The sequence below is a fragment of the Neovison vison genome, chromosome 3 (genome assembly GCF_020171115.1).
Source record: "Neovison vison isolate M4711 chromosome 3, ASM_NN_V1, whole genome shotgun sequence".
In the NCBI taxonomy this organism is placed as follows: Eukaryota; Metazoa; Chordata; class Mammalia; order Carnivora; family Mustelidae; genus Neogale; species Neogale vison.
Genome location: NC_058093.1, coordinates 133838782 through 133910870, shown reverse-complemented (window position 1 = coordinate 133910870; position 72089 = coordinate 133838782).

Here is a 72089-nt window from a genome sequence, read left to right as displayed (position 1 = left end):
CTTTACTTTGCTTTCACATTTTCTTTATCAAAGTTTCTTTCTGAATTCTTATTGATGAAGAACTCCCAATCACTACCAGTTTGGAGCTGCCCAATTTGAATAAATTTTTGCTCACACAAACTTACACACACACACACACACACACACACACACACACACTTATTTATTTATTTATCTTTTAACATCAGCAAGACCAAAGGGAAAACACAAAAGAGAAAGAAAAAAAATGAACAGCAAGAATGTTGCATGTACTTGTAATTGGAGTTCAAGATGGAAAAGGTAGAGAGAATGGGGAAGTTGCCATATTTGGAGAACACTTGCCAAGAATTTTCCTTGGGTGACAAAACAAATATTAAATCACAGTCCAAGAAACTTACAAGCTCCAAGCTCTGGATTAAAATTGGCTTAAAAATTATGTGGATTTGTTTTAAAAGCAGGCTTAAATAATCAAATATAAAAATGTAATTTTGAAAAAATCACAGAAGTTTGATCATCAAGAGATTACATGGTATTTTTATTTTTGTTAAATGTGTTGCTAGTATTCTGTCTACATAAAAATATTCCTATTTTATTTTATTTTGGAAATGTGTAGAGGATCATGAGGGATAAAATTATATAATTATCTGTGATTTTCTTTAAAATATTTAATATTCTGCAAACATTCTTAAAACACAGATTCATAGCGAAAGTAGAAGCATGTTAACTCTGACACTCTCATTTATACTTATAATGGTTTCCAATCCACAGTTTCCTTATAAGACTTGTTTTTTAAATCACTCAGCCATTTTGTCCTGGTTAACTCAATTAAAATTAGATGATATTCTGCTTAATTTGATGTAATTATTTAAAATACATCTCAAAACACTTAATTTGGAAGAGTCTCTAAGGCCATACACACCCTCTCTGCACAAAGTGTATCCATCAGGATATCTTAAATACATGAGTTGTTGCTGGACACTGAAATATAAGGACCAAATGATGGTATGACATGGAATCAATGTATTGTATGGTACAAAAGCTTAATGCCTTTTGGTAAATTTCATATATACATACATAATCTCTCTATAATATCATCTACAAAGAAAAATATACATATACATACATAAAATTTAGAATATCTCATTTCTGTACTCCATGGTTTTGCATCTTCATATAGATATATGCACAATGCTTTGGATAACATTGATTTTTTTTTTTTTCCTAAGTATTTCTACACCCAGCATGGGACTTGAACTCATGACCAGGAGATCAAGGGTCACATGCTCTATTGGCTGAGCTAGCCGGGCACCCCACTGATAACAATGATTTATATGGCAACAATTTGAGCTAAAGTCAAATACTACTATAGTTTGGTATTAGGCATCTTGGTACAGTCCCAGAAACATATTTTATACAATAAAATATCACCAGCTCATAATATATACATATTTTACAGTATTTATTGAATATGTGAAAAATTATAACTGTGCCATTTTTGTGATACTTGTTTCCAAAGGTGCTGGTCTCAGTAACCTTGTTAAATGATGAGTTGAATGAATTTGATTCAAAGATACCCTTTTGCTATACTTGAAAAACCCTCTGTCTACTTCACTGCTCCAAGGACTTTTGTACTGCTTTCATAATTAAGGCCATCAATCTTGACCATTTTTATGGCTGATTGTGGTATAGGACCGCTTGGCTAAGCCTCTGAAAAGTAAATGATTATAGAATGGTAGTTTTCTATGGCAATTTCAGCTTTGACTTTGGTTCTTGGTTTCTACACTCTGTTAACCCATTACTGTGGATGAGACACTTATAAATAAAAACTTTGGTGGTTAAGGTGGAAACTTAGAATGATAGAAAACAAAGAAACAAAAACACAAAGCAAAACTCTGATTCTTGAGGTGCAATGTAATCAGACCTGTAAGAAGTTATACTTGCATCCTAGATCTCTCACTTATTTCCAGATTGAGAATTACTTGTTTTTTTTTTTTGGGTTTTGTTGTTGTTGGCTTGTTGTTGTTTTGTTTTGTTTTGTTTTTACTATGGCCATTTTAGTAAGTTGGAAAAAAAATAATTTTCTCCTCAAATAGCACAAAAGTAATTTCTACATAGCTTATTATCCTAAGATCCTAACTCCTAACCACATACCTCATTCTCAGTAATGACCCATTTCTTGATTTATAGAGAAAAAATTATGGGAATAAAATCTGTTCACTTTTGCACCAAAATTACCTGTTCCCTCCCACCCCCCCAGTCATTCTTCCTTCCTTTGCTTCTCTAGCAATGGATCGATACTGCTCTTGCTTCCATCCCCTCAAGACTGATCTCTCTCACCTTTATCTACATGGGCACAACTCTGATTTTTTTTTTGTTTGTTTTTTGTTTTGTGAAAATTTACAAAAAAACATTTACCAGGATTGGTTGCCCCAGTGCCCAGTATCAAGTCTTTAATTGCTCCCTACTCTGGCTGCTTTAAAGGTCTGGGCTGCTAACACTACTGATTTCATGGCCAGCTCAAAAAACAAAGCCCAGTGACTTAGGTAGTATTGAGAAAGTGCTACATATTGTCTCCTAGAACCCTGCATCTTCTCTGCTTTCCCACCTCTTAAAAAACAAAGCAAAACAAAACAAAACAAAAACAAGAAAACATCAGAATAAATTCGAGGGAGCCCGAGTTAAGCATTGCAAATTCAGAAGGTTACAGTAGGCAGGAAGCAATTTCAGTGGGTAGATATAAAATTTATGATAACAATTATTTTTTACTAAGGTATTTCCCATACTATAGGGGCCCTGAACCCGATTCCAGCATGTGTTAGATAGCCAGGGAGTGGTAGGTGGGTGAGGGGGTTTTCTTATGGCACCAAGCAATTAATTCTCTGCTATACCAGCTGGGTGCCCGGCAGTTCAACTCGATTCTGACACTACTTCTCAGTAGATTCAGATTTCATAGTTTGAGGGCTCAGTTTACAAGACTCCCCATCCCCATCCCTTACCCACTCTTGTCCCTGGGACAGGCACGCTTCAGGCACCAATGGAAAGCCTGGGCTTCTGATAGACTAGCTATAGATTGGAGGTTACAAGGTTACAAACCCCAATTTGGGCTTGTTTAATTTTCTAGACCAGCTCAAAGAACTCAGGGAAATATTTTACTTACTAGATCACCAGTTTATTATGAAAGTGTATAACCCAGGAAGAGCCAGAGAGAAGAGATGCCTAGGACATGGATCTTTTGTGATTCTCCCAGGCACACCACTCTTCCCACCATCTCTGTGTGTTCACCAACCAAGAAGCTTTATAAACTCTGCCCTTTGGATGTTTTTTATGGAAGCTTCATTACATAGTCACTGGCCATTGGAAATTGATTCCATCTCCAGCCCATTTCCCCTCCCCTGAGGTCAGGGAATGAGACTGAAAGTTCCAACTCCCTTACCACTGGATTGGTTTCCCTGGTAACCGTCCTCCAGCCTAACAGAGGGTCCTAAAGTCACTCATTAACATAAAAAAGACATCCTTGTCACTGTCCTGGTTTAGGAAATTCCAAGGACATTAGGAATTCTATGCCAGAAATGGAGATCAAATATACATTTCTTATTAGAAATCACAGTATCACACATACAAATACTCTGCACAATAATGCAGATATGTTTGATTTTTGGCAGCTGTATTTTTAAGTTCAAAATTGAATAAAAGATATCATTGCTTTTTTTTTAACTTCTCTTGATTTATAAATGAAAACCCACCATCTTTCTTTCATAGAAATAGACCAATCTGTTTTTTTCACTTAATGTTTGCATGTTGTCATTTAACTCTTCAATTTTGTAATTCCAGTATCAATTGAAAATAGGCACCATTACTGCATGTTTTATTCTATAAAGTGTGGAAATATAGATTCTTAGTTTTTCTCTTTAATAACTTTTGGAATAATTTTACTTTTACAGAAAATTCACAAAGACAGTATAGAAAATTTCAGAATTTTCTACAGAAAATTCAGAAACAGAATTTCATTTTTTCCTAATGTTATCTTGTATTATGATATCTTTGCCAAGTCTAAGAAACCAATATTGTTATGTTAATATTAATAAAATACAGACTATTTTGATTTCACCAGTTTCCCCATGACTGTACTCTTTCTATTCCAGGATACAACATTGTATCTAGTGATCATGTGTACTTAGCCTGTAGTAGTTTGAGTCTTTCCTGATGTTTGATTACTTTGACAGTTGTGAGGTGTACTTGGAAAGTCCTTTAAAAGATGTCCCTTATTTTAACTTGGTTGGGTTTCTGTGGTTTTTACCTCATAATCAGACTGGGGTTATGGGTTATGGGATTATGGGGTTATGGGTCTTTGGAAGTGATGTACCATTCTCATCCCATTGCATCACATGAGGGCAACAAGCTAGCCACATGACATCATTGGTAACTTTAACTTGGTTACTTAGGACATTAGGGTCATCTTCTTCCTGGAAGGTACTATTTTCCCTTTCTCTACAATGAAATCCACATGAAGGGTGGAAGAACTAACTTCTACTTCCTGAAACAGGAGTAAGTGTACATGCTATCTAGGATACTTCTGTAAGATTTGTCTCTTCTCCCCATTTATTTATTTTCACATTGTATCAGGAGATAATCATGTATTTTTATTTTATACTTTGGGTTATAATCTAGAACTATGTTATTTATTTTTTGCTAATATTGTTCCACATTTGGGCATTGGAAAGTCTTTAGTTTGACTCCTGTTTCCCTTTGACATATCCCTATCCTTTTGTTTTTGAGTACTTCCTTATGTTTTGTGCTACAAGAGTTATAGTTTCATCTTGTATTTTTCTTTCCCCAGTCTAGAATCAACAATTGCTCCAAGGAGTCCAGCATCATTTTATTGGAGATTGGTATTTAGAAATAAGACTTAAGTGTTGGGAGTGTGTTTGTTCATTGCTTCTAGGTGCTCTAGGCAGAAAGAACCAGATAGTATATGTCAGTCCATTTATATTCATATTTGTAATAATTTTTTCTGTATCTACACAGCTATATGTATGTATATGTGTATATGTGAACACACATAAATATCCTTACATATGTCTGTATTTATCTATCCATACATACAAACATACACACATAAACATAAGTGCATGCTAATGTTTCCATCTGTAATGCAGGACCATAGGATTCATTATAGCCTGGCCCTCCTACTGATCTGTAACTTTTCTCTCTGATGGTAAAAAATCTGGATCTCACCATTTGCCATCCATTCACTTATTTGTTCAACCCCAATATGTATGAAAAGTAGTAAAAGAATTGTTAACCCTTATCACCATGAAAAATAAACTTAATGATTACAATGTTTATGTATTGTTCATTTTGCCTTTAACTTAGAATTTACAGCCAAAACCCCATTTCTCAAAGTTACCATGTCTGCTTTTCCTCCCATGCCCCATTTAGTGCTCTTAGGTCATAGATTTTTTTTTTTTTAAGATTTTATTTATTTATTTGACAAAGATCACAAGTAGGCAGAGAGGCAGGCAGAGAGAGAGAGGAAGGGAAGCAGGCTCTGTGCTCAGCAGGGAGTTCAATCCCAGGACCCTGGGATCATGACCTGAGCTGAAGGCAGAGGCTTTAATGCACTGAGCCACCCAGACACCCCAGGTCATAGATTTTTATGACAATCCCATTCATTTGTTGCAGTCTGCATTCCGTCTTGGGATCCTTTGATTTCCTGGGCTCATGATCATTTTTATTTATTTTTGAGAGCTTATTTCAGAATTTTTTTGAAACTGGCATACATTAAAATTTTCTGTTAGTGATGAGCATTTCTGTGTGTTTTGATGAATACATAGTCATGTATCCACCCCAATGAAACATGAATTAGCTTCTGTCATCTTAGAATTTCCCGTGTCCCCTTTATAGAAAAGGCCTCCACCCCCAGTCTCTATGATTTATCTGCTTTCTAGATCTATAGTTTTGCCTTTTGTAGAATGTCATATGGATGGAAATCATACAGTATGTAGCCTTTCATATCTGGCTCCTTCATTATCAAAATTCATTTAAAATCCATCCGTATTGTTCCTGTTGCTCCATATCCGTGCTAACGTTCAGTATCATTAGGCTTTTTTATTTTGTTTTTGTTTTTATGTATTAGCCATTCAAATAGATGTGCAGTGCTATCTCATTCTGGTTGTAATTTGCATTTTCTTAGTAATAAGAATGTAAAGCTCCTTTTCAGCTTTTTATTTGTCATCCCTATAATTTTAATACATACACCTGCAATCATTTTTAAATTGATTTTTTTAATTGCTATTTTAATCATCCTTTATATGTTCTGGATATAATGTCTTTATAATATATATTGTGTGTAAGCATTTTTTTCCCCAAGGTTGTAGCTTGTCTTTTTATTCTTGTAAAAGAAATTTTCATAGAAAAAAACAGTTTTTTAATATTCCCAAACCAACATCACATAGATATTCTGTATTTTCTTTAAGCAGCATTACATTTTTATGTTTTGTCTTTATGGATATGATCAATTTTGAGTTAATGTTCATGTAGAATGTAACATATATGTTGTGACTCACGTTTTCAATTAATTTTATTTATATTTTCAAAGAACCAGCTTTTGCTTCTCCTATTTGCTCTACTACTTTCCTATTTTAAATTTTATCGTTTCCTGCTCTGATTTTTGTTATTTTAAAGTCTGATCTTATTTATTTGTCATGCTTAGAAAATCTGATTTTTGTTATTTTAATTCTTCAGCTGCCTTTAGATTTAGTGTGTGCATATATATATATATATATGTGTGTGTGTATATATATATTTTTTTTCTTTAGTTTCCTAAGGTGGGAGCTTAGGTTTTTCATTTTAAGTCTTCTTCTTCTTTACTATGTGCATTTGTGAAAAAGAAGTACCTTTAAGCACTGCCTTTGCTGAACCCTATAAATTTTGATTTTTTTATTTTAAATTTAGTTCAAAAGTTTATTTTTTATTGTTTACCTGATACATCATCTTAGTTCCATAGTTGCTTCTAAACTTATTGTTAAATTTTTAAATATTTGCAAATTTTCCAGATATTATTAATGTCTAACTTAATTCTGAGAATGTATATTATATAATTCTCTTCATTTAAATTTATTGCCTTTAATTTAATAGTCTAAGGGCATAGGATAAATGTGTCTGGGTGACTTTACAGTGACTGTACTTCCCATCTATCAGCTTTTACCACTGGGGGTGGGGGTTGGCAATCAGGGAAGGGATGGACTTTCTCCTGATTCTTCAGGATTCTTCTCATTGAGAGCCTGATGGGTTCCTGGAGGAAAATACAGTAAAGAGGTGGGGACTTCCCTCTGCTTGTGTGGCCAGATGACATTGCTTGCCCAAACTCTGCCTCTAGCAATGTGTCAGCACTTCTGTCCAGTTTTTTGTAGCATCCCTCAGACTTTATGGCCTTTGGCACTTTTGCCCAGGTAAGCAAATGCTCAACTTTTGTGTCTCACTGAAGTCTCAGGTCCAGCTTTTGATTTGGGATGGGGGAAGTGATGCCTTTCCTCTTCTCTGTCTGTGAGCTAAAACAGAATTTTTAATATCCTTTTACACTGTATTTTAATAGTTTCCACCAGTAGCTTTTCATTCATACTCGATAATAATTGAGAAAAGTGAACCGGAAAATGTTAAGTCATAAAGGTTGAAATTAGATGACTTTCCTTAATCATCTGATCTCAAATCTACAATCTTTGGAAGAGTAGATCAGACCATCAGTTTCATTTCTGGAAAGGTGTGTAAGCGTGGAAGGCTGCCACCAGTAGAATGAGTTTCCTAAAGTCTGTTTTACGAATATGAACTAATAAAATCATAACTTTGTGTGTGTGAACATACTCAACGACTTAAATGAGCCAAATTACATCACAGAAATATTTGCTGGTACACTGACTTGGAAATCTTTCCTTGAATGATACAAGTAGGATTATTTCTTTCATCAGGTGAAAAACAAAAGAAACAAAAAGGCCCCAACTACTCAAAGACTAACACACCTAACATGACATTGTAAAGCAGTCTACTGTAATACATCCAATTGCATGAGAAAATTACTGAAATTACTTTGGTTCTAACATGGGCTCCTATTCCTGTCGTTAATAATTATTATGTTCGTGATGAGGTCATGACTTTTTTGCTTTTAACTTTTTTTTTTTCATTGTTCTTGAGTACAAAGCTATTCCTGGTGAATGATGCCATAAATATTGTATGTTCTCTATCTTTGCAATTAATATAACTTACTTTCCATTTCATCTCAAGTCTGATATTGTTGGCATTTTGACTGGATTTTTTTTCCCTTTAAATTATTTAACAAATCTGTCTCTATATCTATGTGTACTATAAATTTTGGGATAATGACTTTTTATTGTTTTTCTCAGTTCTGATGTATGTTGCAGTGAATTCTCATTTGATAGTATTGCCCTTTAATAAAAAAAAAATCTCTTGGGGCACCTCGGTGGCTCAGTTGGTTGAGGACCTGCCTTTAGCTCTAGTCATGATAGCAGGGTTCTGGGATTTGGTCCCTGCCTCAAGGCTCCTGCTTCTCCCCATCTCTACCCTCCTACCCTGCTTGTGCACTGTCTCTCAAATAAATAAATAAAATTTTTAAAAAAAGAAAAAAGAAAAAGAAATCTTTAAAAATCTCCCAGTGACTATATTTATGTTAAAATCTAAAGGCATTGACCTTTAAAACCCTACATGACTAAGACTCATTCTACTAATGTTTTTTGTACCCTAGGTACTCTTCTTCATTGTGTCTCAGTAACACTTTCTTTTCTGTCCTTGAACACACTAAACTTATTCCCCAATGAATACCTTCAAACAAGCAAGATGTTCATTCTTTCTGGAATATTATTTTTTCAGCACAGTCATGTGGATAGTGCCTCACCAGCAGTAAACATCCAGCATAACTATTACTTTCCTGGGAGACATTTCCTGCCCAAATCTGAAATTATCTGTTTTTATTTGTTGGTTCCCAACTGAAGTGTAGCCATTGTTAAGGCAGATTCCTTTTCTTCGCCATTCACAGTTGTATTTATAGTTTCCAGGGTAAGTTCTGACACATGTAAATATTCTAGAATAAATAGACATTTTATCTCAGTTTAACTTGGAGAAATAATCAGTCTTTCATAAATAATAGTAGAGTGGATATTATATTTATGAATTCTTATTTTAGTCGAAAGACTTCATCAGTGAGTATCATGTTGGCCATTGATTTGAAAACATGTATTTTTAGGAAGTCTTATAAAGATATTCTGTATTTAAGAACTGTAGTCGGTTGTAGCCAAGTTTCTATCCATTGATTCTAAGGCGCTCTGCTATTTAGTGCTTAGAAATCACTGGTCTAGTAGTTCATATTGAATGCTCCTCCTGGCAGCCTAAGAATATTGGGCTTTCAAACATCTATAGATAATATTATTTCTATAAGAAAATGTGTTCTAAATTTCAAACATCTGAGTATCAGCAAATATTAGAATACAGGACATTCATATATTTCCTCTCCCTCTTTCTCTTTCTGGAATAGTGACCATTAGTTGCCAAGGAGAAGCAGAAAATTCACCCAAACAAATACATCCTCAGTACATCACATGCATTAGAATTCCCTTTTCTAGGGGCGCCTGGGTGGCTCAGTGGGTTAAGCCTCTGCCTTCAGCTCAGGTCATGATCTCAGGGTTCTGGGATTGAGCCCCGCATCGGGCTCTCTGCTCAGCAGGGAGCCTACTTCCTCCTCTCTCCTTCTTTGCCTGCCTCTCTGCCTACTTGTAATCTCTCTCTCTGTCAAATAAATAAATAAAATCTTAAAAAAAAAAAAAAGAATTCCCTTTTCTAGAAACATTTATCTTGGTATCCCAAACTATTGGTAATTCACATTTCAGTGTTAGAATTTGATATTAATCATCCTTAGTTATATCAGCACCAGAGATTAGATATTTTAAGGGGGATACAGAAAACTTAAGGATTAAGGTAAATCAGGACAGAGATAGTGAATCAAAGGAAATCTTTAAAATTCTGTAGAGATGAGCTCTCATCTTCGGGGTGGTCTCTTTACTGGTCTTAGTTAATCATTATCTCTGGAAGAACTCCAGGGAGCACCTCCATTTGTAAGATGCCTCCCAAATTATAGGAAAGCATTAGGTTTCAGTGTTGCTCTTTACTGAGGCCAAGAACTTTTAAACAAAATTGTTGAAAGGAGAAGATTATATAGAATATATAGACTATAGAAATGTTTATTTTCACAGAATATCATTCTGAATATTGCTATATACTTAGATTTGATGGCTTAAATCTATTAGCCATACTTATAAATTTCCCCCATTGCTGCTCATTTGACAACTGAGGTTTAAATATTTTGTACAATTGCCAACATTTCTGGTGAGAAGCATTTATAGCAAACATGTTCCCTCTTCCCTTAAAGTTTACACCACTATGAGCCGGAGGTAGTATTGATTGGTTTACTGTGGTTGCCAAAATCTTTCTGCTAGAGCAATTTCCTGTAATTGTACTTTTACCAAAAAGCTAGTGACATTTGGCATAAGAATGAGAATTAAATAGATAAAGAATTTTTGAGGCTTTAAGTATTCCTGGAGACTTGATTATTAGGCTTAATAGCATTAAAGCAAAATATTGCTTCCTGGCTGAAAAAGAAAATAAAATAAGCCTTTCTATTTTAACTTTGTTTATGAAGGCAGGCATTGTTAATAGTAATGATAATGACAATAATAATAATAATAACAAAAAGTATTCTGAGTGAAAATCAAGGTTGATGTACCTTGTGCTTATGATACTGCCTAAATACTGATTCATCAGTTAAAAATTTCTATATGTACTGTCTGGAGAAGAGTGATATGATTGAAATAAAGAATCTATTTTTTAATACTGAGCTCTAAAATAGAATATCACAATGAATGAAAGAAAAACTCCATGTAAAAAGGGTCTTCAGTTCCAAGATCTAATTTTTTCAAATAACCATTTTAATCCTATGGGTTGAGAATTTTGAAAAAACAAACAAACAAACAAACAAACACCAAAAACCATACACAGAAATTCAGAAGATAGAAAAAGGGATAATGCAGGGTTATGTAAAGGAAGAAATCCCATCTTAAAAGACGATTAAATTTCATCCAGTCAATGAGAATTGGAGGGAATTTAACATGAACTAAAATGTGGGCACAAAGTCTTTAGCACTTCTGTTAGGAAGGAGAAGTGGGAAAAAAAGAAAAAAGAAAAAGAAACACCTATTTATGTTTTGAAATTTCAGAATACAAAAATTATTGCCTACCTTCTAAGGATAGCCTCTAGGAAGATGGTCCTAGAGAGAGCCATATGCCTTGCAACAGCAGTGACTGAGCTGAAATTATAAACAATGGGCCTGAGGGGTTCTCAGAGTTTCCAGAACCCTCAGTAGGAACACGAACATATCTGGAAATGTGCCAGTAGACCTGGATAAGATCTGGAGACAGGATTAGGAGAATATCAAATGAATGCTTGAGATCTGTAGCCAGAGAATATAAGGATATGTGAATATTTTAGTGTGGATATTGCATGATACATGACTCTTCTGGTTATCTGCTATTTTTGGCAAAGTTTTAACTAAAAGCATTAATTATTCCATTCACAAATCTGCAACTTGGGAAATGCTCAGATGGTAGCTCTTCTCTACTTCACATAGTGACCGCCAAGGTGGCTCCAGTGGGGCTACAAGATCTACTGTGACTCACACAGGGCACATTGACCCTGGTTGTTGACCAGTGACCCAAGCTGGGGCTATCAGCTGTATGATTCATTTTTGTTTCCTTCTGGAGATTTCAGCTGAGCGGCTTGGGCTTGGGCTTCTTCCAGTGGAATGATGGTTGGGTTCTGAGGATGAATGTTCCAAGAGGCCTGAGTAGAAGCTGAAGGTCTTCTTATACCTTAGTCTCAGAAGTCCTATATTATCACTCTCCCCATTCTATTGGTTAAGTAAGTCACTCAGGCTGGCCCTAACCCCTGGTGAAAGGAGTAGAAAAAATAGGGGCCATCTTTAATCTACCTCAGTTTACTCTCTGGCCACAAGTTAACTACATTAGTTACAGAGGCAAATACAGTCACCCTCCCTAAAACCTTGAAAAAATCTCATCCTGTTATTGCAGCCCAGGATCTTCTCATATAAATCAGGTTAAGTACTGTTTCCCTTGATCCACCTATAATATGAAATAAAAAATAAGTTTACTTTAGAAGCTTCTAAATTTTAAATCTCCAGTTAGGTGGCATCTACCCTTTTCCAAAGTCAAAAGTTTAGGTTGGTAAAGTTTAGGGGGGAAAAAAATGTCTTATCTGAATCTACAAAGGAAAATATCAGGTTCTATGAGTATGTTCTGTGCTTAGTTTCCCATTATTCTCCTATCTCCACATAAAAATAAAGGCCTCTTCCTCTTTATTTTTTTTTTAAATTTAAAGATTTTATTTATTTATTTACTTGACAGCGAGAGAGGGAGCAAAAGCAGGGAGAGTGGGAGAGGGAGAAGCAGGCTTCCTGCCCAGCAGGGTGATCTGTGTGGGACTCCTTCACAGGCTGGATCGCAGGGCTGGATCCTAGGACCCTGGGATCATGACCTGAGCCAAAGGCAGATGCTTAATGACTGAGCCACCCAGGGGCTCTGGCCTCTTACTCTTTAAATACTGTCACAGTTATCAGTGAGGTGAGTTGCTGATGTGTGTCTGATATGTGTTTATTTCATGTAGCTTGTGTATGTGTATGTTTGTATGTGCACACACATGCAGGTCTGCTCCTTTTAACAATCAGAGTTTCAATACCATTAATGCATTTCAAACATGCCTAATTACAGAAACTTTTTTTAGCTTAATTGAAGGATTTTCTTACTGTAAACATATGAATCCTGTTGACAAGGCCAGATTTTGACACCAACAGATCTGATTCAGTCTTCTTGACATTATATTGTCACTTCTTAAACCCTGTCATTTGCACTTACATTATCATGGAAATGAGTTTTCAGTACACTCAAAGCACACTCTTATTTTTATTTTTGTAAATTTATTTTTATAGAAAACTAAAGCCATACGCTTATTTTATTTAATTCCTTCAGAAGAATATAGGTAAGAAACTGTGGCTTAGAGAAATTGACTAAAGCTGGTCAGCTGTTTAGTGGTAGAATAAGTGATGCATTCAGACATTTTCTTCTTCCACAGATCTGTCTCTAGGCCTTTAATTCTATCGCACTTTGCTTTTGCCAATATCATGGATTAACATCTTTCACCCAGCTGGACACACTGACCTTTGTTTTTGCATCTGTTTGAACTAAAACTTCTGTTAAATAAGAGATTTTTTTACCAATTAGTTACATTCATATTTAGTTTATCACTGTGTAATGACTACAGAATTTGAAGGACTTAGATAAATGTATGCAAATTAAACCTGAGTTTTACCTGGCTTTGTTCAAATTTGTTTAAGCAATTATGTTCTTGCAGGGAAATTATTCACAATTAACACAAAAAGACAGGATCTAATATTTTAGGATTATTAATAAGCTTTAGAATTTTATCATTTAAAATAAATTTTAAAATATTGAGCTAAGTTGTACAATTCTTGTAACATATTTCAGAACTGAAATTTTGGTTCTAACATCAGATGTCTTAAAACTTTGAATAATAAGTAATTCCATTGAGTGCCTCCATCACTGTTTCAAAGATACTGTAGAGTGGATTTTTTTTTAAAGATTTTATTTACTTATTTATTTATTTGAGAGAGAGAGAGAGAGCGCACAAGCAGGGAGAGCAGCAGGCAGAGTGAGAAGCAGGCTCCCCACTGGGAAGGGAGCCCAATGCGGGGCTCGATCCCAGGACTCTCGGATCATGATCTGAGCTGAAGGCAGACGCTTAACCAACTGAGCCACCCAGATGCCCCTGTAGTGTGCATTTTAGATCCTATGGCACCAGACCTCAATTTTGAGAAAGTAAAGAATATGTAATTTGTAATTACATAAATAGGTAGATAATTTTTTTTAAATTAATGCCTAAATGGATGCTGTTTTAAAGACTTGGAAGTGAATAGGAAATTCTTTTAAAAAATTAGAAAATTTTCTTGTTCTATGTATATAGATTTCACAGTGGCTCCATAATTCAAAATTGATTCAACCACCATTTTATTAGTATAATCTGTTTTTTTCTTTTGATAAATGACACACGTGAACTAGGGACTAATACATGCCCTTGTAATATCCAGACAAGTACATTTAAATATAATAACAAAAAGGGAAGCAATCAAATGTAGACATTTCATATGTTTATAAATAAAGTTATGATAAAATGTCTTATGAATTGAATCAAACGTTTTAGTAGAAGAAATAAATGTTGCATATATAAAATAATTTAGCTTAATAAAGTATTATAATTATCACTAAAACATTTGGGTAAACACAAATGGTTATTAATTGCTTGTCTCTAAAAGAAATAACCAATAACCAATTTTGTGTAACTATAAAGTCAGTGTGTTCAAATAATGAAGAAATATACTAGGATACTCGTTTTAAAGGGACTGCAGTTTTATAGCATCTTTCTCATCTTTGTTCCATTAAAATGATGCTTTCTCAGGGTGTTTGGGTAGCTTAGTCAGTTAAGCATATGACTCTTGATTTTGGCTCAGGTCATGATCTCAAGGTTGTGAGATCAAGCCCTGAACTGGACTCAAAACTAGTGTGGATTCTGCTTGTCTCTCTCCCTTTGTTCCTCTCCCTTGCCCTCTCTCTTTCTCTGAAATAGATAAATAAATCTTTTAAAAAATCTTAAAATGATCCTTTTTCTGAAATATCTGCATAGGTGTTTAATTTTTTTTTAATTTTAGAATTTCTTTAAGAATATATTTATAGCAGTCAAAAAGAAGAGTAAGAGTGACACAATTTTGATAGGTATTTTAGTATCATATACTAACAAAATCATTTATTCTAAAAAATACTAAAATACAGAAACTTTTCTTTGGTGAACAGTGTAATGACATATGAACAAACTACTGATAAATGTACAGTTTCCACAGACATGCTTGTGAGAAAGAGGAGCTTAATTATCTTCTAACACTGATAATAGTATGTTCTGTTCCATACAGCAGTTAGCAACGTCACACCCAATGAGTTTGTCACCTCTTCTCCTCCCTTTCCCCCATAGTTGCTCTTGCATTCATTTCTCTGGGACAACATTTATTAGCAGATCCTCTGTAGTTAATTTAAACACTTAAAGTGAATACCTCTGTCTTTGAATGAAGTAAAAGACCACAATCTTTAACTATGTGTCCATGTTGTATCCACATAATGTAAAACATTTTAATGGAATATATATGCAAAGATATAGAATAAAATGAAAACACCATGCATGCATTGCTAACTTTTACCTACATATTTTTTAAGGTTTTTAATCAACTTAAATTAGCTACCTTTGGCCGTAAGACACAGTATGTAACTTATTTTATTCAGCTTTTCTATTGGTGAATTGAGTGTTCATTTCCTGTAATGCTGTATATTTGTATCAATATTTAAATCTTATAGAAGTGTATGCACTTGCATCTTTTCACCTTGACTCATTAACCAATATTATTGTCCTCTTTTTTTATTGTCCTATTTTTAAAAATTGTAATGAAATGAATTGTCATATAATAAAAATGAAAAATGCAATGTAAAATATCCATTATGATCTCACCACCACTGGTGATTTATAATACAGTATTAATGTTGTTTCCATCTGTATATCATATATATCTGAATAATATAGTTGTGATTATAAGTTTTGTGCAGTTATATATACTTTTTAATATAAATATGTATCAGAGTCATTTTCTAGAACAGAATTCATAAATATAAATCTTGATATTTTATACTTATTTGGGAACATGAAAAAATTACTCAGGTGGGTCAGTAACTTGTCCAAACTCTTATGTGGTGACACAGTAGCATGTGTATTAATGTTCAAGCCTTTTGATTAGAGTGTTTTTTCCTGACATAGTTTTAATTTTTCCGAAAGCACAGTCACTTCCAGTCATAAAATGTAGTGAAAACTAGGTATATGTGGAAGAGAGAGAATTACATGGGTATGTAGGACATCAAACTCATTCAGTCTATCAATGAGTAAATTATGTAATATTTAATAAGATCAAAATGTCTTTGTATTTGGAAATATGTAAGAAATGCTTATCTGAGAAAAATTTTATCACTGGTTTGTCCTAAAAAGCATCCCCCTTCCAAAATGTGTAATATCTAATTGACAAAGAAAACACAAAAGCATACTCTTGAGAACTTCTAGATTTCAAGGTAAATTTTCGTAGATTTCAGTGACAGCTTTTCTTGATGAAGCTTTAGTCGTATAATCATAAATCTGGAAAATAAACTTAGAAATAGTTTAAGAAAGCAAATTATAGATAGAGGGATGGTAAATAAAGTACTGATTCTGACAGCATAATATATAAAAATACTAATTAATGTTTTCCTTCCTACCTACCATTTGAACAACCATTAACAGCTAGGTGAATGAGCAAACCAGCAAGACTCCACATTAGAAAACAAATACTAATTCTGCGCTCCACAGCCACCATTTGGTTGATAAGCAGGATAGATTTGAAATGGGGACAAATGGAGACTATGTTTTTGCATACTTGCTTTTTCTTTAATCTAGGTAAAATGCTCCAAGCTGGCTAAAAGGGAGGGAATTTGAAAAACAGGAAACAAAGTAGAATTTGAACATTTAGAAGTCTACAAACACACATGCAACACATGTAGATACATAATGAGACAAAAAAGAAAAGGGCCTGATGGTGAGGGACACTTGAACTCTGCTAGTCACAGGCTTGCCTAAATCTAGAATGGAAGGTAGAGCTCGGATGACACAAATAACCTCAAATCTCCTATGGGGGGAAAAAAAGCGAATAAAAAATAAATTAATATGGGAGTGAGTAGTCTTGACAGCCAAGGTATGGGGACTCCTTAATGAGGTATGTAGTGATCAGAGATGCTGGCAGAAAACAAATACCTCAATAGAATCCTGAGAAAAAGAGACAAGAGAGGCTGACAATAATCACTAGTTAAACTGAGCTAGTTACATCATGGAGAAAACAAAATATCAAATAATGACCAGTAAAAATGAGAACAAGAATCGTCTTTTCCTGTGTCCACCTGCCATCTAGCAATAAGTAAGTAGTGTGGTGTGCAGAATATCTTTAGGGAAGAACATGATGCAGAGACAAATGGAGAAGGATATGTTGGGGGGAAAAGAGTGATTTTCCTGAGTTCCAGGTGAAAATATTAGGTATAGTAACAGGGTATATAAACTTTGTCCCAAGTCCCTTTCACAATGTGCATTGTAGGCATGCAAATACAGCCTTTGTTATATTCCGAGTCCTGGAATCCCAGTTGAAGTAGAATGTAGCAGCTTGTTGAAAGAAATGTTCTCTTCCTTTTATACTACATGAGGGCCTGAGAGGGAAAGTTCAGGTAGAAGTCTTTGTGATTCTCTTTTCCTAGTAAACTAATAAGTTAAGTGGCAGCTCTGGGGATATGGCACAGATTAGGATTGCCATAAAATTCTCTAAAGATAGTAGCATTATCAACAATAGCCAAATTATGGAAAAAGTCCAAATGTCCATTCACTGATGAATGGATAAAGAAAGAAGTGTTATATAGATATAGATATAGATAAGAGGTAGCTATAATGGAATATTACTCAGCCATCAAAAAATAATTATGTCCTGACATTTACAGTGATGTAGGTAGAATTAGAGTGTATTATGCTAAGCGAATTAAGTCAGGCAGAGAAAGACAAATATCAGGTGATTTCACTCATATGTGGAATATAAGAAACAAAACTGATGCAAATAGGAGAAGTGGAAAAAAGGGAGGAAACAAAACATAAAAGACTCTTAAATACAGAGAACAAACTGAGGCTTGAGGAAGGGAAGATGGGCAGGGATGGGCTAAATGGCTGATGGTATTAAGGAAAGCACCTGTTGTGTTGAGCACGGGGTGTTATATGTAAGTGATGAATCACTAAGTTCTACTCCTGAAATCAATATTATATTATATGTTAACTAAATAGAATTTAAATTAAAAATTTGAAGAAAAAAATAAAATAAGTCAGTAGTGTAAAAAAAAGAACAGGGGTGGATATTTCTGTTTTGTCACTGTAAAAGTAGCCTGCCTGCTGATGAAAAACAGCCATCTAAGATGGGAAAGGTGCTTGAGTGGCCCAGTTAGTTAAGCCTCCAACTCTTGATTCCAGTTCAGGTCATGATCTCAGGGTCATGAGTTTGAGCCCTGCATGGGACTCCATGCTCAGCGTGGGGTGTGTATGGATTCTCCCTCTTCCTCTGCTCCTCCCTCTGGTGCAGTCTCTTTCTTTCTCTCTAATAAATAAATGAAATCTTTATTTACAAGCAAACAAAGATTTTTACAAATGGGATCACTCGGTGTCTCCAATCATAAATCCTCTTGTTGATGTTCTCTAGTAGAACAAATCATGTGACTTTTGGCATCTGGCAAATCTCTATTGTTAAAGAATCTGCCAACTCCTTGCCAGACATTAGGCCAGGCTTTTGAAAATACTGAAATAACTAAATATGTAGTTCCATAAATAAGTACCATTTAGGTTGAGTTTCATTTGGTTTTTCACTATGCCAAATAGCTCATTGAATAATTTAATCAAAAATACAAAAAAACATGTGAAATTAATCCATAAAGACACTCTGTATCCTCATGAAGTTAAACAACTTAAAAATGTGATACAGATTGTAATAGATAGCAAGTTTTCAATTCCAGCTTTCTTCTGACATGTTCTTCATGATACAAATTATGTGTATGTGTGTGTGTAGCATTGTGAGGATACTCATCCCCAAAAGACAAATAAGAAAGCTAAACTTTAATAAGATGAAGACAAAATTAAGTACACAGTAAATTCTTCAGATAGGAATTAGCACATTTAATAATACAAGTTAGGCAATTTTAAAAATAGATGAAACAATCAAGTTATTTCATTAAAGGAATTCTCTATACTGCATATTGGGATTCTTGGCAAAAAGGCTATGGTTTGGAAGTTGTCACAAAGAAAGAAAAATAAGACTATCTGTACTTCATAGTGTGCCTTGAACTCCTGCTGTCATATCCTTCCATAACTTCTGTGAAACCAGGCAGCTGGAAGAAGGAATTCTGTATCTGAAATATGCCCTTAATGTGCACAGAAGAAGTTGATGAACTATCTTTATGCTTAGTACTCTGAAATTTACAGTTCATCATCACACTGAAATTAGTGCAAAATTCTAAAGGAAAACATTTTATTATTTAATAATGAATAATTATTTATCTTGTGCTAGTCCAAGACAACATTCTTTTCTTGTGGGAAAAAAATTGAATGCTGTCATTCGCTTAGAAGTAACATGATGATAAAAATCTGTTTATAAAAATCACTTAAAATTTATTTTCTTTCAATTTTCAGTTAGGCAATTTTCTTTGAATTTGTGTGATTTTCTTTGTCTTTAAGCTTAGAAATTCACAATAATACATGTGTTCTTAATTGGCAGCCTGCAGTTTAATTATATCAATATAATAAACCATTCCCTAAGGTGTCTTTTTGTTTGTATTTGTTCTAAAATATGTTTGAGCTCTCAAAGTTAATATTTGGATTAAACTTAACTGATAATTAAATGATCAGAATCAGTAATAATACATGCAGTAACATAAACCACTTTGTTCCCTAACTGCAAACAGATTATGAGACCAATTTGAGCTGCATAGATTTTATGAACTATTCACTATTTTCATCAAGGCATTATAGCTTTCTTTTATAACAAACACATTGTTAACTGATGGAAAAAGTATTATGAAGTCAGGATTTTATATATATGTTATGAAGTAGAATTTATAATCATCAGTGATGAAAAGTTACAATAACTATCTTCTAAGAATTAGAAATGCTGACCTTCTAAGTAAATTATTGCAGAAAGTATTTTTCAAACATTAAATTATATGACCACATCTACCATTTATTTTTAGGTACATCTGAGAGTCAGGGAATTTTCATTTAATCCTCTATTTAGAGAGTTATTTCAAAAAGCACAGAATATGATAATATGAGACTTTTCCACTTTCATCATGAAACTAGGTAGCGGGAAAAATGAGTTTTTGAAATGTAAAATCATTTTGAAAAAGCTGTTATACAAAATGAGAACATAAACTTAACACTTTAAAGGAAGATCTACAAGGTTAAACATAAAACAGTTGAAGGCACATACATATTTCAGAAGCACTGGGAGAAAGACGGACATTAAAATTTACTGAAAGCCAATAAGATGCCAAACACTGTGCAAGGAGATACCACCTCCATGATCTGGTTTAATTTCACATAAACACCCTTCAGAGTAGGTTCAGTGTTCCACCACTGTAGATTGTAGGAAATGAGGTTTAGAAGCTTATGTAGTTTGACTAGATCCACAGACACGATAGAGTTAGACCCAGATATTAGCACAGGTATGTCTGTTTCCAACATTCATAATCTTTTCATTATACAAAAAAAGAAAAAAAAGTTGGAATATAGCTGTGGAGCTGAATGGCCTGAATCCAGGTTTTTTTTTTTTGTTTTTTTGTTCTTTGTTTTTTTGTTTTTTTTTTTAATCTGCTTATTAGTCCTGTAACTAGGGAAAACAGCCTATCACTTAATATACCACAGTTTCTAATCTTTCATTGAGTATAATGCATAACTATTAAATGATCTATTAACAGGAAAATGACATACACCTAATAAATACTCAATGAATATTAATCACATTTCCTTTTCAAGATCTAATAGCTCATTACTGGCAAGTAGGGATAAGAATTCTGGTCTTCACCCTTAATCCAATACTGTGTTCAGTCACCTAGATCTATTTTACAAAACAAAGTAGTTTAATTTTTCAAAAATATTTTGTAACAATGTGTTATATATATGACCTGCTCTGGGGATGGTACCTTACTTATGTAAATTTGACATTGTGTAGGGATTCTAGAAGCAATACACACAACCAAAAAACCTGTACACTAATAAGTTAACCTCCCACAGTTCCATGGATGCTGACAAAATATAAGAGATTCCTATGTCAGAGATAAAAACTGTATTGGTCATAACATAGAAAGCAGCAGGAGCTTCAGAATATTTGTGCTTGATTCCCATTTCATGGGGCAATGGAATGAATCTAGATGGATGTTTGATATGCAGTCAGCGATGTCACAGCTGAGGAACCTAACACTTAAGGAATTTGCTCCTTACCACTTAAGAGCAAGTGGTAAGAATACCTTTTTCTCTGCTGGGAGAGCAGCCAGGTACATGCAGGAACCCAATTCCATTTCTGCATTGTTATTTTATTTTCAAAATTTCCAGCGGCATAAAATGATCCTGAGAAGCTGTTCTGGATGAAAGAAGCATGAAGCCTTTGTTATTTGGGCATAATAAATACGATTTATAGGATCAAAAAAAAAAAAGTACTTTGTGGACAGCCTCCTACACAACAGGGTCAAAACACAAACAAACTTTGGAAACTTGTGACCTTAAACCTCCACATTTTGCTTGGAACCTATCTGGGAGTTATTGCCAAGGCAACATTTGGTTTGAATTTTCTCTCTATATATGGAATAACATATTATCCAATAAGTAATGCCGAAGCTATGGAAACAATTTTATCTTTGCAATAGCTTCTGAGAGAGAAAGGTGAAGTGGTGTCCTTTGTTATTCTTGATAAGCCCCCTTCAGCCACACCCAAGTTGATATTAATGAGGTGATTTTTGGAAAGCTGCTAGAAAATGACAGGATAGTGGCTGGTTGCCAAGGGTACCAACCTTGTGATTTGAGAGTTGAATCATTTGACCCTGTACTCTCCTACCTTGGGGAGGGGAGAGGTGTTAGGGTTAAATTAACCACCAATTGCCAGTGGTTACTCAGTCATGCCTGTGTACTGAAGCCTCCATAAAAAAAAAAACAAGAGAACAGGGTTTGGACAGCTTCTGAGTTGGTGTTGGGAGAGTGGTAAACTCCAGTAAACTCTGTGGGGACCTAGTCTGTTGTGGTCAGGACCCTACTAGACCTCATCCTATGTATCTTTTCACCTGGCTGTTGATTCATAGCCTTTGCAATAAACTGATAATCCAGTAAGTAAATTGTTTTTCTTAGTAGTTTTTCTGTAACTGTTCTAACAAATAATTGAACCTGAGGAAGTTGGTCCTGGGGACCTCTGATCTGTATGTGTTTGGTCAGAAGGAAGCACAGGTGACCACATAGTCTTGTGATTACCATCTGTAATGAAGGTAGTCTTGTGGGACTGTGCCCTTAACCTGTCGAATCTGTTGTTCTCTCCAGGAAGATAGTATCAGAATTGAGTTAAATAGTAGGACGTTTGCTAGTATCTGAGAATTGATGGATGTGAGATGGGGGTAGGGGCCACCCGCATGTCAGGTGTCAGAAGGCAAGTTTAGAGAGTAGAAGGAGAAGCAGGAAATTTTTTTCTTTACAGTGCATATATGATATGCATACACCCTATTCTTTTTCTCTGGAGAATTCTGACGAATATGCCAATAAAGTGCCAACTATACATCAGATAAAATGCTAAGTCTTCACTAACTATTTGCGAACTATTCCAAAAAGTATGATCAAATATATAATTGGTTAGCAAATGTCCACTTTTCCTGCTGTATTTTCATGGGGGGAGGAGTTATATTTCTTCTTTCCATTACTGTTTGGCTTAATATGTTCACAGCACATAACTAAGAAGAAACGGGACCTCAGTCCTACAACTACAAGGAATTATATTGCCAACATCTGATCAAGAATCACACTTTTCCACTAGAGAGACACACAGCGTACCAACACTTTTATTTTATTCCTTGAAGACCAGTACAAGATTTCTAATCTACAAAACTGTAAGATGACAACTTTATGCTGTTTTAAGCCCCGAATTTTTTTTTTTTTTAATACTTGTTAGGAGACCAATAGAAAACTAGTTCAAGGCACGTACATAGCAGGCCTGGCCAAATGTTTAGTTTTCAGACACTCTTGATGTAAGATAGCTAGAATGTTGATACTCTGAAAGCACATCAGTAAGGTATAACTGCCCATGAGGTATAACAGTGATTATTAATGTCATTTGTCATGTAGCATTTTTATGGCACTCTGATGTTGATAGATGCAAAGATAAACTATCATGTTTCTGCTGATAAAGAAGAAACAAAACAATCAACCAGATCACTGTTGCAGTGAAAATGCAGCCAACTTAAACTTGGAACTAGGTTGCTCTCCGTGACTCCTGCGTTTACCAACGTGAATCGCAGTGCCACTGTGCCCGCACAACATACTTCCCCTTTGGAAAACTAATGTAGTTAACACTGAGTAAGGTGTGTTTTTGTAGAATTAAGAAAAAGAAATAGGAAAAATATCAAATTACTGTTGACATGAATTAGGGTGCCTACATTGAAATGAAAAAAAAAAAGGAATAGTATATTTAAGATATTTTTAAAGAAAAATTGATTGGAATTTGCAATAAAATGGAAGACTGAATGAAGAAAATTATATGGTTATATAATTATGAGCTCTAACTTCTCAGTATGTTTGATCAAGAGATAATTACATTCTGGAAATACTGTTTTTTTTTGTTGTTTTTTTTTTTTTAAGATTTTATCTATTTGCTTGACAGAGAGAGATCTCAAGTAGGCAGAGAGAGGCAGGCAGAGAGAGAGAGAAGAGGAAGCAGGCTCCCAGCCGAGCAGAGAGCCTGATGCAGGACTCGATCCCAGGACCCTGAGATCATGACCTGAGCCGAAGGCAGAGGCTTAACCCACTGAGCAACCCAGGCGCCCCATGATAATACTGATAAGGAGTTTGACCTAAAGCGATAAGGAGTTTGACTTAAAGATGTTGAGGACCCATTCATACATAAACCATAAAGACATGAAACTCTAAGTCTTTCATGCCTTTTAGACATAAAAGAAAGGAAACTTCCTGCAGGAAAGAAAAAAGAAAGAGCACTCCTATAATACTTTTGGCTAAAAGGGGTGCTTATAGTACATACAGATACTTCTGAAAATTACCATTTTCATGTACACACACGCACGTACATGCACATATGTGTACATACACAGGTGTACCCATGCGCACACACACATAAATAGAAAGCCTGTACCATGTCTTCCCACAACCATCTCAATCTTAACTGAGACTTTCATTTTATCTCACTAGTCCTGGTCTTCCTGCCTCAGTTACTTGTTTTCCTTTCATTTCTTCTCTCACCTACCAAAAGTTACATTGAAAATAAGGGTTGGAGGGGCGCCTGGGTGGCTCAGTGGGTTAAGCCGCTGCCTTCGGCTCAGGTTATGATCTCAGAGTCCTGGAATCAAGTCCCGCATCGGGCTCTTTGCTCATCAGGGAGCCTGCTTCCTCTCTCTCTCTCTCTCTCTGTCTACTGGTGATTTCTCTCTGTCAAATAAATAAATAAAATCTTAAAAAAAAAAAAGAAAATAAGGGTTGGATAACCTCAGTAACCTGAGTATTTAACATTTTTCTACAGAATACATGTGTCTCTTTAATGCAGTTTTCATATCCTTCCATTAACTAACTTAAATAATCTATTCAGACTTTTTTACAACATTGTTCCCCAAATACCTTACTCTTACATATATACATATACTCTTACAAATACCTTACTCTTACATACATATATGAATTACTTTCTGAATTCATTTTTTTGATAGCTGTTTCCACACTGTTATTGTTTTCTTAAGTTTAAATGCTTATTTCCTATAAACTAACTATTAAAATACTTCTGGTCCCATGTCAACTAAAATGCTCTTTTCTCTATGAAGTTTTCTTTGATTCCCTGAAAACCAATAAATCTACCTTTTCTCTAGAATATAGCAATAACTTAATGTTCTCTCCTAGATATTCTTCCTTCTTGTTGATTATAATTCTGTCTCTCCATAATCTATGTCTTGCAAGTTTCTTTAATAAAGATACAACTCTTAATTTTTTTTTTTTTTGCATCTTTCTTGTCTTACTGTGTTCTGCACACATAGTAGATTCTCAATATTTGCTTAGGGTAAGTAGATTGGTAATTAACAATTTTTTATACATGAATATATGGTATATTTATTACAGAGGCTGCCCAACTGAATAAGTGTGATTGAATGTGTTTAAATTTGTAGAAAATATATTTTGAAATTGTTTCCAAAATGGGTACTAAATGTTAATGATCAGCACCCTTTTTAATGAACAGATGGTATGAAACAATCATTGGAGCCAGAGGGAACCAGTTTAGCTAAGATGTTTTGAAAGGGTGGCAGATAGTCTCAAATAGGATTTTTTTTTTCTTTTTCCATTTTAGAAAGGTCTACTTTATGGTCTACTTTCTTATTAAGCTTTCCAAGATGCTGCATTTCAATGATGCTGCAATACAACACTGTATAGATTATTGGTTTGACAGTTACTAGAGACAAGTTACTATATGAAATGAGATGTCCTCTAGGTTCAGAGCAGTGTTCCAGAACTGAATTTTAGGTTTAGTACACTTTTATATAAACGAGTTGAATAAATAAGTAATTTAAATGCAGATGTTACCATTTTCTATGCTAGTGGGGATTGGGTGAAAAGTTGCAGTCTGTCTGGGGAAAGATCTTTGCTACTTCTAGATAACTTTATTTCAAAAAAGAATTTATAAAGAAGGGACAATCTAACAACTATATTTCTTTTGGATTAGAAAAACAAGAACATGTAATTAAAATATTAATGTTGAATATCTTCAGAAGTTATACATAAAAACTGATATTTTGGAATTTGTACATTTCATGATACCACGATTATTTGTCCTATAATTTTAAAAAATAGTTTAATTGTTAGCATTAGTAACCAGAATTAGATAATCTTTGCTATGTGCTCTATAGTATAAATGTCAAAAATAAAAAACTGATGATCACAGCATTATGAATTATTAATTTGCTTTAATAGACATAGAAAGAGATGCCATTAACAACAAAAAAAATTATGTAAAATAAAAAACTGGCCTGCAATTGGAAAGTAACAAAAAATTATCTTTTATATACTTAACACTTATTTTATAATTTCCACATTTTAATTTTTTTATATTTTTCATTTAAGAAATTAATAGAAAATGAAATTTTTGAAAAGTGGAAATTCAAGCCTTTCAAAAGGCTTTGTCTGCTAGTCAAAATGGCAAATATGAGTCTGAGTCGATAACTAAGATACTAATATTTCTTTTAAGCTCTCATTCAGAGGAATAAAAAAGGGATTGGGAAGTTTGAAATAGAGCTTCACATCAAAGAAATTGATGTGGTTGAAAGTTATGGGATCTTATCAGCTATACAGAATCATAAAGCACAATTGGTGACAAAGAGTCTGGATATTATATTCTGAACATAGTTATTAGCTATTTGATGCTCACAGGAAGTTGCTATTTTGCTGTAGAGAACATTTTTTTACAAAGGTTTTGTTTATTTATTTAAGAGAAAGAGACAGAGAGAGTGAGAGGGAAAGAACACAAGTAGGGTGAGGGGCAGAGGGAGAAGCAGACTCCTTGCTGAGCAGGGAGCCCCATGAAGGCCTTAACCCCTGGACTCCAGGTTCCTGACCTAAGCTGAAGGCAGACGCTTAACTGAATGAGCCACCCAGGTGCCCCATAGAGAATTTTTTAACAGGAAAATACATTACCTTGTCATAAGCAATGCAATAATAGACCACTAACAAATAGATATGAAAAGAATGGAGCAAAATAATGACATTGAACAAAAGAACAAAAGGTGGGTATCTTGAATTGGAATGAAAAGGATGAGACTCATACTAAATGAAATATTGTCAAGGTTACCTGTTACAGGTAAATAGAGTTAGAATCAGTGAGATAATATAAATTATCCCCTGCATGCAGGAAAGGAGTGAAAAATTATAAGAACCGAGGTAAGAGTTGAAAACAGTAGAGATGTAGTAGCTTACTCTAATTTAACAGTAACTGATCTAAATATTGTCTAGTAATCAAGGTGTTTAATGTCATCTTTCTCCCTATTCCCCTTTCCATTTTCCTTCCTTTTCATGTTGTTTCCAATCTTTCTCCCTTTGTTTAAAACATGAAGTCTATAATCATTTTAATTCAATTCATAAATTCATTTTAATTTAATTCAATTCATACTTTCTAATTTCCCCTGTGATTTATTCTTGTATTCATTGGTTATTTAGAATTACGTTAGTTAGTTTCCAAATATGTTGGGATTCACAGTATTCAAAGGGTGGAAACAACCCTGATGTCTAGCGACAAATGAATGGATAAACAAAATGTAGTATATGAAATAGTCAGTTAAAAGTGAATGAAGTCATGATGCATGTTGCAGTATGAATGGACTTTTTAAATTCAGTGTTATGTGAAAGAAGCCAGACACTGAAAGCCACATCTTATCATTCCTTTTACAGAAGTGACCAAAATATATTAAACCGTAAAGACAGAAAAAAGGTTAGTGTTTGTTAGGGTCCTGAGGAGAAATGGGTAGAGGTACATAATGAATACGATATTTCCTTTTGAGATGATAAAAATTTTCTGGAACTAAATAATATTGAGGGTTGCCGAATATTGTGAATGCACTAACAGCCACAGAATTGAATGTTTTAGAATAGTAAACATTTATGAATTTTATGTGAATTTTACTTTAATAAAATGCAATCTAAAGAAATCAAATACATTATCAAGTGTGAACTACTTACATAACAATATAGTTAAGGCTTATGCATTGAACATTATAAAATATTATAAAAATAATGAAATATTCAATTTTAATGGATCAGTACAATATAATATTGTTAAGACTATGATTCTTCTTACCTTGTTTTATAAATTCAGGGCAAGTCTGATAAAATCAAAGCAAATGACCGAGGGTAGAGAGAGTAATTTGGAAAAAGAGAAAAAAGGCAGAGGACATAAGTGAATGATTTCAATATGTAGTATAAAGCTATCATACTCAAGATGGTGTGGTATAGATCAATGGTACAGAAAGCATTATGCAACATTAACCCCCAAGCGCATAGTGAAATATTTGTTGATAAAGATGTCAGTAAAATTCAATTGGACAAGAAATGTACAACAAGAAATGCACGAGAACAACAGATTATCTGTGGAGGAAAAATTAAAAAAAAAAAAAAGTATTGCCTTTTATCTTATGCCATATACAGATAAAAATAAGCATATTAACTAAAAATAGAAAAATCTGAAAGAATACCTTAATGAGAATCTTCTCACTGGTGAGAATAAATAGGGTAAGCAAAGATTTCTTAGGAAACAAAATTTACAAATAAAAAAAACTAAATAAAGTAAACTTCACTGACATGAAATCCTCTTAGTCTGATAGATAGTGTTAAGAAAATTGTCAAAACACAGGCTGGGAGAAATATTAATACATAGTATAAAAATTGTAAATACCTCTAAAATTTTATAATAAGGTAAAAGAAAAAAATCATCAGTACTTTAACAGAAATTTCACACAGGAAAATACATGAGTAACCATTAAACATATGCAAAATTGTTCAACATTTTTGTTCTCAAATTAGAAATCACAAGGTGATACCACTTCCATTCACTAAAATGTCTCAAAAAATTGACTAGTAATGCTGAGTGTTTTCTTTTTTTTAAAAGATTTTTAAAAATTATTTATTTATTTGACAGAGATCATAAGTAGGCAGAGAGAGAGAGGAGAAGCAGGCTCCCTACTGAGCACAGAGCCCAATGTGGAGCTCGATCCCATGACCCTGGGATTTTGACCCAAGCCAAAGGCAGAGGCTCCCAGGAGCCCCATGCTGAGTGTTTTCAAGAAGACATTGTTCAACTGGCTGTTATACTTTAATAGTGGTAAAATGGCATAAAAAAATGGCAAGACCATCTAAAAAATATACTTGCATATAATGTAGCAATTCTACTTTTAGGAATTTGAACAGGAAAAATGAAAGCACCTGTCAAATAAAGACTTGTACATGATAGTTTTTGTTTTGTTTTGTTTTGTTGTTTTGTTTTGTTTTAGTTGTTAAAATTAGTTGAAGTCCTAACCTCTGATACCTATGAATGTGACCTCACTTGGAAATTGGGTCCTTGCAGATGTAATCAAATTAAGATGAGGTCATTAGTGTGGATCCTAATCCAGTATGACTGGTGTCCTTATAAGACAAGAAAGATACCAGGTTAGGACAGAGATGCATGGAGACACTGGAATGTGATTGGAGTGATACATCTGAAAGCCAAGAAATGTGTGAGGACACCAAAAATTGGAAGAAACAAAAAAGGATTCTCTCCCAGAGACTGCAGAGGGAGCTTGGTGTTGCCAGCACCTTCATTTTAAATTTTAGGACTCTGATTTCCATGAATTTCGACTGCCCTGTTTGTGGTACCTTGTTATAGCAGCCTTGGCCAACGAATACATAAAAACTGTGCATAGAACCCAAACTGGAAACAATTAGAATACTGCTCTACAACTAAAATGATAAACAGTGTTACGTGGGATACTGTTCAGCTAAAAGAAGAATAAGCAAATTATGCACCAAAAAACACTGATGAATCTCAAGAACATAGAAGGAATGGGGATTCCTCACGGGTGACCATGAACAAATTTTATAAGCCTTCAGTTTGCAACTTAATAATCTGAACAATGGATAATCTATAAAGTGTCTCCAACTACAGTATTGTGTATATCAAGGGTCATATCCTGGATAAAAACCTATACTTTAGATTCCGCCTGTGATTGTTGAATCACTATTGTAATAACCACCTGTTAGAGATGGGAATAGATCCTTTTCCTAAGCTGTGTTGGTTGGAAAAGAATGAGCTCATTGTAGTGAAGAAGAACTATATCAGACATAAACCTAAATATGGTAAAACAATTTTAATTTTTTTCAGTTAAAGTTAAATTCTCCTTAAGGAGAACGTTACCCAAAACACCAAAATAAAACAAACTGTTATAACAGTTTTAAAACCTGCAAATTATGTAAAATTAATAAAGAACAAAAACTGTCAAGTTAATATTTGTAATGTAGTTGGCCATTACTGTTGCACTGCATTTCACTTTTAAATGTCAGAAATGACACTATACAACTTTGTTTTTTCATGGAAGAATTTGATATCGTGTATTTGTTTTCTAAAAAGTCTGCCAAAGACTGTTGTTGTATGCAGCATTTCACATTTCTTATCTATTTTTAGCAGATTATATTTATATATCCTGTTAGAAAGTTATGGAAGTTAAAAGTATTATGTATTTACTATGGCATATGCTTGGAATAGCACATGGTAGATATAAATAATTTGTAGAATTAATCAAGTTATTCATAATAGAATGATGTAATGGCAAGTAAGTTTTTATCTTTAAGTATCTCAAAAAAAGAAGACAAAGGCATAATTGCTTAATATAGTTAAAATAGGAATATCGTGGGGTTGTTTGTAGTCTTAGGCATACAAATGAAAATTGAATAGACTACTAAGTAAATTGTTACTTAGTAATGATTGGTCACAAAGCTTACAACATATAAAGAGTTCCAACTCTATTTCAATTGTTTAATATATAGTATTTTCCCTCTAAGTGGGTTGAACTCACTATACCTATCCTATCCTTAGTCCTAAAACACATTTTCCCTTAAAATAAAATCATTATTCACCACCATTCTTTCTTTAAAAAAAAAGGCAATTTGTATCTTGGGTACAAGTATATCTGTGAAAAAGACATTTTAGCCTTTAACAGATGGACTTATTTCAAGTCATTGATTTCGGGATGTTAAAGAAAGCAGCAGAAAAGTCTTCTTGGTAATTTTTATTGAATAGACTCCTATTAAAGATGGGAGGCATGGCAATAAATAACGGTAACCTTTGTGTAGTACAGCTTTAGGCGGTATTAAGGCCAAAAACTTCTCATGGGATTGAAGACAATTTTAGTGCTAATTACCCCTTTTTCTATATGAAATGTTAACTGTCTAAGAATTAATGGAACAAATCCTTTCAACTAATCTAATGTTCAAGAGTTATGTCATCCTTAAATGTCTTAGTTGTTCAACGATAATCAGTGCGTTTGCGCTGCACGTTAAGTCCGTGTCTGTTTCTTTTACACTCTGAGTACTATAAGGCCGCATATTGAACTGTGTTTCTCTTCTCCTTGTATTTCTAAAGGGGCACTCGTCCAAGGGCACAATCCCGCGGTGAAATGTTACTGAAGTTTGAGATTTGACTGACACAGCATTATAAAGCAGCTTGATCTTTCCACTCACTTACAGGGCCATCAATCCTTGCACAAATGGACATTGAGATGAAACATCCAGACAAGCGTGGAAAATGGCACCTTGTCCCTGTCATAGCTGCAGTGAGTAGAGAGCCCTGAGAAAGCCTGCAGTCGTAGGTTATTCCCCTGAGCATGAGCGCTCTGCATCTGAGGCTGACCAAGCCACAGTGCTGTTTAGAAGCAGAAAGATCAGGTGATTGCCTTGCCTTTCCTTCTTTCTTTCTTCCTTCCCTCCCCCCTCTCTCCCTCCCTCCTTCCCTTCCTCCCTCTCTCCTTTCTTCTTCTCTCTCTCTCTCTCTCTCTTTTTTAAATTCTGGAGGCTGCTATTTACCTCCATGATGAATGCTGTCATTTGTCAAAAAATTAGTTTAACTGGAAGACGAAGTCTTAAGATCCCCTCTGCAATTTAAAATTCACTGAACAAAACACATCAGACAATTTGGGAGACTACAGAACAATCCCACATTGTTACTAGGGGTAGGGTAAGCCAAGCAATTCTAAATTTATCAAATTATTTGAAATGATTTTCCACATTTATTCTGATTTAAAGAGAGAAGAGACCATGCTTCTGTGTTATGAAGCACAAATATAAGTCAAATTATAGGGAAATAAGCTATTTGAAAATTATATAAATGATTGTTTTAAGTCTCATAACTTGCATTAGCAGTATGAGCTGGAGAACACAGTTTACTTAGCTTAGAAGATTGTTGGGCCTTTTTAGAACTGTGAAATCCAGGGACAGAGATCAGAGATCTGCAGGAACAGAAAGTAGAGTTTGTTACTACATCTATTTTGATCCAATTTATGTACTTAACTCACCCTATTTTCTTCATAGGAGAGTGATACAGAAATCAAAACTATCATATCAATTTCATATGGAAACTAGACCAACAATAACACAAATCCTGGTCACTAAATAGAAAAAAAAAATCTACATGGGAATAAAGTATGAAGTAGCTGTTTTGGAGAAAACATAATCCAGATAGGGAGAATTAGTTGGGTGATTTTAATGGCCATTGTCATCCTTCAAATAGTTGTCTTCTAGAGGGATATGCTTGACCATCATACTAGAAATGTATGATAAACCTTCATCCCTCAGCAGTGATGCTAACAAACTAATTTTTCTCTGACTCATATTTTCTTTAGCTACAGACAGAATACTGCCTTCTGTATCTTGATTCTTTATTAAATTTAATATCATTTTAAAATTAGGGTTTGATTTTTAAGTATTGATAAAATATTAACAGATTTCTAAATTTTGCTCTTTCTGCTTCTGATCTTGAGAATAACTCACTTCTTGGGTAAGTTCCACTAATAATCTATCTGGTACTTTCACAATGTATGTAATTGATTACAACTATTTCTCAAAAAGTGGAACATGGACCAACTGCTGAAAATTACATGAGGTATTTTTTTAAGATCCCTCACCTTCCCTCAGTCATATGAAAGTCTTGTTTCTGGGAGTAGGACCTAGAAAACAGTTTTTCATGAGCTCCCAAAACTATTACTCTGGATTCTAATGTTTAGTGAGAGCCACTGGCCCAGAATATGTTTGTGGCCTAAACTTTAAAGGAAGTGAAATATGTTCGGCTTTTTCAACAATGTCAAGTTCCCAAACTCATACATTACATGTGTTAATCTCCTTCTAAATGTTTGCCACAGAAAAGGTATGGGAAGAAATTTTATAGTTTAAATTGTTATGCACAGAATTACTACCCAGCTTCTTTGTCATTAAGTTCCTTTCAGTATCAAACGCATCATCATGATGACATTAGCATAATGAAAGGCTTAGGGAAATCCTGGCAGATTGCTATGGATGTTAGTGAGGAGAAAGGCCCTTTGAATGTATTTTCAAGGATAGAATGGAATTCTTGGCACTAATTGACAAATGATGCATCACCAGGCAGATATCATCTGGAGTGTCTTTTGTTTTTTAATTTGCTATTTGGATGTGTTTTATTTTTACATCTAGATGGAGAAATTCAAAGAAAATATACAAAAAGGCAAAAAAAAAAGTAGAGGAATGATTCGTTAGATGAGTTACATATGCTTGAAAGTCAACAAACATCTATTAAGAAATATTTTAGCTTTTAATACAATATTGAATATAACCTTCAATGCTTCTTTCATTTTTTTTTCCCCCCTTCCTGCTTCCTTTTATCCTGAACTTGATGCAGAGGTGTGGTTGATACAGAGGAGTTTCTGTTACCTTGAGACTAGATTTTCCATGTTCTTATTAATGCTGGTTCTCCCTTCCAGGTGCTCAAGTTGGATGTTTCTTTTTCTCTAGATGCTTCCTGGATGCCCTTTCTGTGCATCTTTACATGTGCCGGTGTAGGCTTTTCTATAATGCAAGCATTTTCTGCAGACTTAACAGTAATTTGTACAAATACCTTAACTCCCTCTGTTGACTATCAGTACGCTTTAGGGGATAGAAAAGAGTTCCTTCACTCTTGCTCCACATGCAATGACTACAGACAATGTAGTGCAATACCCGCACCTTTCAGGTGTACAATAATTTCTTGGTGTAGTAAGGAATAACTAAATAAAGGAATAAAAAGTGGGGACTGTTCTGTTCAAAACCTGCTTAGAATTAGACGTTTATCTCCAGTCATTCTGAACAACTTGACTTCAAAAAAATAAATAAATAAAATAAAATTCAGTATTTCAAGGAGTATACGCAAATGCATTCTAATTGTTTTCTTGCCTTCTGCCTGGAATGTGTAGAGTCTTCACATGCCGTGGGTAGATGGAACTCAGGCTAGCTAGAGATTTTAAAGACAGCAGTGTCCTGGTGATATACCTGTGACCTTCTCTTTTCCTCAGTTTCCCTTCAAATGAGATCTCTATAAAATATGATATAAACTATATCCTCAAAGGATCATATATCAGGAATATAATCAGGAAATATAAATTTCACATAATTTTACATAAAGACTTTGTATGTGTGCGTAAGATCTGTAGATCACGCTAGATTGGGATCTAATGATGTACCTAATGACATTATTTTGACATACCTTAGTTTTTTTTTTTTTTAATGTTCAGTTAGCCAGCATATAGTACTTTATCTTTTAATGAGAGTTCAATAGTTAGTAAGAGTAATTATTGAATAAATGCGGTTCACAATTTACCAAGGAAAGAATTTGTTACTTTGTAAACTGTTTCTCTGAGTCAGTTTTAGGCCTGCTTGTGTTTTTTGTTTTTTCTCATATCTACTGAATGGCAATTTCTACCTGCAGAATTTCATTTTCTTAATAATTCCCAGTGTGTTTTTTTCAAGATTCATTTGTTTTATTTTATTTTATTTTATTTTATGAATTTATTTATTTATTTGACAGACAGAGATCACAGGTAGGCAGAGAGGCAGGCCGAGAGAGAGGGGGGAAGCAGGCTCCCCGCTGAGCAGAGAGCCCGACGTAGGTCTCGATCCCAGGATCCTGGGATCATGACCTGAGCTGAAGGCAGAGGCTTTAACCCACTGAGCCCCCCAGGCGCCCCCATTCATTTATTTTAAGAGAGTAAGCAAACTCGAGTGGGCAGTGGAGGGGCAGAGGGAGATGAAGACAAGCAGGCTCCCCATTGAGCAAGAAGCCCCATGCAGGGTTGTTTCCAGGACCCTGAGATAATGATCTGAGGTGAAATCAAGAGTCGGACATTTAACCGAGTCACCCATGTGCCCCAAATCCCAGAATTTTTTTTCATCTGAGCTTCTTCCTCATATCCTAGTTTTTCTTGTTATCTGCCCCTCAAATTGGTACCTAGCTAACTGCTGCTATGGACCATTTATTTCACGCATACCTCCAGCCCACCCTGGTCAGGAAACAGCCAAACCTGCATTTGAACTCTTCTCTTGTTATCCAGAGCCCTGTCACCATAAAGCAAGGACATTAATCTAAGCCCAGTCCCTTCTCACCCCAAAGAGAGAATCTATATTTGAGTTACTATGCGTATCAGAGCAATTACCATTATCTGAATGCCAGCTCTGTCTCAGAACTGCCCTAGGCACTGTGGTCACAACAGGAGCAAAACGCAAAAAAAACCACTCCCCTGGAATATAGAGTCAAGTTTGGGGAAAGCAGACAAAAAACTAATACATAAGTAATTATTTACTTATGATATAATTAATATCACATAATTAATATCATTCTTTATTACTTATTATATTAATAATCATCAATTATTAATATTATTCTACATGGAGAACATAGTACATGGCTTGGGGAGTCCACATGATATATGAGAAAATTTTGAAAGGCTTCATACACAAACCACTGAGCTGAGAGGGCCGAGTCACATCAATATCCAAAGGAAGGGATATCAGATGGATGAGATAGCCAATTCAAAGGCATTAAGGCTAAAACAGAGTATCATCTAGAAAAGGAGTAAATATGAAGATGGTTTAACAGAAAAGACGATGGTTTATCTCTTCCATCCACCATGTCCTGGCTGAGCCCTGCAGTAATATTGCTTGTTGATCTCACTAATGCTCTCCTCATGAGCTTCTTACTTACTATGACTTGAATTATTATTGTTACTGTTGAGTGCATCAAGTTTATCTCTCACCTTGGTGATCTGTTAGAATATAGAGTTTTCTGACTTGTAAGGCTATTAATGGTTCTGGTTTCTAAGTTCTGTAAAACTAGTCTGCACAGAAGCAAGTCCTTATCACCTAGGTGCCCTTCAGTACAATAAGCAAGTGAATATTTAAATACCATATGTAGACTTCTAGGTGACAGTACTGTTAAAGATGCAAGGTCACTGCCTAGGAGATGTTCACTCCATTCCCATAATCTGAATGTCCACGTTTTGCATAATCATAAACTCTGTTCACCCTGAGGTCTTGTGGTTCCCTCTCCCACCTTCACCAAATATAGCCACAGGAAATGTGGAGTGCCACATGCACCAATATGTTTCATTTTATACTTAATTTCACATCTTTGTAGTTATGTGCATACACAACATATATTTAACAAATTCAAGGGCTGCTTCCAATAGCCCATGTTGCTAAAATCACTCTTGATTTTATTTAAAAAGAAAATTTTATAGGGCGCCTGGGTGGCTCAGTCATTAAGCATCTGCCTTCAGCTCAGGTCATGATCCCAGGATGCTGGGATTGAGCCCCACATTGGGCTCCCTAACCCTAACCCTAACCCTCTCCCACTCCCCCTGCTTGTGTTCCCTCTCTCACTGTGGCTCTTTCTGTCAAATAAATAAGTAAAATCTTTAAAAAATTTTTTTAATTAAATAAATTCAATGCCCAATGTGGGGCTTGAGCTCACAACCCCAAGATCAAGTGTTGCATGCTCTACTAACTAAGCCATCCAGGCACCCCAAATTTCTCTTGGTCTTAGAGTTTATGTAATTATAATTTATAGAAATGAATTTATGTAAATGTATGTGATCAGATTATATGGAAAGTGACAGATGAATTCAGTTTTGATTTAAAGACTATTAATTATATTTTATTTCAAGTTAGCTAAATCTTATGATTTTGTTTCCCTGTAAGTAAAACCAAGACAATGTTATTTAACTCATTGTTAGGAGGAATACAAATTATATATGTGAGGGTATTTGATGTGGCTGTTAGCAAAAGTTAAGTATTTAATAATGTCAATACTTCTTCCTTTTTTTTTTACATGCTAACTCAAGATTTATTTATAGAAATTGCAAAAAGTTCTGTTATTTTGGGATTCCTGAACCAATGTATATAGCAATCAATTTTGTAAAAAAAAAAATTCTCAGAGTTGTGACTATGCATAAATAACAAATGGGCAGATGAAACCTTTTTGGTTCTTTTATTTAAATAAGAAGAAAAATGTTTAAATATAGTAAGACTTTTTAAATTCATTTCAAGTTATTATTCTTTACACATTAAAAAATCATAATTATATAGTACATATCATGAGGAAGGGATGGTATTTTTTAAATGCTTGCTAAAATTCTCTTAATTTAACAAAGAAAACCAGGAACCAAAACTAGGTTTAGAGACTATGTTAACTTTAAAGATTGCCCATGATTTAAGGTTGGCATAACTGAAGAGTGTTATCTAAAAGTCTTCAAATATGATTGATAGTAACATTAAAGAAGTCTTTCATCTTGAACTTCAAAAAAAAAAAAAAGGCACACTGAGAAGAAGGTAGGGCATGAAGCTGTCTCTAGAAAATCAGAAATTCTCAGGACTGTGAGCTCTTAACTTCACAAATGATTTAATAAAATCTATGACACAACACTTCTAATATTTGTTTAATTGCATAGTATTACCAAGGGGCTTTCTTTTCAGAGATGTGTTGTTCAGACTTACATATCTTAAAACACATGATGGTTTTGAACCTGTAATCCTAAGAGAACATGGGCTCAGTAAGGCAGTGGTTTTATTTTGTTTTGATTTGTTTTTCTTCCCCCCAACTCAGAAGCTTTTATTAATCTTGCACCCAAGGGATACAGCCTTTTTGATCATTTGTGTTTGCTTTGCTTATGTCAGCCTCATTGAATGAAAGTGCTCATGATTGACAATAAATATGTCAACCCACTAGGTATAGACTGTGGCATTCTCCAATGTCCTCAATCCTGGATAATAGTACAAAATAAGAAGGCTACTTTGATTACTGGTTTCTTAATGACTAATACAAAAACAAATCTGCATGAAAAGCAAAATACTATTTGCTATCAAGCAGAAAGCCCAGTGAAGGGAAAATACCTTTAGCAAATTCTACCTAGAGGAAGTGACTGCCTTAAACTTTTTTTTTTTTTTTTTTTTTTTGGTGAGTTGTATTATCTAACCCAAGAGAAAACCACTTGACTTTGTGAACAAGTGTGATTCACATGTTGGAGGTCTAAATTTAAGAGCCATAAGAAAACTTTATCAGTGTTGTTTGCCCCTTCTTCCCTGTAAAGTCAATGGAATTTTCAAAATGCCTAATAATTCTAAATAGGTCATGTAACAGCAATAATATAATACTAAGTATTTTTTTCTTTGAACTGGGTCATACAAAGAATGAATGCGTTCACATAATACAAACCCAAGAAAGAGCATGCTTTGATATTTTTAGCAACAGTTGAAATCAGCCTACGCTCTTCACGTAAATGTGCCCCAAGTTTTAGTGAGATAGTCATCCCAGTAGGCAGGAGAATAATATTAATTACATGATATTGTACCATGCATATAGAGACCTCTCATTTAAGATTTGCTAAATAATGAACTATGAAACTGAAGAACAACTATTTAATGAACTACCATGAAGCTGATGAGCTCAGGGAGTCCACAGGTTTTAACTCCTCTGATGATGTGCGTGTCGCTCCTTTGGGGTGGTTTTTTCCTATTGGTCAACACCAAAAAACAAACAAACAAACAAACAAATGAAAAACAAAACTCAAAGTTTATCAAATGTATACATTCTTATGTCTGCTTTGTAAGTATATCAGGGATTCTGCTTCAGGGAATGTAAGGGACCAGACCTGGAGTAACACTGACACAGGATAATACTAGGCAGACTTTGGTGAATCCCACCTCTTGCACCAAACAGCCCTTGACCTTGGGCATGTGATTTAACCTAAGTCTAGTTTTCCTCACTGATCAAAGGGATGCACATCATAATACTATTAGTAAGGACCAAATAAGAATATTTAAAAATGACTATACATTTAAAAAAAAATGACTATACATTTTACAGTCAATAAATAGATTATTGATTTGTATATTAGTGATTAATAATAACACATTGGTAGCACAATATTAATATAAATTCATAGTTGATGTTATATATAAAAAGTTAACACCTATTTATTAAACACCTGCTGTATAGCAAGCACTATTCTTTTTTCTCAAAATAAAATGGCTCAAAATTATCTTAGGGTTAATAAGCCAAGCTAGTCAAGGCTTAGTGACTACCACCAGGGAAGCATGTCTTATTGGAGGAAATGAAAAGGTTATATGACTTTTTTTTTTTTTAAGATTTTATTTATTTATTTATTTGACAGATCACAAGTAGGCAGAGAGGTAGGCAGAGAGAGAGGAAGGGAAGCAGGCTCCCTGCTGAGCAGAGAGCCTAATGCGGGGCTCTACCCCAGGACCGCCGAGATCTTGACCTGAGCGGAGAGCAGAGGCTTAACCCACAGAGCTACCCAGGTGCCCCATAAGAAGTTATATGATATTTTAAGAAGAGGTTAGTCAGTTTCCAGGTGGTGGTAGATAAAGAACAAGTTATGCATTGCCTCCAGCAATGTTACTGAGGAACATCTATTTTACTGAGGATGTTTGAGAGCAACTGAAAACTGGAAATACTGCCATTATAATTTGATGTGAGCATTAAACATGTTTCTGTTAAATTAGGGAGTGTACTTATCAGAAGCAGTATTTTGAATTGGTACACATAGTGAATTAATGGGAAACATTTAACTTTTCCCAGAAACCTTGATTCCTTCTTTGTAGGAAGTCAAGAATGATGAATGGACCTGGTCTTCCTCATAAAATAATTCTCTTTCCCTTGGTGGTAAAGAATGATATTTGAAATTCCTGTTACGGGCTTATTTTCTATTATGTGTATTTCCTAAATCTTATACAACCTCATGCTCTCCCTATCTCTTCTTAAGCTATTCCCCAAAATATCTCTCTTCTGCCATTGAGAAGGCATTTGATGTAAATCGTAGTTGCCTTTTTATTCCTAATTTGATAAAAGGGAGTTTCAAAGCCCTCATGACTTTGGACCCTAAAATACTGTTCATTTTTTTGTTCAGTAATTTCAAGAAATTTAAGTAATTTCAAGAAATTTATAATTTGAATAATGTTGATTTCTAAATATATATTTTAAACTCAAATCTCACTCCTGGGTTTCAGAAATGTAAACTCAAATTCTAATGCATATAATGGCCAGTTTTCACTTAATGCCTTAGATATTATCATTCCTGAAATTTAACTCATTATCACCTCTGTGAATTGTGTTTTTCTAACTTGCTTAATGCCCCAAATAAAATCTATTACAGAGTTTTTTGCTTTTAACTTTTATTTCTAGAATTTTATTTGTTGTGTGATTTCTATTTTTCAGTCTTAGTTTAGAACTTCGTAATCTCTTATTTGAACTCTAACAACATGCAAAAACGTGCCAAATTCTTTCTTCTTACAGCATTTTCCTCTCAAATGCATGCTCTGAAACTTTTATCCATGTCGTGATACTATGTATAAAACCTTTTGTATAAAACCTTTTAATAACTTCTTGACTATGAAAATATTTCGAGGACAGTTAATCTGGCTCTTTCTCAGTCACTCTAACTTCTGCGCGCACTCCAACCCAGTTGGTATTTTAGGTTTGTTCATTTCACATTCCTTTTTTGTTTCTGTCCATGAGCTGCCATCTACCGTGTCTCACAACCCCAGTATCTTCATTTGACCTAGGCCTACTTATTTTCAAGCCTTAGGCTCCAAATTTCCTCTTCCAGGAAGCTTTTCCTTACTCAGCCCAATAAGCCTTCCCTCATATATCTGGGCACATGAACACTTTCCTTGTGTTCAATACACTGCTCTGTAATTATCAAAACAGAAAAGACTGGCTCTGCCACTGAATTAGTTTTAGAATGATGTAATCAAGTTACTTAAATGTCGTAAGCCTTGGGGCACCTGGGTGGCTCAGTGGGTTAAGCCTCTGCCTTCAGCTCAGGTCATGATCCCAGAGTCCTGGGATAGAGCCACACATGGGGCTCCCTGCTCAGCAGGGAGCCCACTTCCTCCTCTCTCTGCCTGCCTCTGCCTGCTTGTGATTTCTGTCTGTAAAATAAATAAATAAAATCTTTAAAAAAAAATGTTGTAAGCTTCAGTATTCTTTTTTTCCAAATGAATAAGACTAATCACTCAAAATGTACATGGTTATTGTGAGGATTAAATAGGCTATACAAAGTCTGGTGTGTGTGTGTGTGTGTGTGTGTATACATATATGTATATACATATATACACATATATATATACATACACACATTTTTTTTAAGATTTTATTTATTTGAGAGAGAGCACAAGAGAGAGCGTGAGTGTGGGGGAGGGGCAAAGAGAGGGAGATGCAGATTCTCCATGGAGCAGGGCCCAACCAAGACAGGCTAGATCCCAGAGTCCTAGGATCACAACCTGAGCCAAAGGCAGATGGTTAACCAAGTGAGCCACCCACGTGCCCCGAAGTCTGACTTGTAATAAGGAATCAGTAAGTGACACATCGACATAATGGTGAATGAGTTAATTCTGAGTGAATCTGGTCACTATTCTTCATTATTGGGCTAAATTTTTCTAGTTCTTTTCTGGTCATTAAGAAACCTGTTGGGTTTCTTGTCCTCAGGGAATCAGTTCTCCTTCTTTGACTCTGAGGACAGTCAGAGTCACAAAACACTTCCAGATGAGCACCACATGCTTTACTACTGGTGATGCATGTTTCCTCTCTGTTTTTCCTCTCCCAACATTCCCGCTCAGGAAGCTTTGAAAATATTTCAAGGACTAAGGGTTGGACATTATGAAAAAGCTCACCAGATGTTTGTAATAGTGACTCAAAACATTTTCCCAACCCACTGAGATCATAGGAATTAACATTGGAGGGGAATTATTTATTTCTAATTAGAAGGGAAAAAAAAACCAACTTTATTAATCGTTTTAGAATTTTTGTGAATGAGTCATTCAATTTGATTCTTTTCTATACAAATGTTTGTCAGTATAGCATTGAAGTAAGGTTCCAAATTAGCAAATGTAAAATGTTCCCTCTTCCTATCGCTAGGGCTTATATAAATGACAGAGAACTTTATTTAGACAACCATTTTCTTCAAGCCAACTATGATGCTTAATGGAGTCTATGTCACTGTGACCTCTTTTCTGTACATTTTTGGCCTGCCAGAAATTGTAGACAAACACACAATTCCTGTGAAAATGCAGTTTACTGTTTGAAGGCTACCATTGTCAATGATGCTCAAAGAGTGTGTGATAAGTATCAACCCCTGAGCAGTTAGAGAGATTTAGAAATGTCTGTCTATCTATCTATTGATCTCTATTTTTTAAATAACATACATAGTACTTCAAAGTTATTTTAAAATTTATTCTACTTTGGAAATTTGCAATATTGTTGAAATAATATATTTATGGGATAAGTGATAAGTGGCTGATGACAAGCAAAATTTACAAGAAATGGGATTAGATACTCATTTAACAGGACTCTCATTTCCTTTTCTCATTCTTTATGTGGATATGCTGGGAAGCTTGTTATATTTATGAAGAATGTATCGGTATGGAATATATATACACAATCATATTAAAAGTAATGGAATGGGATTCCTTTTACCATTACTCTCAATGAGATGATTCAGTTTTACTTGATAAATGGATATACCATTCTTGATATTTCCTGCCATATATACACACATGCACACATACTTTATAATTTACTATAGATGGAGCAGAAATGTCTGATGTGTGTGGTAAGATATATGCTTTTTGATCCTTTTTTTCACAAGTCCCGATCCACAGCTTTTATTTATTCCTACTTTGCAGTTTTAAATGGGAAGGTGGAAACTGTTTTCCTCAGATAAAGTATTTTAAATTACTATTTGAAGATATTTCTTACTATATTATTGAGCAACGATATTTTATTCTTCTTATACTCTGTAGTGATTTCTTATGATAGGATATATTCTCCTCTAGCTAACCTTTGACGGCAAGCTGTCAAGCAGTGATACTCTTGCCTGTGCTTTGAGCTCTCCTTGAGTATGCGGAAGAGGGGAGGCGCCTCAGAGTTGCACATTTACTGCCATCTAGTGATTGAAAAATAAATATATCCTGCATACTTCAGCTACTATTATTTTATTTATTTATTTATTTTTTACCATAGTGACACTGAACCATGGGAAAATAATAATCTGAATTTAGAAGTCATGTAGACTGGTACAAGAAAAAACCCGACCCTCAAAGAATAAAATCCCATCAACACTGGGGTTGAGCCAGGGTTGGTATTTGCTCTTTGAATACTTCCATTCAGTGTTTTTTTACCTCCACTCATCTCACCTTCTGGTATGAATAAGGATGCCATCTTTTCCTTAGCTATTTCATTTCTAAAGATTTAGAATGCAAAATTTTCCCATGTTGCTGTTCTGTATAATGTCCAGGAAATTTATAAGCATTTTTCCATTATTAAGCAACAACCACAATCACAAGATTTTGAGTGGGTTTATATACTGAAAATAACCTCTGCAAAGAATTCAAATATGTTTTATTTAAAAAGATACAGTATCGTGGTGAGAATGACTCTCAGCTTACCCTCATCAGTACTTAAAAATCTCTAGCTAACTAGTCCAGTATGATTTTAATTTATTTGATACACAGTTATTGTTTTAATGTTTTAGTGAGGAATTTTCTTAAAGACAAAGCCTCACTCTATATTAAGTGCCACTTGAAAAAGAAATCTAATTGATACAGTACAGTTCATAGCAGACATTCTTATAAAATATTCTAAAAATAAAATAATAAGTGTTATGTGTAATTTGTGTATAAATAGATTAGGCATAGGTACAAAATTAAATCATGTTGTTTAGAATAATAGACATAGTATTTTAAAATTCCCTTGTCTTTCACAATTTCACGTATTCCTGTATTATAAGTCCTATGCAAGTGTTCCAAACTTCTTTATCCCTCTCCATGTACTTGAAAATACATCTAATATATATTTGAAAACATGCGTTCCCATACACTTCATCTAATCACTCTGCTTTCCCATATTTCTTTTTTTTTTCCTCCTCCAGTAATCTGATTTATGCTCTGGAAATGAAGAGAATGGCAACAAGCATTGGGCTATCTGCCCACTTGGGGAGAAACTAGTAGTGTAAGGTAGCAATGGCGTCTGGCAATTTTTCCTCCCAAACTGATGGAAGTAATTTTGTCGTTAATTATATGGCTCTCAGATGAAGTGGAGCTGATGCTACATTTCACTGAGTTTGTCTCCAGAATCAGCCATAGGCAGATCAGTGATGTAGATATAGTGGTGATTCTCAAAGTTTGTGTGAACTTGGATACACTAGAGATTTCAATAAATTCAGTCAGTCTTGGATAGAGTTCAGTATTCTGGTTTTTAGTAAGTATCCTTGGAAATTTTTTTTTAAAGATTTTATTTATTTATTTGACAGAGAGAGATCACAAGTAGGCAGAGAGGCAGGCAGAGAGAGAGAGAGGAAGCAGGCTCCCTGCTGAGCAGAGAGCCCGATGCGGGACTCGATCCCAGGACCCTGAGATCATGACCTGAGCCGAAGGCAGCGGCTTAACCCACTGAGCCACCCAGGTGCCCAGTATCCTTGGAAATTCTTAAACAGTTAGTCTCCAAACTATATTCTTAAAATACTATATTGCCTTTTTTTCTTTTTTTTAATTGGGCTGTCAGTTATCCATCCTTTAAGCCCTCCCATGGCTTCTACATCTTAAGGAATATAATCGGCAGCTTTTTGTCTCACAAAAGACAGTAGCTGAGAATTATGTTTACATTATAGACCTAGGGACTCAAAACTCCCAGAAATTATTGCAGAAGTAAAAGCTGAGAAGCCAGATGAAAACATGATGTTCAATGACATGGTCTCAAAATCCAAATCACGTCGAACCACTTTCATCCCCTGAAACTCAGTTGATGTGTGGTATTGGACAAGATGCATCCAACCTGTTTCCTCTAATAGAAGTGCCTCTCAGAATGGTTTAGAAAATTAAATGGATTAATGTGTATAAGTTCTACCACTACACACGGTTTTATTTATATTAAAACAGTATTTCAGTTAATTAACATGCTTAATTAGTGAATTAATATTTTACTGACATTTGTTTTATTTTAATTAAATCAAAATATGTTTCTGAATTTGTTTGTGTGACTGAATACAAACCAGTTAGTTTGGCTTTTGATTCTTTAGTGTAGGAGCCTGTGGACAGCCTGAAGACTATCTGAGGTCTCACCTGTGGGCCTAAATCATGGAAACTTTACATAGAGGGTGGCCCCAAGTCCCTTCTTTAAAAGTATCTAGAAACCACAAATATTCCCATTGTTTATTTTATAGAAAAATTATTTTTCTTATGTTACTTTTCCCTCATATATTAAGTTTGTAAATACTTGGCTTTTTAAAAGAATGTCTATATGTATCATGTAGTTTTCAACAGAGATTTGTTATCTCAATATAGAATATAACTTATTTTATTTAAAAAAATAACTCCCAATACTGTGATGTAGTAGCTTCTGATAGCGTTTTCTCTTGAGTATATTTTCTGAGCATATATAAGACAATAGAAAATTTCCCAGTAATCAATTAAATATGACTATTAACATGCATATTTCCCCAAAGTATTCAGTATGTAATTAGTGTTCGGGTCATGTAGAAAATAAGTCATTTCATTTCTCTGACTATTAACCATGAAAACATTGATAAGATGATATTTACAGCTATAAATCACATGAATAATTTTCTTTAGAAGAATAGAGAAAGCCAAACACATTAAAAATGTAACTCGTATAATTTTAAAAATAACTCTTGAATTCCATTTACAAAATTGAAAATACTGACCCCTATAATAGGAAGTTAATCACTATCCATTAATCTTTTCTATGGATTGCTGGAGGTAATCTTAAAAATGTAAAATGTCCTCTAGTTTGAAATTCTAAACCTGACAAATATTTTAGCACTTCAGCATTCCTGATGTTAGCAGTATAAGGACAATGTCATGAAAATTAGCAATATACATATTCAGGGTTGTCATTCCAAATGTATATATGTTTTGTAATTACCTACCATAGTATTTTACAGACAAAAAAGTGGAGATGTGAAGCAAATTGACAGTTCACATTTGTGATTGGGAACCCAGTCAGTGACCATAGGCAGTCTTTTCTCTGAGAAGCTATAGGAATTTATCTCTACTTGATGAGTGGTAGGTTATTATACGATATGAAGACGTTTGGAAACAGCTTAGGAAACCTATTTGTTCTGTTCTTTCTTAACTTGTAATTGTTAAAATCATTCATTAGCTTCTGGCTAGCACATTCTCATCTGTCAGTCCTTTTTAGCCTCAACCTGATAAATGTTTCCTGTTTACTGAATTTTTCTGCAAAATGCAGCACAAATATTGCTTTGGTGACACCTCATTAGTTCTGAAGTTTGGTAAATGAAAACATTTTTATATGTCAGAAATTAAATATTTGCAATACCATTTTGTTTCTGTTTTAATTTCTTTCTTGTACATTAATGAATGATAGCATGCCTTTGTAAATTCTGTTTGTTTGTTTGTTTTCAAGTACCTCTGTCGTTATTTGTAAACAACAACTTTATTCATATGGCCCATTTAACATACATAAGCTTTCCTCTTTAAATCACAATCTTGAAACAAAGCTAAACAGTCTGATGTTCTTTTTCTTTTTTTTTTTTTTTAAAGATTTTATTTATTTATTTGACAGAGAAAGAACTCACAAGTAGCAGAGAGGCAGGCAGAGAGAGAGGGAAGAAGCCTTCCTGCTGAGCAGAGAGCAGGGTGTGAATGTGGGGCTCGATCCCAGGACCCTGAGATCATGACCTGAGCTGAAGGCAGAGGCTTAACTCACTGAGCCACCCAGGCTCAATACTCAAATCTTGACTAAGATTTGAGTATTGATTATCGTATCCAGTACTTTGTCTTGTGGAAATAGGAGATTGCATATTAAGGGCTATCATGTGTCTTATATGTGAAAGTTATCAAATTATTTTGTTTCCTACAGAAAATTTTCAGTGGAAATAAGAGGTTTCTTAAAAGATTTGTCCATTTCCTATATTCTTCTATCCTTGGTATGTGTTACTCTGGTAAATGAGATTCACAGCAAATTTCTAACATGTTGCTACTAAGCAAAAGAGTAACTTTCTATAACACTTAAAGCAACATTTTAAAGCAACAAGCCTGGAAGAATATGTGTTACATGAAGTACAAAGAGAGGCCAAACAAAGCATCTTGACCATTAAATTTATTTCAGTTTTGGAATCATTCTAGTTTATCAACTTTATTCAGCATTAAAGGACACACTCTCAGAGAAGAACTTGCTCTTAGGTTTTCTGAAGTTGCAAATCCTATAATGTAAATTTTCTCGGTAACTGCTCAGACCTTATACTCTGCTATTTTTAGTGTTTTTACTCCATCTACCATGTTACTGAAACAAAACTCAAACTCTGTATAAGGAAAAACAAAAATTGAAATGGTGAAGATACTTATTATAGAAAATCTGCTTAAGAAGTTTTTAGAAAATGTAAGTTTTATAGATCGGTCCACTAACCTCCCAAAGTGATAAAATTACCAAATTTTGTGCATTTATTTTCTAAAGAAAGCAGAATAAACTCCACACAGATTGGAAAGCAATGACTATACCATATACTTTTATGTGTGTGTGTGTGTGGTTATGCATATACATCTCTCCCTCTTTCTCTTCTCCTACATGTATATGCACATATGTGACTACATGTATATAAAAGCTCTAGTGTGGATGACTGACTTTGGTCTTCATGTAATACAGATAACTTTTTAAAAAGTTAAGAGGTAATCTTTACCTCTATACCTCCCTGTTATAATACCAGACTAAAAGGAGAATAACCATAAAAGAAAAAGAATTTACTATTTGAGAGAGAAAGAGTGTGTGTGCGCACACAAGTCGGGGTTAGGGGAGCAGAAGGGGACAAGTGGACTGTGTTGAGCAGGGAGCCTTTTGGGGGTCTGGGTACCGGGACCCTGAGATCACGGCCTGAACTGAAGTCAGAAGCTTAATCAACTGAGCTACCCAGGTGCCCCCAGATAACTTTTTTTTTTTAAATTATAGGTAAATTTGATATCAGAAATACTTAATATCTAAAATATTGGCATATTTTGGATGGTATTAGTAATTTGTAACTAGGAAACATCATGTGCAAATGGAGACCACATACTGAAAAAAACAGGTCAACAAACAAAAGAAGATTAAATAATACCATCAGAAAATTGGTAATTAAAATCTACTTTTAAAACAAAATGTATTTATAACACAGGGCTACTTAAATAATAAATCACCAGCAAGTATTCATTGTTGTTATATAAGTGAGCCAAAGACTGCTCTGTATATGTTGGCTCCTGGGTTTATTTCTTCATGGCTGACTGAGACCTTGTAGCTCAAAAGTCTATGTTGAAGATGCTCCAGTTTTTATATATCAATTATTTTAAAAATCACCCAAACAAGCAAATGTTTAGATACTTAGAACCTGCGTACTTTTCATATAATGGGAAACGTCACCCAGGTATCTGTGATCCACTAATAAAATCATGTTTTTTAGTTCAAAGGCTCTAAAGGACACCATACTTGGGAGGGCTGAGACCCAGAGACTCTGCGCCATGCTGCTGAGGGACATTGGTTAGACAGATAATCCCACTCTTCAGTTTCTCGTCTCCTGGAAGTTCCATGACCTCCCTCCCCTTATCTGGAACATACTTTTAAATAAATATTCGGTGTGAGGGTGAATAGTTATAACTGTGAATAAAAACTTCATAAGCTTTAGCCTTGATGTCTGGGTGATAGATACATACATGTGAGAGTCAGAGATGTTGCTTTTTACCAAGAGCATTCTCCCAACAGATATTAGGTTATGTATTCCTGTGCTATTATGGAAATCATCTGTTCTCTTTTAAAGATTTTGTTATTTATTTAATCAAGCACAAACAGAATGAAGACCCCTTTGAGACAACATGGAATTATTTTGCATTAAGGGATCAATAATGAGATGCTTCACTGCTACTAAATAAAAAAAAATGAATAAAAATTTGCTAGAAGGAAAGGAACATAAAAACGATAACAGGGAAAATATAAGACTAAGTTTCCTGGAATACCATGAGTAATTTAATCCTACAAAGTGACATTCAAGTATCTGAATATACCTGGTGATTGTTGAATGGCCAGAAGATTTATACAAGGTCAAGAGATAAATTTCAGATAAAGGCTTGGGAAACTGGAAATACTTGTACATAAAAAAGAGGGCAGTGAGGAAATAAAGTGAGAGAGAGAGCTTCTGTACAGTTGCTAAGTTAATGTTACTTGGATTTATATATTCAAATATGTGTATGCATGTATATATAAAATGTGTATATAATTTTATTATATTCATGAAAATTATAGTGATGCTAATTATAGAAGGTTTATGTGCCTGGGAATAGAAGAGAATATATGATCAACCCTGAGGAATAGCATAACATTTATTCCTTGTTATAATACCAGACTAAAAGGAGAATAACCATAAAAATCCTTAATCCAGATCCTCTTAGAAAACTGAGCAATGTAAAACATAATTTTTAAAAATGCTCATGTATGTATGTGGGGTGAAATATTGAATACAATTGCAACATAAGAAATAAAGCCATCAAAAATATGTTCACTACCAAATAGTAAAGCCCAGTGGGTTTGATCCTGCAGAGTATCATCATTTTTGGAAGTAGAGTTTAGGTGAGCCCAGATGAGATCAGAAAGCCAACCTGTTATAGACACTCTGATAAATTACAGAGTTACAAATTAAACTCCAGCTCTCAGCTCATATCCCCATCTCTTTTCCTTGATAACTGAGCAGGTAGTTTGTAAAAGGTTAAAAATACTTAACCTCGGAATTTCCCCATGGTCATCTGGTAGTTTCTGGTGTGGATTCGTGTGACAGGGCACACGCCTCTTACCGTTCAGTTTGCACATGGGCATCCTGGCATCATTCTGCTAACCTCAGCTCTTTCCCCCTTTTCTCCTTTCTGGTTTGCCTGCAGTCCTTCACTCTTGATCTTTGTATCAGACATGATCACCACGCTCTGTTTAACAAGATACCCACATTTAAATCTTGTTCTCACTTTTAGAATACGCTGGCTGTGTTATTTTTACACCTATCTTTCACATTAAGACTTTAATTCATTCCTCAAAATCTTGACACAAAATGAAAAGGTCTTTATTAGAAGAAAAAGGGGTACTTAGGTGGCTCAGTTAGTTAAGTGTCAGACTCTTATTCTCGGCCTAGGTCTTGATCTCAGGGTTGTTAGTTCAAACCCTGTGTTGGGCTCCACGCTGGGCATGGAGACTACTTGAAAAAAAAAAAAATAATAGAAAAAGAAAATAATCTCATTAATTTAAAGGGGAAATTTTGTTGCATTTTATGGCAACCCTAAATACCAAGGAAACTTTCACCGTCTTTCATTGCATTATTAAAATAATCTTATACATGTAAGAGACAACCATTTCAAAGGAGAAAAGTGCAGATTTGCATATAAGAATTAATATAATGGTGTTTATTGACCAGCCAAAAGAGAGAGAGAGAAAAGACAGGAGAGATTATAAAAGAGGCAGGGTGGGGCATTTGTCTGGAGGTGTGGTGGATTTTCAGACAGGCGGAGGCATTCCACATCGGTCAGTCAAGCTAAGATAGTTTTCTTTTCACTGAAACTTTAACATTTAGCAAGAGTTCTGATGCAAAAAGTTTGGGGTTAACCAAACAGAGGTGAATTCTTTGGGTCAAAGAAATGCACAATGGATTTTTGTTTGTCTTCTCTAAGTTTAAATTTATATATCTTCTTAAAACTCACTTTGCATAAGAACACAATTTCAGACAATGTGTAACTGATTCAGAACTTGATTTTATATTTGCGTTGAGGGCAGAAACATTCAGGACAACTCAGAAGATAGTCTCATATATATATGTTTCTCTCTCTCTTTAATTATATTTACCTTTGCCCTAGTGGGTAAAACTTTCTCACTTTATTTGAATATTCATGAAATATTTTTTCTTCACATTGTGGGATTTTTGACTATCTTGTACCTAGAGTGCTTTCACATACCAGGTAATAATGTAGAAGACATTTATAGGGCAAAATAATGAGTAAATACTAGAGTCTTCTCAAACCCAGAAATAGCACACATACGAAACAAAACAAAAAAAAATGAAGAGTTGAAGAAAATGGTACTTCTTCCACTTTTTTCCTCGTATACCTATGAAGAGCAAAATGCTTTGGTTCATTCAAATGGGGTAAAATTTTTGCATTTGTATATATACATATTCTCACAAGATAATTGTTAGCATAAATTGATGAGGGTGGATTTGCCCCCAGTTACAATGCTAAAGATATCACTTCTTTTAGAAAATTTGTTTATATCCTATGGGTTTAAATGCACATAAGCTCTTACTTAAAAACAAACAAAAAAAAAGATCCCTGTTACCTGAACAATGGCATATATTTTCAGTACTTGTTATAACTAAAATTTAACTGGAGGCAAATCCATACTTCTCATCTTGAATAAAAGATTGAAGTTTTTTTTTTTGTTTGTTTTGTTCCATTTTATTTTCATTTTTGGAGAACCCCAGGCGTACTTGAATGTGTCCATGATTACTGGTTGCTTGATCATGAGCATGACTGACTCGTATTTTCCAACAGTACCATGTGCTTGCTTTCCTAGCTCTGTTCCTGTTATTAAGAGTCCCTTAAAAAAAAAAAAAAAAAAAAAGGAGTCTCTTTGATATTTATTCTTCTGTTCATTGAGTGCGTACCTGGTTAGAAACGAAACTGGGGATTTCATATTCTTTATTAGGAGAATTGCCATAAAATTAATTTGAAATCTTTAAAGAACATTCTATGGTCCTGAATAAATGTAACTGGATTAGTAAGCAGGAAAAAATAGTTAATAAAAACTAATACAGAGTTTGGAAATTCTTAGAGGAACAAATAATACAAGCTCTAGTCAATTTACCCATCTGGAGCTAGTTGGTAGCTGATAAAGGTGAAGAAAAACATCAAGTTTATATATTTGTTCATTTTTTTTTTTTAATTTACTTGAGAGAGAGTGAAATAGAGAGAGAGAGAGAGATCACAGGGGGAGGGGGAGAAGCAGACTCCCTGCTGAGCAGAGAGACTGATACAGAGCTCTATCCCAGGACCCTAAGATCGTAACCTGAGTCGAAGGCAGACTCAACCCACTGAGCCAGCCAGGTGCCCAATCAAGTTTATATCTGGGGCACAGCTATCACAGGTTTGAACCTTCCTTTTTCTTACCATGTATTGTGGAAATGATTCAAATGTAAAAATAAACTCAAGTTGATAAATATGAGTGATGTAATTTTGTTAATAATTCTCTTTCTTTTAAAAAATATTCTTGCTTATTTCATCTAGATTTTTAAATATTGCTCCTCTTTTTTTTTTTTTTGAGATTTTGTTTATTTATTTGAAAGATAGAGAGTGAGAACATGAGAAGGGAGAAGGTCAGAGGGAGAAGCAGACTCCCAGTGGAGCTGGGAGCCCGATGCGGGACTCGATCCCAGGACTCCAGGATCATGACCTGAGCCAAAGGCAGTTGCTTAACCAACTGAGCCACCCAAGTGCCAAATTACTGCTCTTCTTAGCAAAGCTTTTTATTTATCTACATTATTTCAATAAATGTATCATGGCAAAATTGAGGAAATGAAGTTAGTCATTCATAGTACAATATATATAAAGGGGTTTCATTCCTTGATGCCCCAAATTAATGTTCTCAATATGTTTGCCTTGTTAAAGTACAATCTTTGAATCATTATTCATAAATAATTTAGTAATGTTAGTGAAGCAAACACCTTTCTTGCAGATTTTAAAATAGTATCTGGTTAATAGGCATAAACTAGAATATCCCAGGAATGAATGAATTCTAAATTCTAACTGGTGTTGGGTTACAGTTGGTTTTTGTGAGTATATATTTATTAATTTGTGTGTCAGTTTCCAAAATAATATATATTTTTTGCATCATGCATCTTCTGTAATTGCTTTTGTTTTAAACTTGTCTTGTAATTTTGGCATTATTTTGGGATTCCTGATTTTCGGCCCGATTTTTTTAAAATTTTATCTGAGAGCATCTTTCTTCCATCAGAAATCCTTGTCATTGTAGATGAAGTGTATGTATTCACTCTCTCACTGATAGTAAATGATACACTGTCGCTTAGGTAGTTGGCGATTGCTTTACTCTGCCTTCTACTATGCATGACTTTCAAAATTGTTGCACACTTTGTAAGAAATAGAAGAATTTGTCCCAGAAATTTTAAAATGAAAATATGTATCTAGAATTATTATTGTGTTTATTTTTTGTGTGAGAAAGAAAATGGTGCGAGGAGTTACAATAGGAATTTGATCTAGCCTGATCACTGCCTTACATGTATGGCGTTTTCCTTGTTCTGTTCTTCCCCTGAACTTACCTTAACTCCAGATTTTTTATTCCATGGTCTCCTTGGTGTATTCATTTTACAGTGTATTGAAGAGCTTTTTAAAGTTTTATCATGGCTTGGGCTCTCTCACCTGTGAGAACACACAGAACTGTAAACAGTCACAAATTAAAAAAAAACAAAAACAAAAAACCCGAATAGCGCATTGGAAGTGTGATACCTGCCTGCTCCCCTGTGTAGGAGGCAGTGAGTGTGTCCTGCCCAGGGCCCCCACGAGACAGCCCAGCGCAGCCCCCACTGCTGTCTGTGGTGACTGCTAACGGCTCATACTCTGGCTGTCCCCTACCCTGGATCATTGCCCTATGCTAATCATCTCTCTTGTTGGAAGGATTTAATTATTATTTCCACTTCTCTGATACATATATATTTCATACTCTCTATTTCTCCTTTGGTGGTTTTTGATAGTTTCTATCAAGAAATTGGCCCATTTCATCAAATATCAAATATCAAATATGTAGGCATAAAGTTTTCTTAAACTCTTCCGCCAACTTTAATGTCCATGGAGTTAGTATTGCTGGCTCCTCTTTCTGATTTTGGCAATTTCTTTTTTTTTTTTTGGTTGGTCTACTTAGAGTTTAGTCAATTTTATTGATATTTTTAAAGAACCAGTTTTGATTTTGCTCATTTTTCTCAATTGTTACTCGGTTTTTCTTAAGTATAGGAATAATAATTTAATGTTGGCCTTTTCTGAGTTAAAATTGACAAGTAAGTTGTAATATATTTAACGAGTACAACATGATGATTTGATATACATATGTAATGTGAAATGATTCCCACAATCAAGTTAATTAAAACTCCATCATCAGAGTTTCCTTTGTGTCTATGACAGAGAATGTTCTGCTACTCTCTTAAATTTCAGGTATAGCCACCTCGCTGTATGTTAGATCCTCAGTACTCACTGGTCTTAAACTTGGGCCCAACCTCTCTCCATTTCTCCTACTCCTCAAACCCTTGGAAATCACCATTATAATCTGTTTCCGCAAGTTAACTTTCTTTCATTTTAGATTTCCCATATAAGTGATACCAAATCGTGTAAGTCTTTCTCTATTTGGCTTATTTCTGCTCTCTACTGTAATGCTTATTATTACTTTTGTTTCTCCTTCCTTTATGTGTAATTCTTCTTTCTTTTCATAAGATAGAAGCTTAGATTATAGCTTTTACTGCATTCTTTTTTTTATTATATATACATTTAATGCTTTTTTCCCTTTAAGTACCACTTTATCAGTATTTCACATGTTAAGATGTTAAATTTTTCAGCATTTCACAAATTTTGATGTTATATATATATTTTTTTAAAGATTTTATTTATTTATTTGACAGAGAGAGATCACAAGTAGGCAGAGAGGCAGGCAGAGAGAGAGAGGAGGAAGCAGGCTCCCCGCTGAGCAGAGAGCCCGATGCGGGACTCGATCCCAGGACCCTGAGATCATGACCTGAGCCGAAGGCAGCGGCTTAACCCACTGAGCCACCCAGGCACCCTTGATGTTATATTTTTATTTCAGTTCAGTTCTGTTTTTATAATGCCATTTGAGATGATGTGTTTTGTAAAAGTGTTTTGTTTAATTTCCAAATATAAGGGTTTTTCTCTCTAGCTACCTTTCTGTTAGTGATTTCTAGAGTAATTCTACTATGGCCTAAGAACATACTTATAATTTAAAAAAATGTGAAAAAATATTCTTATGGTCTAGAATAGGACCTCACTCCCTGAATGTTCCATGTGTCTGAGAATACTGTATTTTATGCTGCTTTGGGAATGCTATAAATGTTTGTGTGTGTGTGTGTGTGTGTGTGTGTGTGTGTGAGAGAGAGAGAGAGAGAGAGAGAGAGAGATTTGTTCTGCTTAATGCTATTAGAGCTTTCCAGTTGCATGCTTTAGTAAATTTTGGAATGTTCTTGGCCATTGATATTTCAAATACCTATTGCGCTCCATTTTTCATCCTTCTTTTCCTTTTAATATTTCTTACCTGTATATCATACATTCTGAAATTTCCCAGGATTTGAATGTTTTGGTCTTTTTTTTTTTCTTCAGCCTTTTTTCCTTTTACATTTCACTTTAGGATATTTCTCAGTAATCTGTCTTCCAACTCATGGGTTCTCTGCTTGGCCATGTCATGTCCACTGGTGAGCACACTGAAGACCATCTTCATTTCAGGTCCAGTTCTTGATTTCTAGGAGTTCCTTTTGATTTTTTTCTTGGAGTTTACCTCTTTCTGCATACATTACTTACATGTTCTGGTATGGTTTTTACTTGTTCTTTACAGTGTTTAACATACTAAAAAATGATTATTTGAAATTCCCTGTCTGAAATCTTCCTAACATGTGTGTCATATCTGAGTCTGGTTCTGATGTTCACTTTTGTGTCCTCATACTAATTTTCCCTTGTCTTTTGTTAGTTTTGTAGTTTTTGTTGTTGTTGTTGTTGTTGAAAATGGGATATGTTGCATGAGTTAATAGAAACTGAGTAAATAAGACTTTTGCATGAGGATTTAGGAGTTGACTTACATTTCATGTTTATTGTAGTTACAGGTAACAGAGGTTCCACATCCTCTTATTCCCTGTCCCTTCATCTCTCTTATCTAGGGCATTCCTATATTTTGCTGCTAAGAGACAGTCTGTGTATCACAATCCTTTTACTATAATGCATTGTTGTGACCTGGAGCCTTGTGATGGGGTCATAAGGTGTCTGGAATTATAGTTTTATGATATTCTGATTAACTCAGTCTTTTAGGGGATTGTGTCTTGGTGCTAAGGACTTTACAAGTTGTTCTGTCTTTTCTTCACTCCTGTAGTTTGTGTCCCCTGCCTTCTCCTTTCTTAGCAGACTACAGTGTTCCTAAATTTATTTCTTAGAATCTCATCCACTATTGAATACATCATTGTTGTCCCTTCTCTCCCTCACGTAGAGGAGATGGGAAGACTGGAAGAGGCCAGAGTGAGGAGACCTTCGTTACAGCTAGCTGGAAAGATTTCAGAAGCATGCTTTGGTGAATCTGGCAAATTGTTTTCTCCTAAAGTACACGTTTTTTGCTAAAGAGAAGTCTCTGGGCATGTTTCACAATTATTCTTCTTCCTCTATGAGGCCACAAAGGTCTATGCCTTGAGAACCTGGTGGGGTTCATGGAGGGAAAACCCAGTAAACTGTAGAGGCTCCCCTAAGACAGTAACCTGTAGGAGTTTCTTATTTTCATGCTAATCCACACTTAGCTTCTATTAGTACATTAAAATTACTATTTAGGTGTTCCTATCAATGTATTGCTGCAGTGACTTCCAACCCAGATAAACAGGTTTCAGTTGCTGGTCTCTTTGGGTACACCTGACTCTCAGACTTCAGGATAGCAATTTGCGTGGCCAGTTCCTTTCTCTGATTGGTAGAGGAAAGACATTGATTTCAGTTTCTCCAACTGTTTCTTGTTTTAGTAATGGGAGAGAAAACTCCCTAGATTTTTCCCTGTTGTTGCTGGAGCCAGAAGTCTTGAGCTGTTTTCAAGGAGGACAGCTCTGTCTTTGGAAGATGTGATCATTTAACAGAACCCTAGGGAGTCTCTGTTAATTCTCCAGTGGGTTTTTCGAGAGCCATATACCAAATACATCTACCATCATTCTATATCTTGGATCACATACCCTAAGGAGTAGTGCAGATGGTACCACAGCTTGGAGCTATTTGATTGCCTTCTCTTTTCCTGGTGCCTGTTTGAAATGGGCAGTTTCCTGAGTCTGTGAAGAGTGGATCAAAACTCCCCAAGTGTAACATTTGGAAATTCAAAACATTTGAAATTCTACCAAACTGTATGCCTTATTATTAGTAGTAGAAAGTGTGAGGTACAGCATCTTTTGAATGTAGATATGCTGGCATGTCTTAGGAAACTGGAATCCATCACCAAATATGGGTCTTATCTCCTACCCGCTGGCATGCATGTGTGTTATTTAGTGCCCATTCATGTTCACCGGGTCTATTAGCTTTTTGTCATTTGTATATTAACTAGCATGATATTCTTTGGAAGGTCACCGTGATTAAGATCTCTTTATACCATATTATAATGGATCTCTTTATACCATACAATAATATAACTATAGTACCAATTATAATATGCATTAATATCTCTTTATACCATATTATACCATGATTAAGATCTCTTTATACCATATGTAATGCCATATACCATTTATTATATATAAAATATATAACATTATAATGGAAAGTAGAACAATTAAGATACCCCTGAGTCCAGGCAGGAAAGATATTCTTCTTTTCTTGCCATGCAGTGGCAGCTTGCTTTTGATCTGTCCTCTTCATGTATACTGAGAAGAAAATATTTAATAAAACAAAAGCTATATGCCAGGTGTCTGAAGCCATGCTTGTCTGTTCTGATAAGCATACAATATCCAAGACGACAACTGCAATTGAGGTATGACCTGTTTATGATAATCATCGCCCACAACCATTGAGCATGGTCCATCTGTTTTTTCGGTGTCCACAGAGGCAAATTAAATAGGGCTATGGTAGAACTTCTATCACTGCATTTTTCAAATATTTGAAGGTACGTTAATTTCTGTGACCTTACTTTTGATTTACTATGTATGTGGAGGGGGAGGGCAATTTTATGGTCTTTCACTCGATGTTTTGTGATGTAGTTGCCCTTGTTTTTCAGCCAGAGAATCAGTGCGATTCTACCAGCTGCCAAGGATATATCTATTTCATTATCCTTAAAAATGAGAACAAAACAAAACAAGTTGCAAAGAGGTTCCATTAGTTTCTTATTGATAGTGTGACTTAATTTGTGACTTGAAACAAGAACAAAATTATTATCTTACATTTCTGGAGATCAGGAATTCAGAATGGATCTTACAAGACTAAAATTAAGGTGTTGACCTCAAGTGACTTCTTTTTTGAGGCTTTAGGGGAAAATGTCTCTTATTCTCTTTCCAATCTCTGGAAGCTTCCTTCATTCCTTGGCATGTGGCCCTTTGATCAGTTTTACCACTAGTCTCAACATCACTGTTCTTTTCTCTAATTCTGACTTTCCTGCTTCATTTTTCTCTTAGAAGGACATTTTGGATTACATGTAGCCCAAACCAATAAGCCAGGATAGTCTCACTATCTGAAACTCTTTAATCACATCAGGTAAGCCCCTTTTGCCATGTATGGTAGCATATACACAGATTGCAGAGATTAGAGCTTGGGCTTTGGGGAGGGAGCATTCTTCCTACCGGAGAAGTCATTGGCTCCATTGGATTCACTGATTTGTGCCAAAATTCTATTTATCACCTAGATTTTTCATTTCCAATCTCCTTATAAAGACATGAAAGAATTTCAGTCCTCTTGGTATTAGTTCTGTATTAATCCTTGTTTTGAAGAGACCGTGAAAATATTGGGACTCTCCTTTTCTCAGTGACATTTTGCTTTGGTGAGTGGGTTGAGAATCTGGTTGGGAAGGAATGTGTACTGAGTATATTTATGATGTGCAACATCTCACCTCAAGCTGATCTGGCCTTTTCTTCATCCTGGGTCAGTCAACTGACTAAATCTGGAACGTGGACAAGAAGCCATAATTTTTCATTGTAGTGACTGATTCTTTCACCTTCTCTGTGCCAACTTTCATTTTTGTTTTCTTATATAAATAAATCAAGCAACACTGTCATTAGCTATTTTTCTATCTCAGTGCTAGAAACTCCAAAATCTATTACCTACTGCCATAAACAGTTGCAAGTAAAGATACCCTATATCTCACTCTGGCCTTGCTGGTCGTTTTGAAATTATGCCCACCTTAGCCTTAGTGTTAAAGACTGTCCCTTCCCCCAATGTCATTCTGAGATGGCCAATGACATATTTCCTACTGTTATTTGAGAGCCTACCTCTGTGGCAGAATATGTGGTTAGTAGGGAAAAGGCATTCTGGAGCTTCTCAGGAATCTCAGCACTTTCCTCAATAGTCCAAAATTTTTTGCCTTAATAAAAATAGGGTTTTCTGGACTATCCAAGTAAATATTATCAGATGGTGGGATTATCCAAGTAAATATTATCAGATGGTGGGACCCTAAAAATAGGGTTACTGGACTATCCAGTAAATATTATAAGGCCAAATATGATAAATTAGGCCTAACATTCCCACTTTTACGAATGTTATTGGACACCAATATAAGGAAGTTCTGGTTTCTCCATTGAATTTAATAGACATTCATTCAGTCCATCTTTTAAGTAACCATCTGAGAAACTATCGGTCCCAACTTCAGGTGTCTTTGCCAAAATATTCACAAGTGAGTGCCTTTTTTTTTTTTCTTCCTTTCTTTCATCCTTCCTTCCTTCCAACGTTCTTTCCTTCCTAAGATTGTTTTATTTATTTGAGAGAGAGGGCGAATATGCAGGACTAGAGAGAGGGGCAGAGGAAGAGAGAATCTGAAGCAGTCTCTCCACTGAGCACAGAGCCCAGTATGGGGCTTGATCTCAAGAGCCTGAGATCAGGTCTTGAGGTGAAATCAAGAGTCAGAGGCATAGCTGACTGAGCCACCTAGGTGACCCGAGTGAGTGCCTTTTCTGTCAATACTGAATCCCTATGCCATCCTTCTGTTCTGCATTCTGAAGTTCCTTTGGTGACTAGGTCATTTTGTCCTAGAGCAGGGTTTCTTTTTCTCTGCTTAGGCTAAACTGAGCTACGAGTGTGGGCATATAGCAGCAAGAAAAGGAAACAGATGGATTTTGAGAACAAAAGTCATTTACAGGACACTTACTTGAAGTGAGATTATGTGGTTTAAAGGCGAGGAGTATTGTTTGCCTCTGGTAAAGGGAAAAGTGATATTTCGGGGCAATTTGGGAATTCAGTATTTTCAGGCATCAGTGTCCTATACACTGTGGATTTAGAAGTCAATTCTATAAGCTTCCATCTGAATAATGTGTAAAATCAGGAGAAGACCATATGCTTGATTTTCTACAAAAATACATATACACATACACATACATGCATACACACACATACACACATATTTAAGAGCTAATATAAATTAATATAAAATAAACTTGGAGCATTTGAAGAAACATTACTCTGAAGAAAAATATAGTATATTCACTGATTGAGAGGAGATGTATACTCCTGATGATACAGTTATCAGTAATGGAAAAATAATTTGATATCATTTCTTCAATATTAATAATAAACACTTCAGCATATATTTTCTGAAAAAATAGAAATAGTCTTTGCTGAATCTTAATAAGATAGAAGAGATATGGAAGAAATGAAAATTAAACAACGAGGTTTAAAGGCAAAGTTAGGAAGCTCAGACAAAGGTATTGTACAAAATAAGTAAAAAAACTTAAGTGGAACAACTTATTGGATAATACAAAGAACAAAATTGCCTGTGGGAGAATTCAGAGGAATGAAATGAACACAAAGCTGAAACTTTTTCACAAAAAGGCAAAGGAGTAAGAGATTGAACAGTGAAGAAAGTCAAAGATGTAGAGAAAGGTAAGTAGATATCAAGGTCAATGCTACATTTTCTAAGGTGGGAACTAGATGCATATGAACTGATATTTAATTGTTTTAACTGATATAATTGAAAACATCTTTTTGGAATGGAATAAGAGGACTATATTGACTGGAAGAATTGGTTTTCTCTAAAAAATATAATTTGGAATTAATTCAATAGAAACTGTTTGGTTAGTTTAGCCACCATAGAGAGAAATACAGTCAACACATTTTTTTTTTTTATCAGTGCTGACCCAAGATAAAATAACTTTGCTAAATTTTTGAGCAAAAAATTGCAAGTAGGTTAGGTAAAACTCAAGTAGTTATCAGGCAGCAATATCTCAAAAAATGCCATAGACTTTTATAGATATCAATAGGCAAGAGAAAAAAGTGCATAGTTAATTTATTGAATGATGTATTCCTTCTGTTTTTTCTGACTTTCATTTTAATTTTCTAACTGCATCAAACTTCTTAAATGTTTTTAGGTTTGTAATACAGACATTTGGAATAATTCAGTTGAAATTGCTAATGCATATCTTATACTGTTATATTTAAGAATATATTATATATATAATTAAATATCCTAATTTAATAAGGTAATTTCTAAAAATTCCTTGCAGAATAATATAAAATCCAAAAGTATATTAGTCACCATTTAATCATTATATGTTAATTAACATTTTTTGGCCCTGTTTGGATGAATATAATGACTGATTTTTTTTTTTTGTCTACTGGAAATAACTCTAACATCAAAATTCTACAAACAAAAATATCTGAAGCAATCATCATCAAAATACATTAATATCAATGTATTAATTTGCATGCTCAAGATACTTAATTTGCATTATTGTGAGATTGGAATATCTAAAACAGAATTGAGTAAATTTGACTAACTCTGATTCAATTTTAAATTTTAAAATAGTAAAACTTAAAATACTGTTAGTTGTAGCCAACTATATTTTAGGTCAGATTACTCTCTCCCTTTTATTTTGTGAAAACAGTTACTATGTTAGTGTCTCTTTCAAAATCACATTACTTTTTCAAACTCTGATTTCATATTCTGAACGTCTATTATGATGCATCAAGGTTAATGTTATTATGATGACTTCTATAAATTGATTGTTTTCAGAAGACAGTTTAAATAGCCTTAATAATTTGTATTAAGCTACAATTAAGCATGGTACTTATGTTATATTTTGTTGCATAGTAATGTTTCTTTACAAACTTGAATGACATTGTATAAATCAGAAATGCACATTATGGACTGTAGGAATGTAAAAGTCCTACAACCTTAGAGTTAGTAGGATTCCTAATTTTTAATTAAAGAAAGAGTAAACAAATTAGTATTCTGTATGTTGTTCCCAAATGCCAAATTTAACATGAGGAACAAAGATGCATGGGAGTATTGCCTTGATTTCTATCTTTACCATTCTTCATTTCTGCTCCCTTTCCTCCGTATTATTCCTAAGGCTCATTACATTCCCAGACTCTGCCTCTAATTTTTGTCTCTTCTTTGCTAGATTTTCTTAATATTTTACACACCCCAAATTCCACTAGCATTTATTGCATGATGAATTATCTGTTTATGTATCTGGTTCATCTGGGCTCTAAATCTACATGTTTCTTGTCCCAGTAGAAGCTCTCACCATACTTTTGCAAATACCATACTCCCCCATTTTAGCTCTTTCAGATATTACCCTTTTAATTTATCCTGCAAAAACAAAAAGAAAAGCAGGCCAGCAGATTAATTTTCCTAAAAGTATAGTTATATGCATTCCTTATTGAACTTTCCCATGACGTATTGTGTCCTTCAGTTTAAATGGAGTTATGTCAACAAAGCATTCAGCAGCCTCCATAATCCCCACCAACACAATCTCTGAATATTGCCTCTGACAGTTCTCTCACCCTGACCAACATGCTAGGTCACATGTAAACGTTCATATATGAGCCAGATACCTGGTGCTCCAGTTATTTAGGGAGTTAATGTTTAGGTTTATTTCTGTTACCCCTTATTGATATTTTAAGACGCTGATGATATAAAAAGAAACTACATGAATCTTTCCTTGATCATTTTGCCATATAATTTTCTCTCTCTTCTGAGCTTCCACTTGACTTTGTATGAATGTAATGTAATTCCTCATAATTTGGTTTGCATCATCTTTCTTCTGTAATACAAAGACAAACAGTTATAAGAGAGACTCTTATTTTGACATTCTATACAGAGTTCATGTTTTTCTTTTTATTAGCATACTCATAACAACATGAATGTGAGTGGAGTTTATAGTACTATGTATTTGAGAACGTGCATCAATTTGAGAATAGCAAAAACAATACAGGATACACAAGATCTTCCACTCATCAAACCAGAAAAGTGCAACAGTATTGTTGTAGATTATGTGTTACTTTTCTCTTATTCCTACTGACAATATGTAAATTAACTTTATATTTTTTCTAGATTTAACCAAATTTTAGAATTTACATTTTCACTGTTGTGTAAATTGATTTTCTATCCACTATCGTATTTTTACAAATTTTAAATTTTTAAATCTGTATTCATTATAAATTGAAGGTCAAATTATTCAGGTTTCTATACTTTGAATTATATTCTTAATTAGGAGATAGAAAATTTATTCCAAAGGTATAGATTCAAACAACTATTAATTACACACTGTTTAATAATTTTATAGATCTTATGATTATAATTTAAATTGCTTGTTTACATTATAACAAATCATCCCTAAAATTATCTGATGTATGTATTCACCCACACATTTTCATGTTTCCCCCCACCACCCTCCAGGTTTCGGAGGTATAATTCAAATACAACAAAAATCCACTTTTATTATTTTTTTAATCTTTTGAATTTTCAGACTTGTGAATGTTCTGTTCATTTACTGTGTCTAAAGCTAAGTCATCTAAGTGTGTATGGGAATTTAAACTGCATTAAAATTACAGTTACAACAAAAGTCCACTTTTTAAGTGTACAAATCGATTAGTTTGGGCATATCTATTGCCTTGCAAAATCTGGTTTTGAAATATTTAGACAAATATTTGTTATCTGTTGCTAAAACACAGAGAAAGACCAAATGCCAAATACATAAGTATTTGTCCACTGCTGTGAAAGAGAGTGAACACAAGGTATGCCAATTAGGTTCCTTGCTGTTTTTGAACATATTTTGTGTTTGCTCATTGCCAAACTTTCGTTTACCCTGTTCCCTCTGTCAAAATCCTCCTACCACAATATCTAACTGTCAAAATGCTCCCTGTTTGTCAGTGTCTAAATGCAATCCCCGCTACTTGTTGGAGCCCTTCTTTATGTCCTCATCAAGAAGTTCTATCATCCATTTTTAAGCCCCCATAGTGTGCTAGCTCACATCCTTTTTTTGTGTAACTTTTGAACATTTACCAAATACTATCTTCTAAGGAAACAGTGAATTTATGGTCCTTTCCAATAGAACACATTTAGAAATTAGCTATAAAAGAATAGTAGTTTATTTACATTTATATACCATACTGTTTATGTAAATAAGTGCATGCATCAGTTTATCAGTCAGGTTGGGCTACCCTAACAACTTACTATAGGCTGGTTGTCTTTACTTGATCCTAGCCAAAAGGCCAAGAAGCAATGTATAGGCTGGTAGTCTTAAACAGCAGACATTTATTTTATCACAGTTCTGGAGGGTAGAAGCCCGTGATCAGGTTGCTGGTGAATTTGTTTTCTGGTGATTGTTCTCTTCTTGGTTTGCTTTCTCATTGTGATGACCTCTTTCCTATGTGTACAGATGGAGAAAGAACCCAGGTGTCTCTTCCTTTTCTTGTGAGGACTTCAGTTCCATGGGATTAGGGCTTCAAACCAATGACCTCATTTGACCTTAATTACCTCAGTCAAGGCCCGATCTCCAAATGTAGTCACATTCAGGAGAGATGTTTAACATTTGAGTTCTTTGGGGGGATACAATTTACCCCATAATAATCAGCAAAATATTGATTCACCTCACCATGCATAATTATTTTTAGGTTCAGATTTTTAAAAAAATAATTTAAGCTTTTCTAAACAGAAAATTATCAAACCAAAACAGTCTTTTGTTTACAGCATGATCTATCACTTAATGTAACAGATCTTGGCAAATACGCTTTTTAGTAGATCCTGCTGGACCATGTGTCACATGTACTTAATAATACCTTAATTGAGACCACTAGTGATTACAACATGCCCTAGGGAAACTAGAAAGGCGGCAGATAAGGCAATACTGGTATTCAGGAAATAATTTCTTTACATAAAGGAAACACACAGCGTTAATTCACATAACTTAATAGTTTGAGAATATTAAACTTGGCACTATGATAGCCTGCAGGAAGCTGACATACCATTTATTTTTCATTACAGTTATCTACTACTTATTTAATTTTATTAAATATTTCTGAAATTATTTTACATATGCACAAAAATGTTCTTTCAGGGTTTTGTTTTGTTTTGTTTTTTTAACAAAAATTCTGGGAAGAAGGAAATAGGTATAGCTCCTCCCTTCACAAATAATTACTTGGGATATTTTTGTAAAAATACATATATGCTGTTACATAAACTAGGTAAAATGCCACTTGGTTGTGGGATCATAGATAAATTCTAATGTCTCTAACACCAGTGCGGTTTTTTTTTTTCTTTAACTCACCAAATACTTGAAATTGAAGGCATACAATAGATCATAGAATCCATTCACTCCATTAATACCCAATTTTAAGATAAGAAAACTGAGTCTATTGATATGTTTAAATGACCTGCACAAGATCGTATTACCTGAACAACAGTAGCTCCCTGATGAAGCATAAGGCAACCAGTTCACAATCTTCAAATCTTTTCATTAGCTTTTCTGCATTCCTGACATGGGGGTGGTGGACTGTCTTAGTAACTCCTCACCCAAAAATGATTGATCTAAGATACTTTCTGATATTTTATACTTTCTTTGGGGAAAGGTTAGTGAATCTTTAAAAAAAAAAAAAAAAGAGCAACTTGTACTTGTCTCCAGGACAGAGGAACAGAGATTTGTTTTACCTCCTCGTCAAGGATATTGCCACTGAAAGGGGAAAATGTGGTGTGCCTTACACCATGATGGATGGAGGAGTTCAAGGATGCAGTGCAGTGAAGGGGAAACCAGAGTGATCCTGGCAGTTTTCCTGATCTGAGATGATACAGTTAGGTGTTCAGGCATGCCCCAGCAGCTGGAGTTTGCATGCTGGAATCATGCAGCTGAGGAGTACAGAGAAAGACAGATCCGGAGATCTGCACAAGGAGGCTCTTAAAGTCTTCCCATGAATTCTGATCAGTGTGTGCAGGGAAGGAAACCACCAAAGGCTAGAAGGCTACTCTTGAGAGGAAAGAGCCCCCTGAAAGAGGAAGAGGAAATAATCCTCAGAGCCCACAAGCACTTGCAGTGGTCTTTGTTCCTACCAGCTGCAGAAGAAAAACAACAAATCTTGAGGTTTTGAGTAGATTTTTCAGAATGGCATTGACTCATTGGGATGAGATTAGACATTAAGGCTGTTCTTAATAAATAAAATTTAAATAAAATTTTTAAATAAGCTTCAAAAGGATCAAACTATATCCACATGCTTTAATTGTACACCAGAAAAAAATTCCACAATATGAAGAGGAATATAGAACTATGCAGAACTAAGCAAAGTAAAATTCACAATGCCAGGCATGTAGTTAAAAAAAAAAAAAAGTCCAGGCATACTTTTGTATATAGATATGTTTTACATGTCATTTTCTCCCTTGTTATGGATATAGAGAAATGCAATTTTTATTAGTATATTGACTTTTATCCTTCTACTGTGGTATTTAACTTTTCAAAAATGATCTTGCTTCAGGATTCTTGGTCCCCAGACATTTACATGCCTCACTTCTTTACTTAATTCTTGTCTCTCTTTAAATGTCACCTCTTCAAATGATATCTTCTTTAAAAAGTTTTAGTTGAATACATCTGTCATGTCTCTGCTTTTTTTTTTACCATACCACTATTTATTTAATATATTATAAACCTTTTTTTGTTTGTTTCTGTAACCCACTAAACTATAAGTTCAATAAGGACAATAACTTTGTTTCCTTTTCCATTGAATTCCCCAGAGTCTAGTGCTGGAACATGGCAAGGATACAATGATTATTTGTTGACTGAATAAATCAATCAGTAATCGGATGGTTGTGGTTTCTGTGGTCAGTTCAAAAACAGATACAGACTGATCTAATGATTTTCAGGCTACCTAAAGGGTCAATTCTAAATAGTTTATAGAATAAAAAAAAAGAAAAAGAAATGAGATTTGTGTGTGTGTGTGTGTGTGTGTGTGTGTGTGAATTATAGAATTGCTTTTGGAATGTAATTCCCAGATCAAAAGACCCAGCTATTTATCTATTTCTTTGATTCTGGCTATAATCAAAAAGATGATCAAAAGATGAATAAAGCATCCATCCAAGTAAGCAAACACACACATGATTATAAAATTATACCTATTGTGCAATAATAAATATAAATCTGAAATAAGCATATGAGATTTTTAAAAGTAGTTCAAAAGAAGTTTAAAATCATGAATTGAACAGTAACAAATATACATCTACCTACAGTCCATAGATGTATTTATATTTAAATATGTAAGAGTGTTGAGATAAAAGTAATAAATGCAAATGTCCAGTAAGATACCATAAAACAGTATTAGAGAATAATGATCTGTAAAGTCCTGTTCTTACAAATATTTTTATGAGTTCTACTTACAATACATCTAAGACACAAGAATCTGTTCTCTGTTAAACATAACAATTATCCATCCATGAAGTTTATAAAAGGTTCTGAAAGCATTGTGAATGACAGTAATCAAGAACTTCAAGGCAAAATGGACTAGTTGCTACGATTAAATAAGTTTCCAAAAATACCTTGTACTCAGTACAAAAATGAAAGCAAATAAATGGTTGTTCGATAGAATAGCAATAGTGTAATAGAATTTATATTGCCTAATCAATAGAGATGTCTACTACAGAGTTCCACTTCTTTATGCCCACATATGTATTTCTCTGTATTTGTAAATATTGTAACTATGGTAAATGTGTTTCAGTGATAAAGCTGACACATTCATATGAGATTTTAGGAAGAATATTAACCTGATTTTATCCTTAATGACTTGAATCTATGGTAGAGCCACTATTGTCCAAATTAAATTAATGAAACTTTTAGCTATATTTTTCATTAGCTAGACTCACTCCTAATGTTAACAGGTGTCAAAAGCTTTCTGACTATTGAACTGCCATTTAATATACTATGTGTCAAGGAAAATATTCCATTCTAGCTCTCCTCTAGACATATTTAGATATGATCAGCAGAAAGAAAGCTCATTATAAAACCTGTAACCTTCAGTTTTCAAAAGATACATCTTAACTCCAGTAGCAAAAACTCACAGTCATTTAATGTGAGCCACAAAAGACATCCACTCTTGCCCACCAGAGATCAAAAATTCAAGAACCTAAAACCTGCATAATTATCCAATAGGTATGTTGTCCATGTAAACTAACACATTGCTGTCTTTTTTTTTTTTTTCATTCTTAGCTTAAATCAAAACGAAGCTAGAATGAAATGAAAATACAGCTAAAATTATTGGTAAATGAAAGTAAAATAAATGTTAAATAAAAACATCATAAAAGATTAAAAATTGAATCAACTAATTTCAAAAGCCTGAGGAATTATTTCATGTGTCAACAATTACAGAGTTAAAAAAAATATGCAGTTATTGTGCATCTGAGACTACTATAACTAACGAATTAAAATAAAAGAATTTTTAAATTTTATAAAGAAATAGTGGTTCTGGGTGGATCAGTAAGTTGAGAGACTGCCTATGGTTCAAGTCATGATCCAGAGGTCCTGGGATTAAGTCCCCTTGTCGGACTCCTAGCTCAGTGGGGAGCCTGCTTCTCCTTCTGCCTCTCCCCCTGACTGTGCTCTGTCTCTGTCTCTCTCTCTCTTTGTCAAATAAATAAATAAAATCTTTATACAAATTATAAAAAAAGAGAGGAATGGGGGGAAAAGTATGCATTGCAGTATTTGGCTTAAAATCTGCAATATTCTGCTTATAACCTATTTCAAACACATGCAGTAGTCTTGATATTTTTATAAATTTGTATATATTTTATATACATATATTTAGGTATATTTGTTTATATATCGATAATTTTTCCTTTAATAAAGAAGTAGCAATAAATTTGAACCAAGTCACATAAGGAAAAGAAATTACATTCACATAACCATGACTATTTTAGAAATCCAAGCAATCTTAATTTGTTAAAATATTCATTAATAACATCAGAAAATAAATTATCTTATACCTTTTTTGAGGCAATGTGTTCTTTTTGTTTTACTTTTATTTTTATTTTTATTTTTAACATATGCCTTTTGCTCTGCAGTTTACCCTGATTTTCGTGAGAGCACAGCTTAACTTTGTCCTTGAACTTCATGCCGTCTCTATGTAAATGTGTCTTTGCCAGCTCTGATTGATGAGTCATTGAGGAGAGTTATGCGCTGTAACTGTGTAGCATCAAGATAATATCTTCTTGCCCATTTAATCCACAAAGGAATTTTGATACCTAACATATGAACTTTAGATCCAAAAGCAGGAAGGGCAATAAGGTTAAACAGGGTCCCATAGACTCATTTTCTAATTTCTGCTTCATCCCGAACTCCATTATTTTTCCCTAGGAAGAATTTATACATAATAGATTTCTTTTTTTTAATTTTTTTTTCCAGCATGAACTAATTTTATTGTGTTAATATTTGGAAATATTTCTGTAAGTTAGAAGTTATGGGTATTGTACTTATGAATATCTCATGGTATAAAAACACGTTATTTCAGATGTTTATGTGACAGGAAAATAATCCTTCCAAAAACAGTTGCATTGTACCCAAGATTAAAAATAGAACAGAAGTTGGGGCACCTGGATGGCTCAGTGGGTTAAGCCTCTGCCTTCAGCTCAGGTCATGATCTCACAGTCCTGGGATTGAGCCCCGCATAGGGCTCTCTGCTCAGTGGGGAGCCTACTACCCCCTCGCTCTCTGCCTGCCTCTCTGCCTACTTGTGATCTCTCTCTCCCTGTCAAATAAATAAATAAAATCTTAAAAAAAAAATAGAACAGAAGCAATGATAGAATTCTTTTTGACTTTCATTATCACTATAGTTACTTTCTCTCTTCTAATAATAAATAAAATTTTCATCAATTTTTTTATGGTTTTCATTCTTTACTGGTCATTCCAATGTTCATCTTAGAAAGACTATGCAATCTGCAACTACCATTCTTTCTTTTTTCTTTTTTAATGATACTGATTATTTTCAGTGACCAAAATATTATCTTGATTCAAAGATCTGTTTATGAACCCCAAATTTCTGAATTTAGAATTAACACATTAAATCTTAGCAACTACAAAAAAATGCTATGATTACATATTTAATGCTGATATTTATAAATAAGAATCTAATGTTATCTAGTTTATTACTATTTTGCCAGATGCAAAGAAATGGAACTTTTCTATTATACTTAGTATTATGATTCTTATTTGATTTATAGAAAGCAGTTTTCAAAGACCATGGCTTTAGTAATATGAAAGTTCTATTTCTCTTGGCTCTGCTGGGATTGTGTTTTGGTTCTAGAATCAATGTGATGTGTTGGTAGCAGGCTTTGAGAAGAATAAATATGCCTTTGAGTGTCAACTTCCACAATCAAAACGTGCTTGTCTTTTTTTTTTCTTTTTTCTTTTTTTTCCCGTAAAAACAATAGGTCCCTCCCTTTGAAAGAAAGCTTGCATTGGCAGACACTTATTTCTGAAGCTTGGGTATTCAAGAATTATTTCTCAGATTTTTTTTAATCTATCCACATATTTCCATCTTAAACATTATTTGTTAATTTCCATTGACTTGCAACAAATAACTACACATGAGTAGTTGCATCCTTATAAGGTTTTGCAACTCCAGGACTCAAATATCAGGTCCTGGGACTAATCTTTCACTGCGGTGAGTCTCTCAGGTCAGCACATACAAACCCCTACAAGATTGTTTTTTGTTTGTTTATTTGTTTCATTTTGTTTTTTTTTTCCCAGGAGTGCTTTGAGTTGCAAGTACATCACCATATACGTGTGTGTGTGTGTGTGTGTGTGTGTGTGTGTGTTGTGTTCCTTTCCTATCCATAGTCACTTGACCTTCTAATGCCCTTCTTTTTAGTAACCTGGTAAGACGCCTTATTCTTAGAAGGTAAATGTGGATGATTGTGATGGTGCCATGTGACACAGATTATTAGTGTCACATTTCTACTCCAGAAAGAAAGTCTTCCATGTGGTCATAAAATATGTGAACAACCCAATCCAGAAATCCATCTTCAGGCTCCTTCTTGAGGCATCTGTATTAATTATGGAAACCTCCATTTAGCATTTATTTCTTATAATACACTGGCCCCATTTTTGAATAAGGAGAGTTGCCTCTTTTTCCATTTACTAGAAAAGTTTGCAGATGATTGGTACTATTTTCTCATTAAATGCTTCTTAGGCTTCAGCAGTGCAACCATCTGGGTCTGTGAGTTGTTTTTGTGGGATGGTGTTTATTAAGAGATTCAAGTTATTCATAGATTATATATTATCTTTGAATCTATTATGAAATTGTGTTTAATTATGTGGTTTTCCAAGAAAAATATAAGTTAGCAATTATATTTTTCATGCATTTATACTTTTCAATAAGCAATATATATTTTTCTCTTAATCCAAATCCAGAGTCCACCAGTCATTTCATTTTAGAACTCCACTATTTGTGATTCTTAAGTTCTGTTTTATTTTTCAGCTGGCTGGATTACATTTTCAAGTACATTTTTAAAAATATTTTATTTATTTGAGAGAAAGAGAGAGAGAGAATATGAACTGGGGAGGAGCAGAGGAAGAGGGAGGAGCAGACTTCCTGCTGAGTGTAGAGCCGCACCTGAGATCATGACCCAAGCCAAAGTCAGACCCCCAACTCTCTGAGCCACCCAGGCACTTTTCAAGTGTATTTTATATATATATATTATATATATAATATATATATTAATATGTATATGAAATATATATATATATTTCATAGAGAGATGC